Here is a 71740-nt window from a genome sequence, read left to right on the forward strand (position 1 = left end):
TTCATTGGAATAACTGTAAGCTTAATTACTATTATTTATATTTATTGGTATTCGCAATAGTTACTTATACCACTTAATATTTAATGAAGTGATTCCCAAGTTTAAGCTTTGTAACAGTTGTTGGCTCAACAAGATGAGAGACTAAAATGAGTGAAGGAGTATTAGAGTTATACATTTTCAATCTTCTTGAGCTTATTAATATTGCTGATTAAAGGGCACTTTTTTATGTGGATTACTGATTATAAGGGGTCTTTCATCACCAAAATTGTAGCCCCCCCTTAAGAGAGAGAGAGAGAGAACTTGATTATAAGGGATCTTGCATCAATCATTTTGCAACTAAATGAGCGCATGTATATTAGAAAAGAAATGATTGATAAGTTTTTAATGTTAAAAGAGGGTCAAATGCTAATTAGTGTTTTGAGAATATTAATTAAAATATTAAAATATATTTTATTAAAATATTTTACCGGTGTATTTTCACTAAATTTTTTATAATATTTTAGCATGCTTTTTAATTTTTTTATTTGTTGATTCCTTAATTAATGTCTTTCGATAAATGATTAGCAAAACTCTAAAAGAATTGATCAAACCGCAAATAGTGTTGAAAAAAATAATATTGAAAATAGCTCTAGCAGAATTATTTTTTATTTTTACATTGGAAAGTAAAATTTATTTTTAGAGATAACACTGGTAAAACAAAATATAAGAACATCTTTGAGTTTAATATATAGAAAAGAAAATGCTAGTTTTCTTTTGCTGTTTGAAAACAAATAAGAACTACATATAGAAAAGGAAAATAATGTAAAGTACATATTTCTGTCCTTAAAAATGTTGTGGTACAACATAAATAAGCAATGTTTGTTTAATACTTTAATTTACATCCAGAATTAATTTTCCAGATAGTCATATGTTTTAATATAAAATTTATGGTCGAGATTAATTTGAATATATATTTTCTTTATATATAATAATTAAAACCTATTTTTTATTATTAATTTTATCTAATTTTTTTTTTAAATAAGGACACTAAAGTATTATCGTTAAATATATTAGTAATTTATTATTTGGAGGAAGAGTCACCCGACTCCAACAAGATTATTTTAAGTGAAGAATACATCTGATTTAAAAAATATATATATTAATTTATGATTTATTTGATAGATAGAATAAAAATTTTATAAGATATGAAGGTACGATAAAAATAGAATAATTTTTTTTGTATTGAATGTGTATTAAAACATTAAATTGAATATATTATTTTATTCTATTTTATCTATTTTTAACTCATATTTTTTCTACGGGATAAAATTATACATTGAAAAAAAAATATTCGATGGATTTATTCTATCATATTTTTTTATTTTATCTTATCATATTTAGAAATACTTAACTTTAAAAAGTAATCACTTATTTTAAGTTAATAAATAATAAAAATACTAATAAATGTTTTTAGAGCATTGATTAAGAAATAAAATAATTTATTAAAAGCATAAACAAATACTCATTTTTATAATTTTCATACATTTCAATTTAATTTTTAATAAAACATTATTATTAATTTATTGATTAATGCAAGACTCGTAAATAATTTTTAATATAAACTGAAGCAAATTAGTACTTAATTCAACGTCAACATATGTTTTCTTCAACGCAAACTAACCAAACATAAACCAATTTGACAACAAATGCTATTTTGACGTGGGCAACATCAAGGTCATCTAAACTTGGTGGATTTTATACATACTTAATATAATATTAATGATGATATTATTCTACGAATGCCCTTTTAATCTTTAAGACAATGTAAAAATCACCTATATTTTATCCTTAAGCAAAATACTTTTCTGTTTTCATAAACATATATTTTTAAAAGTTTTCTTAAAAATTTATACGTTAAATTAACTAAACATGTATATTTATGCTTCTTGAAGGCATTAATAAAATAAAGTGTCAAAAATTCAATAACATGGTTTCTTCCTGCAGCTACAGAAAATTGAACGAGGTTGATAAAGCTTAACAAAAAAATAAAAATAAAAAGCTACAGAAAAATAAAGGAAAATTTTTTTTTTTTTGAAGTTTTTCTTCAACTATATAAAAAATACATCATTATTTATATTTCTTTTTTTTTCCTAATTTTTTATCCTTTAATCCAAATAAATATATTCAAATTTTTTTTATTACTTATAATAAGATTATTTCTTTATAATATATATATATATATATATATATATATATATATATGATCTAAAAAAAACTAACTGTACTGGATAAGGAATAACTCAGTTCTACTTGTAGGAAAAGGAAACCGAGTACCTATTCGGCCTAAGTGGCCGAATATCTTTTGTCAGGATTAAAAGGTAATTAAACTAATTAAGGTAATAATCAAGATATTATTTATTTTAAGGGCCAAAGATCAATACTGACTTAGTAGGCCCATTAGCCTACTACAGTGCCTATATAAGGAAGGTAAAAGTACAGGTAAAAGGGAAACTTTTCATTATTGAATACCATTTATTACTCAGAACCGAATCCTGATTTCAGCATCGGAGTGCCTTTTGCAGGTACCCTTCCTACGTCAGCGAATACCAGGGAGACGTCATCACAGCAGATCGGAGACTTGAAGATCAATGTTACCTTTGCAGGAACATTTTGGCGCCCACCGTGGGGCACGATTAGCCTCATATTTCAGATTAATCATGGTACTTACTAGAAGCCAGCAGGAAGGACATGCTCAACAAGGGGGAACCTCTCGGCCACATTTGGAGGGTGTCACACCAGATGAACCAATACCTGAAGTTGTGATGCAAGGAGGAACAGATGAAAGTATTTTAGCTGTATTGAGGCAACTTAAAGCAGAAATGACGGAGATGAAGAAGGAGCAAGAGAAGGATGCACTGGAGCTATCGGCTCTGAGAAGGGAAAATGATAACTTGAGAGAAGAGATAAGAACACACATCCCTTCCCAAACTACACCCATCATCCAGGATCAGGGGGAATCTTCGGCTTTGCAAGAGAAATCAAAGTAAGTTTATCAATCTGAAGCCAAAAATGACCGAGATGATCTCGCGAGCCGAAGCTCATTCGTTCACCACATCCTGGAGGCCAAGCTGCCTGATAATTGGAGAGGTCTAACAATAGATAAGTATGATGACACATCTGATCCTAGGGAACATCTGGATGTCTTTACAACTCAAGTCAGTTTGTACACCGAGAATGATTCCTTATGGTGTAGGATTTTTTCCACCTCACTTCGAGGGCCTGCACTCAGTTGGTTCACCTGACTCCCCCCTTATCTATCGACTCTTTTGCAACACTCGCAAGACGGTTCAACTTACAGTTTGCCACAAGCCGACCTCATCCCTTAACATCCCTGGCGCTGGTCAATATTCGCCAAGAAAAGGAAGAGTCACTTAGAGCATTCATGGAACGCTTTGGCAAAGTGACCCTGTCGATTCATAATTTGGAACTAGCAGTGGCTATGCACCACCTCACAACGACCCTAAAGCTAGGACCTTTTGTCAATAGCATCTGCAAAAAACCACCTGTCGACCTAGACGAGTTAAGAAGTCAAGCTGCAAAGTATATGCAGATGGAAGAATTGTCTGAATATCGAAACCAGGTGCGGATGGACCAAGGGTCCAATTCAAAAAATATAGATAGGAGAGAAACTTTCAAGGCTAGGCAGGAAAATAAGGAGAGAAGAAATGAGTTTGAAAGGTCGACTAGGGGACCTAAATATCCTTCTACACTACGCTCAATACCAATCGGTCCAGAGTACTTGACTAGGCACTGGCCACAAAAATATTGAGAATGCCTAGACGTGCCAACACTCCCTCTCAGGCAGATAAAAGCAAGGCTTGCCGCTATCATCAAAACAGGGGTCACACCACCGAAGAGTGCACAACGCTGAAAGATAAGATTGAAGAATTAATCAAGGAAGGACATCTAAAAGATTTTGTGCAGACAAGTCTTGTCGGTCAATCTAACAGAAGAAGGGACCGTAACCTTGAGTCATCAAGGAGATATGACAATAGACATGAACGACAGAGGAGTAGGTCCCGGGAACCTCCAACTAGACGATATGATGAACGTGAAAAGTATCCTAAAAGGGTCATTAATACCATAGCTGGAGGGTTTGCCGGGGGAGGACATACCCATTCAGCCAGAAAGAGACACTTGAGACAAGTCAGATCAATCAATAATATCTCACTTGGAAGTGGGATTCGGATCCCCCCTATTACATTTACTGATGAAGACTTTCAAGGAGTGGATCCTGTACAAGATGACCCCATGGTGATCAATGTGGACATTCTCAACTGCACAGTCCGGAAAACACTCATTGATTAGGGAAGTTCTGCTGACATACTCTACTGGAATACTATCAAACAACTGGGAATACCAGAAGAGAAACTTAAAGAATACCGAGAACCCTTAGTCGATTTTTCAGGGGAGCGGGTAAAGACGCGTGGGTGTATCGACCTTTACACCTCATTTGGATCAGAGCATGAAGGAAAGCGCATCAAGGTCACGTATCTGGTAGTGCATGCAAATACCTCGTATAATATCCTACTTGGCAGACCATCCCTAAACAAGTTGAAGGCCATAGTATCTACTCCGCACTTGGCTATGAAGTTTCCATCTGAAAGAGGCCGAATCATTACAGTCCACGCTGATCAGAAGACAGCTAGAGAATGCTACTTTGCAAGCCTACGTCTTAAACCTTTCCATGGGAGTAACCGAGATGTCAATATTGTATCCCCTCGGTTCGGAGAGGAATTGGATGTTGAACTTGATCCTAGAATGGATGAGGGGTATCGGGTTGAGCCTAGTGAAAACAAGCAGCCTTTCTAACTTAGATCAAAGCCTGAACAAGTTACTTATTTAGGGGTCGGTTTGGCTGTACAAGAAAAGCAACTTTTTCAAGAAATTTTGCAGAATAACGTCGATTTATTTGCTTGGTCGGCCTCAGACATGCCTGGCATCGACCCGACATTTTTATGTCATCATTTATTAGTCTATAAGGGGGCTAAACCGATAGCTCAGAAGAAAAGGAAGATGGGCGGTGATAGAGCAAAAGCAGTAGAAGAAGAAACTAGTAAGCTTCTATAGGCTGGCTTCATACGAGAAGTCAAATATTCGACTTGGTTAGCTAACGTGGTCATGGTTAAAAAAGCTAATGACAAATGGCGTGTGCACAGACTTCACAGACTTTAACAAAGCATGCCCAAAGGACGCATACCCCCTACCAAACATTGATACTTTGGTAGATGGTGCAGCCGGTCACAAAATATTAAGTTTTTTGGATGCTTATTCTGGATATAATCAAATACGAATGTATCCCCCAGATGAGGAAAAAATGGCATTCATCACGAACTCAGCCAATTTTTGCTACCGAGTGATGCCATTCGGTTTGAAGAATGCAGGGGCGACATACCAGAGACTCATGAATAAAATTTTCGAGAAACAAGTGGGTAAATGCATGGAGGTGTATGTGGATGACATGATAATTAAATCCCTCGCATTTGAGCAACATCTTGCCCATTTGGAAGAGGTATTCGGGGAAGCCAAGAAGTACGGTATGAGGTTCAACCCCGAGAAGTGCACATTTGGCGTAGCTGGGGCTAAGTTTTTGGGATTTATGTTATCTGAAAGAGGCATCCAGGACAAATGCCACACCATCATCGAAATGGCCAGCCCTCAGAATGTAAAGGAGGTTCAGCGACTGGCCGGACGGATTGCAGCCCTCGCTAGATTCTTGCCAATAATGGTAGAAAGGTCTCGGCCTTTTATTGAGTTATTAAAGAAATCTCAAAAATTCGTTTGGTCCAACGAATGTGAGGTCGCCTTCATCCAATACAAGCATATGCTCGCAGCGCCGCCTGTGTTGACAAAACCTAAACCCGATCAGGACATGATTGTTTATTTGGCTGTATCAGATAACGCCATCAGTTCAGTTTTACTTCAAGAAATACCTGAACCGGCTCCTGTATATTTCATCAGCCGAACACTCCAAGGTCCTAAATCCCGTTACCAGCTGATGGAGAAAGTAGTACTGGCCTTACTCCATACAGCTCGTCGGTTAAAACATTATTTCCAAAGCCATCGGATGGTTGTGCGCACAAATTGTCCGGTGGCCAAAATTTTGAGAAAATCGGAGTTAGTTGGTCGGTTGGTTGCATGGACAATTGAACTCTCACAATTTGATATCCACTTTAAAAACAGACACCCTCTTAAAGCTCAGGTGTTAGCGGACTTTGTTAATGAATTCACAGCTCACGAACAAGCCACTTCAGTTGTGGAATCTACACATTGACAGATCCACAAACCGACTAGGCAGTGGAGCAAGAGTTATATTGGAAGGAACGAACACTGTCACTATCGAACAATCTATTCGTTTCGGATTCACGGCGTCCAATAATCAAGCCGAGTATGAAGCCTTACTTGCCGGTCTTAGATTAGCAAAGGAGATGGGAATTAAACGTATTACTGGCTAGAGTGACTCAAAAATTGTGACCGAACAGGTTAATGATATATATCAGGTTAAGGACTCGGTTATGCTCCAATATTATCAAGAATTTAAGAAAATAAAAGTTGAATTTGATGAGATATGTATCCGGCATATACCAAGAAACATGAACGAACGAGCCGATAGGCTTGCTAGGCTGGTTAGTCAAAGGAAACTTGGGCAATTACAAAGCATGATTCATCAAGAAATCCTCCAACCCAGTATCACCACACAAGAGTGCATGGACATAGAAAATGTGCCTCACAATTGGATGACCCCCATTATCCAATACCTTACTAATGGTAGTCTGCCAAATAATTCAGACTCAGTCAAGAAAATAAGAATGCATGCAGCTAAATACCTCTTCCTCGGCAAAGACTTGTACAGAAGAAGGATTTCAACACCTATGCTTAAATGCCTTGACGACAACCAGGCAAACTATGTCATGAGGGAGATTCACGAAGGAATCTGTGGTACCCATTCGGGTGGACGAACCATGGCGGCAAAAATACTTAGAGCTAGGTACTATTGGCCAACACTCTCCCAAGATTGTCATATGTTTGTAAAGAAATGTATCCCCTGTCAACAACAAAATCCACAATTACATCAGCATGCCGACACCCTCCGCCCTATTAGCTCTCCTTGGCCCTTCGTCATTTGGCATATGGACCTCCTCGGTCCTTTTTCCCTAACAAAAGGGCAGTGTAAATTCCTAAATGTCGTTGTGGATTACTTTACCAAATGGATTGAAGCCGAACCCCTTGCCACCATCACGGCCAATAATGTACAGAAATTCACCTGGAAAAACATCATCACACGTTTCGGTCTCCCTCATGCATTAATAACAGACAACGAATTGCAATTCATAGATCGGCGATTCAATAAATTTTTGGAAGGGCTTCATATCAAGCACAGGATTACGTCTGTAGAGCACCCTCAGACTAATGGTCAAGCTAAGGCCGCCAACAAATTAATTTTGCAAGAATTAAAAAGAAGATTGGGTTCGGCAAAAGGAGAATAGGCAGAGAAGCTGCCCGAAGTGCTATGGGCTTATCGGTGCATGCCGCAAACCACAACAAAGGAAACTCCTTTTCGACTTACCTATGGTACTGATGCCATGGTGCTAGTCAAAATTGAAGAACCTTCATTTCAGAGGGAGAATTTTGAGGAATCGGCTAATGAGGAGGCTCTGACCGTCAACCTGGACTTAATAGATGAGATGCGTGACCAAGCAGCTAGTATGACCGAGGCTAGCAGAAGAATGATGGCTAGAAAATTTAACTCCAAAATTAATCCACGATAATTTTATGAAAATGACTTAGTATGGCGAGTAACCAGAGATGCACGCAGGGATTGGCGAGAAGGGAAGTTGGCAACTAACTGGGAAGGCCCCTTTAGGGTAGCGGCAAGATTAGACAATGGAGCATACAAGTTGGAAACGTTGGACGGAAAACTAATACCGAGAACTTGGAATGTTACACACTTGAAGCATTATTACAGTTAAAAGTTTGTAATTTGTAATCGGTGTACTCTTTTCCTCCCCTAGGTTTTGTCCTCTTAAAAGAAAGTGAAAAGGAGTTTTTCTATGAAGGTTTTTAATGAGGCACCTCATCAATAAAATACTTCTTCTCAGCTATACGATTTTTTGTGAATTAGCATTTCTTTCAAGCACTTCATCTGAAATAACTAATTCCCTCTCAGGTACCCCTACTCGGTCAAGGATGAATCTGTTAAAATTCTCTCTCAAGTATTTCTACTTGGTTAAGGTTGAGTCAATTCCCTCCCAAGTACCCCTACTCGGCTAAGGATGAATCTATTAAAATTCCCTCCCAAGTATTTCTACTTGCTTAAGGTTGAGTTAATTCCCTCTCGAGTACCCCTACTCGGTCTAGGATGAATCATTAAAATTAATTCTCAAGTACTCGGCTAAGGATGAATCAATTACCTATGACTAAGAATGAATTCCCTCTCGAGTACCCCTACTCGGTCTAGGATGAATCATTAAAATTAATTCTCAAGTACTCGGCTAAGGATGAATCAATTACCTATGACTAAGAACGAATTCCCTCTCGAGTACCCCTACTCGGTCTAGGATGAATCATTAAAATTAATTCTCAAGTACTCGGCTAAGGATGAATCAATTACCTATGACTAAGAATGAATTCATCAATACCGTCACATGTACCCTTATTTGGCCAAGAAATGAAACAGAAACATCTTCGGTAAAGAAAATTTGGAACGAGGAGGAATTAAAACTTCTATTTCATTGTCAAAAAGATTACAAAATTTGGGCACTATCGGCCCATAAATGCAAAAGAAAATTAAAAAAAAAAAACTATTAATTCCCCTCTTCTCCTGCATTTGGACTGGTGACGTTAAGGTAAGGAGTTCTAGCACCAGGGGCTTCGCGACCAGATGTATTTTTAGCATCAAGTCGGGGAGGGGCTTCGGCGTCAGGTTCAACATCCTCATCAACCTCATCATACGATAAAAACCTACTACAAAAAAAGTCCTTGGTGAGGTCAAATTGAAAGTCAGCTGGCACTTGGCAAAACCCATAACATTGGCGAACTGCCTTATTAAAGCCCGACTCATGTTCAAAAGCAACTTGCTCCAAACACTTGTCGGCAAAAGCTTTCAGGTCAGCCTCCGCTTTTTGCTTTTCAATAGCCAAGGCCGCCTCCAGTTCAGCAGATTGGGTTTTTAAGGCCTCAATCTCCAAGGACTTTATTTTTAAAGCCGCCTCCATCTCTGAAGTCTTCACCCTCAGCGCCTCGTCCATCTCCTCTTGCTTAGCTCTCAAAGCATGCTCGGCCGTCTGAAGCCAACTTTCGGTTATGCGATAATGCTCTTTATATTGAACAACCTCGGCTTCCAATGACTGCATGGTCTCGGTCAGACTTAATTGAGCTTCCTTACTATCAGACAAAGATTGTTGGGACGCCGAGTATGCCTTCTAGACATTTTTTAACTCATTTATAGGGTCCATAATTAATCTTCGAAGCATGGTTGCAGACCGCACTTGCATCTCCGCATAACACTTCCACAGCGCATTAAGCTCCAAGTTGTTGACCACATCTTTTCCTAAGTCGGAACGAAGGTCTGGCGCAGTTAACCGGCCGGCATGAACCCTGGGAATAAGGAAGGAATCAGATAGAACAACTGAAGGAATTATATTATTTGAAGAACTGCTCGCTATAGCTGTCATAGTACTGAGCTTGCTTGTGAGTTCCTTCGTCATTATTTGGCCGAACTGAATGACTGTGCTTCCTTTTCTTACCTCTCTTCGGTTCTTTCCCCTTTTCCTTCTCCTTGCCTTTGTCTTTGCGCCTTTTCAGCTGCTTTTCTGCAATGACAAGGTCTCGGGGAGGAGGTTGGGGCTCGATCACATCAGGAATATGATCCAGCTGAGGGTTTCGATGCTCCTCAATGCATGTGTTTTCAGGTGCCTTGGTCTTCAGAGTTTTACGATATGTCGGCACATGAACACCGCGTTGAGCCATTATACCTACAATAGAAGCGAAGAGTCAAATCAATACAACTTAAATATAAAAATGAAACCATAAGGACGGAGCATACCATCCATGTCCAGACGAGGTTGAGGGGATTTTAATACTAATAGTATGTGTCGGGCAAGAAGCTCTCGGGGAAGAGACTTCAAGTAATCCAAAGCCGACAACTCCCTATCCGACAACATATCCTCAGGAATCCAGTCATACCGGCGAGGCACCCGGGTCCAGTGGAATGGAAAAAGGGGGTTATTTGCATTATCAAAGAAAAAATTTCTACCTACAGGGTGGACGGTTACTTTGAAGTAACCGGTTTTAAAACCCTTGAAAGACGAAGCATAAGCCTTAAACAATGGCAATTCTGGTTGCCTTATTAAAGATATCCATCTTGCCAAATCAAATGGACGAGTACAAAAAAAATAAAGAAATAATCCTACACTTGGTTCTATATAATGAAATTTACATAGTACTCTGAAAGCTTGAATAGCCGCCCACCCGTCTGGATGGAGTTGCGTCGGCGCTACGTTTAAAACTCTTAATACCCCCATTTGGAAGTCGTCAAAGGGTAATTTTATACCTAATTCTCTAAACATATAACCATACACAAAGAAGGTGTCGGCCATCCCAGCACCTCCTAGAAAAACAAATTCAGGGTCTTCGGTCTCGTCTCCTCGACAAGGTTCAATGGATATAGGGTAGGGATCGGAAGGTTCCCATAATGCAATATCAACATGGTCAACAAAAGATTGAAGAATCTTGTTTCTTTTAAAATGAGAGAAGTAGGCGGCTACTTCACCGTTTACCCACTCGTATCCAGGAATTGTACAGGGGGGAAATACAGGTCTTTCCCTAAGGGGGCTCATACTCGGTAGTGGTTCAGAAGAGTCGGAATTAGTGGATTCAGACGACTCAGCTTCGTCATTGCATTCCCTAGAGTGAATCTCTACCTCTTCCCCACTCAGTCTTGAAGCAAAATTCACTCCCCCTTCGATTCTCTCAGCATTTCGAATATCGACACTAGTCGGCCTAGAGGAGTCCGACAACGAGTCCTCCCATTCCAAGGATTCGGCCATGATAAAATAAGGAAGGTAGAGAAAAAACTAAACGTACCTCACAGGTAGTCGGTTTGAAAGAAAAGAGAAAATTTGCACACCCTTCGGTTTGGAGCGATATTATATACTTCTCGGTTTAGAGACAAAGTGGAGAACAAAAGACCTGGACCACCATGTATATATAGGGCCTTGGGCCCTCAGACATATGAAGAGACACCTCTCTTCCGAACCAACAGATCTCTTCAAGATTGGATAGTTAAGATCGAACACCCTTTCGTTTCGCGCACACAGATCAAGGAAACCCTAAAAACCCTGAAGATTCTAGAATAATTTTTTTTTATTACTTATTATTTACCCTTTACTTCAATATTCCTATAATGATTTTTTGAAGAACCGAGTACTCCTTTAAAGTACGTCAGCTCGGTATTTTTCCTTCAAGATTGGATGGTTAAGGATTTCATATCTTAAGCCGAATACCCCCTCGGTAATTTTCTGCTTACCTTAAGCTGAATACCCCCTTAGTATTTTTTCGCTTATCTTAAGCCGAATACTCCCTCGGTATTCTTTCGCTTATCTTAAGCCGAATACCCCTTGGTATCCTTTCACTTCCAACAATCTGGATACACCCTTATCTCTGTGTTTTATGATACTTTATATTTACAGCCCTTACCTCGTACCTCTTCGGGCTTGGGGAGCTAGTGTACTGGATAAGGAATAACTCGGTCCTACTTGTAGGAAAAGGAAATTGAGTACCTATTCGGCCTAAGTGGCCGGATACTTTTTGTCAGGATTAAAAGGTAATTAAACCAATTAAAGTAATAATCAAGATATTATTTATTTTAAGGGCCAAAGATCAAGACTGACTTAGCAAGCCCATTAGCCCATTCAGTGCCTATATAAGGAAGGTAAAATTACAGGTAAAAGGAGAACTTTTCATTATTGAATACCATTTATTACTCAGAACCGAATCCTAACTTCAGCATCGAAGTGCCTTTTGCAGGTACCCTCCCCTACGTCAGCAAATACCAGGGAGATGTCATCACAGCAGATCAGAGACCTGAAGATCAGTGTTACCTTTGCAAGAACATCAGGGAAACGTCATCATAGCAGATCAGAGACTTGAAGATCAGTGTTACCTTTGCAGGAACATCAGGGAAACGTCATCACAGCAGATCAGAGACTTGAAGATCAGTGTTACTTTTGCAGGAACACCAACGAAATCATTCATTCATACGATGTGACATATGATTATTTCATCACTTAACAAGTATTTGTTATTATTTTTATTTTCATTTTTATGTAAAATATTTTTATTATTAGTATAATTATAAGAGAAAATAAAAGTATCTTAGACAAAAAAACTTAAATAAGAATAACAATAAATATTTATGATTGGTAATAACACACCCTATCATTTATAAATTGTTGTAAACTACAATACACAATTTTAAAAAATAAAATAAAAATCCAACACATATTTATTCCACATTTCCCCCCTCCCCCATATTTTTACCAGAAAAAAAGAAAACAAAAGAAAACATAACTGCAGCAATATGATGGTTGACATATTCGATCAGAATCAATGCACATGCCACCCATGCACCATACCATTTGCTATAGAACATTTGGTACACTCCCGGTACTCACCATCTGTACCCAACACCACAACCTTTTTTTGGGTGAAATCCAACGCAACATCTAAGGCTCCTCAAGGTTCAGTGTGATTAAGATATAAATATTAGATGAGACTGATGATTGGTTAATTTGATTAGAAGTTCGTCAAGTTATCGATCTAAATAGAGTTTTGAAATAATTATTATAAAAATTTACGATTTTTAATGATATATGATTATAAAAATATTTTTTTTATGTTATTAGTACATTTTAATTATTTTTTATTTTATGAATTATTATTATTTAATTATTGATTATAAATTTTTATTTACGATCCTTTTATATGAATTTAAAACTTTATTTAATTTAATATTCTTATGATTTAATGAGTTTATTTATAAATATGCTATATAATATTCAAAATATATTGTTGATTATTAGCAAAAAAAAAAAAAATATTGTTGATTATTATTCAGCTCAGTTCAACTACAGTTAGTTGAACTAATAAACTGTAAATTATTTTTTATCAATTTAATAATTGGTCTAATTTTAAAAATATTAATTAATATCAATATCTTAAATATAGTAAACACCAAAACTAATAATAAAAATTTAAAAAGAGATAAATCCTAAAGACTAAAGAATACACTGAAATTGACATAAAAAATTAAGATCCCATGCAGAAGGTCTCTTTCCCAAAAATCAACCCAACTTCAGTAGTTTAGTCTGGCTTGAGATTTCTTTTTCTTTTTCAAGAAAAATATAATTGGTCCGGTTAGTTTTAGGAATCTCTTATACTAAATTCATGGACATTGTTTTATTTCTAAGAGCTGTAAATGAAGAAAAATTGTAATTTAATTTTTAACAAATGATGTACGAATATAATTCAAGAATTATGTGTTAGAATTACTCAAAATTATTTTCTTGATCAATTAGAAAAAATAAAAAATAAAGAAAACTCTTTTTATCATTATTTTAAATATTTTACTGTTAAGAAACTTAGACCTAACTCACTCCCAGAAGTTAACTCATAAGAAGAGGATGGTTCTAATCCTTATAAGGAGTATTTTGTCTTTAACCAATATGAGACATCTTAACACATTTTCTTTAGGCCCACAATTGGACATCTGGTACGATGAATTTCTAAGACTTAACATCTGCACGGATGGACCCAATAGAATTGGATATTTATGGATAGTCCAATATTCAAATTGAATAGTCTTTGATATTATGTTAAGAAATTTGAATATAACTCACTCCCAAAAACTAACTCATAAAAGGAGGACTACCTTATCCCTTATAAAGAGTATTTTGACTCTATTCCTAACTAATGAGACATCTTAACACTGACTAATAATGGAATGGATCAAACTTACTCATTATGATTTAATTTAACAATAATCATAAAAAAATTACATTCACTAAATCATAAATAAACTTAATAATAATAATTAATCAAAATATAAACTAAATAATATAATTTAATATTTTGACATCTAATTAATTTATTATTAAATTAAAATTATAATAAAAATTGATTTAGGTTAGTATTCACATAAAATATTCAAAAATAAAATTTAGACTGAATTCAAAATGCTCAAAACTCTGGTTCAAATAAAAAAAAATTATTCAGTTGGTCCAACTCCAACCAAAAACATCGTTTAAAATTATTTTGAAATAAAAAGTTTTTCAAAATGGGTCAAAATTCTCGGAATTTATATGAAAGAAAGTCAGTCACCTTTAGCTACTGCTTCACAGCGGTCGAGTTTTATTAGGTTCAATCTCAACAGTTTCTTAATTTTCATCCACTAACTCATCAAATTCTGATTAAGTTTAATAGATAAATACAATGATTGATGATGCAAACTGGGCAGGAGTACCAACCACATTTGAACTAGGCTATCGAAGATTTAAAATAGAGAAGGTATATGATAGACATTTTAGTTAATTGTAAAAATAAAAATACTTATATTTGTGTTGTAAATTTTCAAGTTAAACAATGATGCATGGGTTGTTGTGAATAAATAAAATTGAAGCATATTATTAATGAAAGTTAAGATGTTTAATTTCATCTTGTTTGTGAGTTGATCCGAACTTAATTTAATCAGATTGTAAAATATATATATCAAGCTACAAAAATATTGGTTTAGCCTAAATAATTTTGTGTAAAATAAAGTTTATATTTTATTAGATTCATTTATTTATTTTGAATATAAAAATATTTAATTTAAATAATTAATTTAATTTATAAGCTAAATTTATTTTAAAAGATTTAGGCTAACAACTTAATTACATAAGCTAGCTTGACAGGTAAATATTAATTTTTTTAAAAATTATATGTATCTTTTAAATTCAAAATTACAGATTAAATTGAAACAATCTCTACTAATTAATTTATATACTTCGTGGTTTCTGGAGTTTTTAGCTTTCGTTTATTAGAAAACAAAAATTATATACTTTGTGGTAGATAAATATTACTTTAACTTTTGCAAACTCTTATTTAACTTTATTTATAGTTTATGTATAACTTCGAGGTAATTCATATTTAGTAATATCTTGGGTAGAAGCTTTCAAAGTTAACGTGCAAGTGTTTTTGTCAATTTTTAAGATGATTTTTCATCCATTTTTTTCTTGAAATGTGTTTATTCATTACTCAACTGAAGCTTCATTTGTATGATAGGTGAAAAAATAAATTAAAAATAAATAACTGAATAAAAAATATTTAATGTTTGGTGCATTAAAATGAAAGAAAAGATAAAAAAAAAAATAATTGCATCCAATTATTTAGATGAATAGAAAAATAGTGGAATGAAATAACTAAATTATATTAAAAATAATTATAAACAAGTTTAAATATTTTATTGTAATAAATTTTTTAATAAATAATTTATTTTTTATATTATTAAAATATTTTAAATAAATAACAAAATACCACGATGTAATTCACATTCCATAGATAAGTCTCTTTTTTTTTTTTTCTCTTTTCATTCGAAAACTAAACTTTTTTCCTTATTTTCTTTTTTTTTTTTCTTTAAACTTGTTTATTCATTACTCAAATAAAACTTCATTTGAATGAGAGTGAAAAAAATAAACGAAAAAGAATTAAGAGAATAAGAAATAAAATAAAACAAAGATAAAAAGTAATTGCCTCTAACTAAATAGAAATATTAAAATGAAATAATTAAATTTATTAAAAATAATTATAAAAAATATAAATTAATTCATTTTTTATAGTAATAGTTTTTTAATAAAAAAATATTTTAATGCTTTTTTATATTTTAAAAATATTTTAAGTAAATAAAAACAAAACTCCTCGAGGTAATCCACTTCTCTTCCTTATCTCTCTTTTTCCTCACTTCCCATTGTTTTAGTGTGGACCTTAACCTAAAAATAATTCATCCTCTCTCTTTCCTCTTTAATTTTATTGTGTAAAAGAAGAAGTTGAAGAGAGCAGTAATATCAATGATTAAAGAAAAAAGAACTTATGTGATCAACAATGGAAGTGAAAAAGAAAAGAAATCAATTCTTACAATTCAATATGACTTTTTTTTTGTTTTTTTTTTGTGTAAGTGTAATTATAAAATCTTTTTGTTGTTATTAGATTTTTAAAATATTCCATTTTTATTAAATGATTAGAGTTGGTGTGAGTTGTGTGGATCAATTAGGTTGTTAGGTTTTTTTATGTTGTAAAAAATATATATTTTAAAAGTATTTTTAAAAAAATATGTTCCAAACTAATAAAAAAAGCTAGTAAAAGAGATGAACAAGTTTTGAAACGTTTTATTATTATTCTAATTGTTAAAATTATTTAATTTTATTCTGATAATTAATTTTAATTATTATTTACATATTTGTTACTTTATACATACTTTTAGATATAAAATTATTGAGACAACTTTTGATATAAGATTTTTTCGAGTCACTTTTCTTCTAAAAAATCTTATGGTCTTTTTATACCTATTGAGTTACAATTTTCTTATTAATTTTGTTTTTAGTGTCGTCTAGAAAGAATTGTTGTATCATGAGAAATTAAGTTTAGGGAATGTACCTTAAGAGAGATTATCACAAAACATAAGCTTACATTATTTTTACAATAATACATAGATGGTTAAGAATAGTGTACGGTATTAAAATTAAGTAATGGATGATGAAGCACGTAAATTAAAAAAATGTTTTTAGTAACTTTTTTATATACATAGTTGATAATCAAATTATTATAAAATTAGAGTTGGTGTGAGTGGAAGCTCTCAATGAGGTTGTCATGTAACGGTATTAATTATTCATTTTATGTAAATATTGTGTAACTTATTTATTATTTATATTTATCACAGAAGATATTTTTTTTAACGTAAAAAATGGTGCATATGACAAACAATTTAAGAGGCTAAAATATAAAGGTAACGATGGATTGTAGTGTAAAAGTAAAAAATGATTTTAATGCTGTGGACATTGTAAGAGTGGCCATGGTTGTTAAAGCTCAAGTGGGTTGATTTCGATATGATACGTGACTCAGTCAGAGATGGGATAGCCTGCCACAGAGTTGATAAATATGCACTTATACTTCACCTATTTTTATATTTTAACTAAAATATTTTCATTTATACTTTTAATTATTTTATTTATTTATTTTTGAGTTAAGAGTGATTGAGAGTTAATGTTAAGACAAAAGAAAAACTAAATGAGAAAATGAAGTGATTATCTAAATTAAAATAAATTTATAATTATTAAATAAGGGTATAAGTAGAAAAAATTTAAATTGATTTTGAAATTTTAAAACTAAAATATTTTTAAAAATTAAGAAAAATGTTCAATATTTTACAAATATTTGTTAAAGGATTTTTTCTATAAAAAATTACTCCCTCTATTATTTTTTATCTATTACTATTTTTTTTAAGTTATCGTTACTTTAGCGATTTAAGAAGGTATTTACTACCTCTTTCTCGTTACGTCAATACTCTTTACAAACTAATAAATAAAAGGTTACTTAATTAAAAAAATTGGCCAAATTAAATATTAGATGATAATTTTTTCACAATCTCATATATTAATTAATTTTTTTAAATTGTATAAAGTAATTTTAAGTTACAAATAACAAAAAAAAACATAAATATATACTCACTTCTATAATTTTTAATTTATTTTAATACATTTAATAAAAAATATTTTTTTATTAATATCCTTAAACAAGACTCTAAATATAAAAGGTTAAAAAAATAAAACATAAAGAGTAGCTTTAAAGAAAAATTATCAAAAATAAATTTTTAAAAAAAGTCTTATTAATGTTCTTATTGATTAAAATAATTAAAATAATTTTTTATTAAAATTTATGTTAAACTACATTTAAAATTATAAGAGAAATTATATTTATTATATATTTTTAAAATTTATTTTTATTTTCTTTACCAGCTAATTAGCATTTGTCTCAAAAGAAAAGATTAAATTAGTTTCTTAAATTTATTTTATTTTATTTTAGTTCTCTACCTTTTAAATATATTTGAAATAAATTCTTTTATGTTAATAAAGTTAAAATTCATTATATTTTTAAATCTTTTAGTTAAATACTATTGTTTTTTTGGTTAAAAAAATAAAATAGAAATACAAACGACATAATATATAAACTATCTAAAATTAGAAACTTAAAAATTATATTTGGAGGATCATCTAGAAGGTAAAAGGATTTTTCATACAAAAGTATGAAATGAGTTAGTTGTTAGCTAATAAATTAATCACACCAACAACATGACATATGAGTACATAAAATAATATATATATGTAGAATAGAACATAAAAAAACAAATCTTAATTTCTCATAATAAGGTTTACTGCTTCTAAACAGTTAGATTATAAATCATCATATGATAACTTTTTAATATATGCAAGTAAAAACTCAAAACGATTGCTTTTAATTTTATAGGACTCAAAAGATAGTAGATCCCATGACATTTTTTTAAAAGAGGTGAGTTTAAAGGGCTAATTTATTTGAAATTAGTAAAGATCAATCCTTTTTAGACTAACTAATAAAATTCAAAACATGATAAATACTTCATTTCTCTTCATCAAAGAACATATTATTCTTCTAACACTAAAGTCACTAAAGAATAGATAAATAGGAATTACAATTTCTGTGTCACACTAAGGTAGCACTCCAAGCAATAATAGGGTCATAAAAATTATAATGGACAAATGACATCCTTGAGTGAAACCAAATTTCTTTAAAGTGAGGTCAATCTATGAGATAATAATGTCTTCAAGCTTAAGAGAATACCTACAATAAGAATTTGAAGAGGTAAATCTATGATAATGGCACAAAGCATTAGTGGGCAAAGATCCATAACCAATAAGTCAAATGAAAAATATAACTTTCTCCATTACTCCTAACTTTGAGATCCAATCAAAATATAAAATATGTAAAGGATTGTATCTCAAATTGTTGAGATAAACATAAGTTGCCTTTACATAATAAGTTTTTTTTGTATCTATCCAATATCATAGATCTTCAATATATATGTTTGTTGGCTCAAGAAGTTGATGTATATAGGCTTTGATGTGGTACGAAATACAAGTGGTGAGTCGGTCCAATTTCTAAGCACCATGAATAAACAACTCACTAACTTGGAGGTTTATATTTAAAATGTGAACAAAATAAACTAAGTTAACAATTTGGACTAAGTTTAATCCAATCAAAATACCATATTGAAAAAGAATCATAACTCAGTTGGAACTTAAAATCATCTCTCAAAATGCTACATACCTTTAAAATGTTTTTCAAAACAATAGTCTTTTGAGTTTGGTTCAATAGTACATAATTGATTGTCTTTTATATATTTAATTTCTTGATTTGAACCTATAATTAAAGTATCTTGCATCGTATCTCACACAAATTTACGTATAAAAAATGTATTAACTATTCGCATATCACAAGTACCTAAGTCACCCTATTTCTTAGGATAAGTAATTTTGTCCTAACCAATCAGATGAATATCATGGTCAAAATTATTAAATGACCAAATAAAATTTCTAACTAACTTATTAATATTATGACAAACATATTATAGTTGCCACTAAATTTGCATGGGATAAATCAGAATAGAAACTAAGACAGATTTTTTCAAGAAAATTTTACCAGCTCTACTTACGTTGTTTCCTTTTCCAAGTTGTCACCATGTTATGAATTTTATCAAGTAAAAAAATAAAAATTGTTCTATGCTGACACTTTTGGCAATGGACCCTTTTTGAATATATTGCCTAGAATTTGTCAAAGTAGATCTAAAAGTTGAAGACATCTTAAAATTTTTACATAACTATGATAACATTTTGGATATGTATGTTTTCAGTTTTACAAAAAAAATAGACACCCTTAGCAAATAAGGGATAGGTAATGTTGGGATCATTTTCAGATAAAAGAATATGTTTTCATAACCTTTCCTCCACTTTTTGATTTGTCAATAAAGATATTTTGCATGCAAATAATAAAAAGAAGTGATCCCCTTGTTTAACACCCTTGATTCATTAAAAGCTCGCAAGTTGAATATTATTTTATGTAATATATAAGAAGTAGGTGACTCACACCACATAATAAGAGACATAATACATCAATATATCAAAGTCAACAAGAATTTATTAGAGAAAATTCTAACTAATTTTATCATAAGTCTTCTCTAAATTAATCTTTATGATCACTATTCATTTTTTAGTTTTTCTTCTATGCATGTAGTTCAAAATTTACTCATCATTGTTCATATCTTTTTTTTTATTGTTTGTTTCTTATAAAAAATACTAGCAACACACTTTTTAATCTATTCTTTCTAATATACTTTTAGTTATTGATTAAAATTTATAAAAAGAACTACAAAAATTATATGAACTCTACTCTTTCTCACTCTTAATTTAATAATTATCTATAATAATTTTGTAATTTTAAATAAATTTAATAATAATTCGAATTATAGTAAAAAGAGTGTTTCTTGTACTCATTTCTTCTTTTTATATTGTTCACACATTCTTCTTGTTGTTATTGTTTCTTTCTTTTCCACTTTTCCTCCTATTGTCATTATTTCAAATCATAGAGCAGATGCAAAAACGTTAAAAATTCATTAAATAAAAAATCAATTAAATAAAAAAGCTATATTTTATATTATGATTTAATTCAATTTTTAAGTCTCTGTTCTTAAAAGCGAACCAAACTATATTTATGGTAAATATACAGTCACTTCTATTTATTTTAGATTTTTATTTTTCTTAATTGAATATATTTTTTTCTCTATAAAAAATTTTATTTTTTTAATCAAATTTTTTTTCTTTTTTTTTTAATTTTTCAAGAAACCTATTTTAACTTTTAAGTTACTATTTACACTAAATTTAAAAATAGTTTAAAATTTATATAATAATAAATAAAAATTAAAAAAATTGATTCAAACTGAACTAATATTTTGTGATTATATTTAGTTTGGTTTCCAAATTATATTCAAACTTAAGCAAATCAAACCACATATTATTTTTATGTATAGTTTAAATAACTTTTCGATTAACCTAAACACCTATAGTCATTACATCCACACCTTAGGCCACCATCACTGTAAGTGATTATCTTTTATTATTGTTTCACAAATACTATTAATAAAAAGTATTCTTATACTATCATTATATTAACATTATAAATTAGACTAAACTCTCAATTTAGTCTTTGAAAGAGTTTGTATTCAGCATTTTAATTTCTGAAAAATTAAAAATATTGCTTTAGTTCTTGACTTTTAACTCTGTCGTTTATTTTAGTCTTACATTAACAAACAGTAATAGAAAATTAACATGTCATGTCAAAAGTTTAATTGAGAGAAACAATATTGTTTTGAAGGGTTAAAGAAGTGAACGTGACAAAAATGTTTTAATAGGCAAAAATAACGTTGTTCTAAGAAAAAACTTTCCATCAAACTCAAGTTGAGAAGGCTTAGTAGGGTGAACAAACTCATCCACCATTCCACCAAATACATACAAATAACGCCCAGAAGGGTTTGCACATGCACGATGAAAGGATCGAAGTTTTGGGTCATACCCACTTGATTTTTACTGTTTTCACATTCTTGTGATCATTCTGTTGGAACTCACTGTTGTTGGCTGTAGACTTATGTAAGGGATAACACTAATATCTAACACCTAAAATTCATCTTTTCCGTGTACAAGAGTCTTCTTCTCCATAAATCAGCAACCTCCCTCCCAAAACCAATGTAGCCGTGTTACCAACTCTAGGAAGGAAAGGGAATCGTACACTATTTGAAATCACCTCAAATACCCTTGACATGTATCCACATGTGTATGTCCAAATCTCTCACTTGGAATGCTTGAATGCACTATCTACTATTTCAACATTCTCCGAAAATCATTGCCAATGTATGTCATCCACATTTAGGGTTCTCATACCCAAAAATAAAAAAAATAATTAGAGTTCTATTACTCATCTAAGTAACAAAAAATAACAAAAATTTAAGATTCTTTTAAGTATAACAAACTTCAATTTCAAAATTTTCGGCATCAAACACAACTACGAAGACCAATTTTGATGAGATTTTGCAAAAAATTAGAATTCTTCTTAAAGACTAAAGAAAAAAAATGTTGTAATATTTGAGCAATTAGAGCATTTTAAAATTTCTTAGAACAATATCGTTTTTTTCTATTAAAATAATTTTGACAGGATCACTTTTTCAACTCTTCAAAATGATTTCGTTTTTGCCAAATGGGCTCATAATATGATTCTTAATGTGACATGTCAACTTTTTATTACTATTTGTTAACAAAATTTGTTTAGAGACTAAAATGAACGATAAAGATAGAAATTATGAACTAACGTAATATTTTTAATTTTTTAAAAATTAAATTGTTAAATGAAAACTATCTCGATGGCTAAAACGAGGGTTTAGTCTTATAAATTATTATAATTAACATCTCAAGTTATTACTGCTATTGAAACTTGCATGTGGAATGTGATATTCATGATGATTAAAGAGTTATTGGGAATCAAATAAAAGGGTAAGGGTAAAATTTGAAAAAAGAAAGAACGACAACCAAAGGAGACTAAAGAATGTGAGAATATATGTAGTGAAGCAAATAAAGTAAAAATGAAAAAAGCGTCCTCAACATGTAGGGAAAGAGCAGAAGACATCCGACTAAACAAAGAACACTTAAGAAGTTGAAGCAGCGAACCAGTCCTTGACACTGTAGAGTAACAAACTATTGTACCAAAACTAGAGAGCTGAGTCTTATCTTGTCTAGTGGAGCTAGCGAGTCACTCATGAACAAAGAGGTAGAAGGAAGGATGTTGTCCGAGATTAGAAAGATATCGCCTCAACCCACTCTACCATGGCTATACCATATGAAAATGGAATGCAAAGTTAAAATAAGAGTCAAGCAATGACAAAAAAAAAATAGTTAAAATATCAAGGAAGAAGAGAGATAAGACTTCACATCTTATTAATGATGATAAAGTCCAGACAAAGCCAAGAGAAGGAGATATATTCAAAGGGAGAAGGGAAAAAATTTGTGCTTCACAAATCTACAAACTCGGTTACTCACTAAATCATTTTAAGAAAGTCTATTTGAGAAACAAGAGTTATATGATGTCATGGTCAATTGAGGTTTTAAAAATTGATTTTGGTGAATGGTCGTAAACTTGTGTGATGAAAAACAGAAGATTAAATTAAATAAAAATCAAAGTAAAACAAAAATAAAATTTAAGAGATGAATCTATTGACTTTAAAAAATAAAAAATGTGGTGTTAAGTTGCCCGTTGGTCGTTGCGATGGTAGTAATGCCACCTAAGGTGCACAAGTGTTGAATGTCCGCATCAAGCCCGATTTTCGATTCACAGGACCCACGTTATTACAAAAGAAACTACAAATCAAAATCACCACCAACCTCACTCTTGCTCGCTCTCACCCACCCCCACACCCAACCCATATATTCCCCCCACCATCCGCTGTTACAACTCACCAGACACACACATATACAACAAAAACAATCATCACATCGCATTGGCCATGGCTCTTCGCAGACTCTCCTCCACCATCCCCAAACCTTTCACCAACGCCGTCTCTATTTATCGCACGGTAAACACAACTCACTCATCATTTCCTCTTTCGTTCTTTTTTTTCCCGTTTCCGATTAACACCGTGTTTGCTTGCAGTCCTCTTCGCTCTCCGCGCAAGACAGAGACAAATCTCGCGTCGATGTACGTAAGCCATTTTAGATTCTCAATAAATAACTATCGTTGCTTTTACATCTTTCCATGCGCATCAATTTTGGTTAACAAAAAAAAAACCTCAAAAAATGACAGTGGATAAAGCAGCTCAACGATCCTCTCGAGGCCGTGGATCCCGAGGTCGCGGACATAATCGAACTCGAAAAAGCTCGTCAATGGAAGGTCGATCCAAGTTTCGTTCTACAGTGTTAACCAAACGAAGCATAACGTTTTTTATTTTCTTCGTATAGTCGTTGTTTATGGACGTTTCTGTGTACGGAATGTGTAGGGACTCGAACTTATACCTTCAGAAAATTTCACGTCGTTGTCGGTGATGCAAGCCGTTGGATCGGTGATGACGAATAAATATAGTGAAGGATACCCCGGTGCTAGATACTATGGAGGAAATGAGTATGTGGATCTGATTGTGGATGTTTCGTTTCGAATTCTGAAATTTTTCGTAGATTTTAGGTTGGTGTGTTGAATTTTGGCTTAAGTTTTATAATTCTGGCATTTAGGTACATTGACATGGCTGAGACTTTCTGTCAGAAGCGTGCATTAGAAACTTTTGGGTTGGATCCATCGAAATGGGGAGGTACTTAAGCTCACTGTCGTTTATGATGCAATTTGAGTTTCTTTATTTTGATCAATAGTGTTATTACTCGTGTCAAGGCATTGTGGCGAAGAAATTCAGAACGTTATAATTTTGAGGAGGGCTAACAACATACTCTTTATTATTGGTTGATATTTATAAGAAACTACTAAATTATAAGTGGAGCTCATTTTATTAGGGGTGAGACCCCCATAATTTTGTTATTCTCAATAAATTTTAGTAGATAGTAGAAAGTGTATCAAGAAGAGCATGTTAAAGAGGTTGTTGCTAACATTCCTCTATAATTTCTGTTTGTTTTTTGTGTCCATCATTCTCTAGAGTAACGTTTAATTTTAGGATGAAGGTTCATCTCCTTCCTTTTTATAACGGTTGAGGAGAATTTTATCTTTTCAAGACCTACTATTGAATGCTTGTTTTGGGTCATTAGGTGGGACCATGCCACAATGGCTATGCTTGTACTAATTCTCTTGGTGTAGTCATCTTTTTTTGTCTTTCTTTTTTTCACTTTGCAATTCTATATCTGATCTTAGAATTTTGTTTATCAAGTGATAATCTTTGTTAGGTGTTTAATATTAAATATATTCTCAATTCATTTCTGATTGGATAGCTCACTTACTTAACATATGGACTATTCTTTTTAGAATGAAAATAATATCTAAAGTATTGTTTCTTTGTGATAGAAGTTAACTTGAACAATTGGAGAATCTATAGAATAATTAATGTTCTCCAGTTCTGCTTTTGTTACTTATAATTTTAGCATGCTTTTTGTCTTGATGGATAAATAGTTTGTTATTCTTGTGGTGAACAGTGAACTTGGCATATTCTTTCTGTGAATCATTTGTGTATCTTTTCTATTATTGTCCTTCACAAGTTGGGGGAGCAAAATTTTGATCATATACTTTCATGGGGGGTCTTACATCTGCATTTGACAGTTAACGTGCAGTCATTATCTGGGTCACCTTCTAACTTCCAAGTTTACACGGCTTTATTGAAACCCCATGAGAGAATTATGGCGCTTGATCTTCCCCATGGTGGGCATCTATCTCATGGCTATCAGGTTAAATTCTGCCCCTGATTATCAGTTGTGGTCTACATACCTGCTGTCATGAGTTGATAATCATAGCAAGTCTGCAATAAGACATGAATGAATGTTGTAGCAAATAGCAATAGCTCATCAAGCTTTTTGCATAAAAGGTGAGGGAGGAAGAAGTTTATGGATAAAAATTTTGAAACCACATTTCAACCAACAGACTTTGTGATTGAAATCTATTCTCACTAAACTGCTCTCAGTTATATTAATACAAAGGCTGGAAGCAATTTTAAAAAAATTCAATTGAGCCAAAACATTTCTAAAAATAACTGCATCTTGTGGAATTTGATAGAACAATTGAACAAGTTTGTTTTCTGGTTCTGATTCAAAGAGCCCTTTTATTTTGCAGATTAGCCCTATATTCACATTTTATTTCACAGTCAAATGATTGATACATAAGAAATTTATTCCATGCTGAACGCTCACCTGTTGGTTTTGAATTGTTTGGAGCGCCTGGAGGAATTGTCAATTGTTATATGCCAAATAACGTCATTCCTGAAACTTAATGGAACGCATGTATTAAATTATTTAAGCAATGTGTGTCTTGTTCTTTGTATTCAAGTGTTTGATTTTTTGTTTGTCATGCAGACTGACACCAAGAAGATATCAGCTGTATCTATATTTTTTGAAACGATGCCTTACAAATTGAATGAGAGCACTGGTTATATCGATTATGACCAGGTAGGTAGGTACTGTTGTATTTCTGTGTTGTGGATATTTCCTTCAAATCAAAGACAATCTTCTAAGCAGTCAGCATTAGCGCAGTATCATTTACAGTTGTTGTCACTGTCATCTTTTTCTCAATGAGTTGAACATTTTCTCATTTGATGTTTAATTATAGAATATATCAGTGGGGAAAACTATGGTGTTAATATCATTTGCCAATAAAATATTGTAGGATTATGAATTTTAGAGAAATATTGATTGGTCCCCTTTCATAACAAAGGTCTACTGTAGGGGAAAAGGAAATAGTACCAGCAGATTGGGGTCTTGTGGGTGGGTCTGTGGGAAAGGTGTGTGATCAGCATGATGGTTTGTTTTGTAACAACCTGCTTTTGTGGCAGGCGGGGACAAAGGGAAGAATCTGGTAGTGAGAATGTATTAAGAAGAGAGGAGAAGATGCTTGTTCAGATCTTTCAAAATTTAATCATTTCATGCTCAGGATCGAAATATTTTGTTCTCTTAGTGTGGTTGCTGCAGCATTCATCATTCTGCCATCTATTCTTGATAGTTACTTTAACATTTCCTTACAAATGGGAGCAAAAAATTTCTGAACATGGTGAGGGGTGAGATTCACACTTATTCACAGAGCTTGTTCTCTTTCATGCATATTGTGGATTAAAACTTGTCTATAATGGCTTGAATTATTTAATGTTTGCAGTTGGAAAAAAGTGCTGCACTTTTTAGGCCAAAATTAATAGTTGCTGGTGCTAGTGCTTATGCTCGTCTTTATGATTATGCACGTGTTCGCAAGGTAAATTATATCTGATTACAGAAACTTTGACATTTAGTGTTTGCAGCAATTTAGTGATGATATTTTATCTTTTACTTATGAATTTTATAGGTCTGTGATAAGCAGAAGGCAGTTTTGTTGGCTGATATGGCACATATCAGTGGATTGGTTGCTGCAGGTGTTATTCCTTCTCCTTTTGATTATGCAGATGTTGTAACAACCACAACACATAAGTCACTTCGTGGACCACGTGGGGCTATGATATTTTTCAGAAAGGGTGTGAAAGAGATAAACAAGCAAGGGAAGGAAGTGAGTTTTAAATTATAAATTTAATGTTATAAGGGAAAAAGGAATTAAACAATAGGGTAAAATACATTTTACCTCCCGAAGTAACACTCTTTTACAACTTACTCCTCTGATGGTTTTTTTTTTGTTATTGCTGTAGTTTGGTTTGAAGTCAAAGTCACTTTCAGTTATAAATCAAATGAACTTCAACCTCCCAACGCTTGAAGACAAACTCCAAGGGGGTTAAGGGATAAATAAACTTATTTCAATGGGGTGTATGTAATAAAAGAAAAACTTCTTGGTTGTAATGGTTAGGTCCATGGTATGCATGTTCCTTGTGTTCCTTCGGTTTCAGTAAAAAAGTGACATATTACTTAAAACGACTATCAAGGGTGTTAAGTGATAAATAAAACATCTTTTTTTTTTCTTTTTTTTCTGGGGGATGATGGGTGGGGGGTGGAATTGAGGAAGGGCTATACTTCAAGGATGTAAGATGCAGTTTATTCGACAAAATACGAGTTCCCTAGATGTAGTAGTTTTAGACAATGTTCACAAGTGTTTATTGATATGTTTTATTCAATAATTTCTTAAAGCAATTTCTCTGTATTTTGGATTTGTTAAGATCCAACATTAGCTGATTATATGGAAAAAGTATTGTTTAAAATAACTAGAATAATTCACCCCCATTAAGTTAGTTTTTTTGAGTTATGCCCGTTTGTTCTCAATTCTAACATGGTATCAAAGCTTATGCAATCTTCATGTTGAGCCATCGAGAGATGTTTAGTCCTACAAACTTTGTGCCCAAAGTGTCTATCTGCTCTTGTCATCTTGGGTGTGAGGGGTGTGTGTTAAGAGCCACATTGGTTAGGTATATCTCTGGGCAAAGTACCCCTTAATTATAATGACTTGAGTTCCAATCCCCACTTTAGCTTGCTTTTGGGTTAGGGTAGGCCTTTCTTTTTTCTTATTTATAACAATTTCAAAGTTGGGTAATCATTAATGTGAAAAAATTCTTTATTGGTTGAATTCTTCGTGCAGGTGTTGTATGACTACGAAGACAAAATAAATCAGGCCGTCTTTCCTGGACTTCAAGGTGGTCCACACAATCACACTATTGCAGGCTTAGCAGTTGCACTGAAGCAGGTTCTTTAGTTGACTAGCAAGAAATTGTACTTATTATAGAATTCTTCTTTTGCATCTTTGGTTGCCAGGCTGATTTAAGTTCAGTTATTTATTCATTTCTGTAAATGTAGGCTATGACACCAGAATTCAAGAATTACCAAAAGCAGGTTCTTAGTAACTGCTCTGCATTTGCACAGGTAAAATCAATGCTTTTGGTATTATGTGCACCAATGCTGTTCAAACCTACTGAAAACTAGTTTTCTAGGTGTATTTCTTACTAATTGTTTAGCCTTACAGATTCTACTGTTATAGCTGATTCTGCTGTGTTGATTGAATTCCAGAGTTTGTTAGAGAAAGGCTACGAACTTGTATCTGGTGGAACTGATAACCATTTAGTGTTAGTGAACTTAAGGAACAAGGTAAATGGTGTGCTCCTTTCCTCTGAAATTTTCTTGGTCATATTTTTTTTCATAATTCTTGATAGTGCCAAATTGTTTTCACATATCAATAAACCTGTTTAAACCAGCCTTTCTATGCTTGGTTTAAAACTTTAAACTTACATTATGAAAAATTGGCCAGTAGTATGAACAAATTGCCTTTAAAAGATATTTATTGGGTGAAGCCTCCTTATGGAAGATTTTAGTGTGGAACATGGAATGGTTTAATATATCGATACGTGGCAGGGATTTTTTTAATGACTATGTGTGGGATTTTATTCAGAGAATACAATTACAATCACTGGAGGATAAGATTTTATCTTTAAACAGAATATAGAAACCTGGTAGACATTGATAGACAATAAGATTTTTTTTTAATGACTATGTCTGGGATTTTAGGAATTTGCATCTAACATCTATTATTGTTATTCTGCCTACCCACCCAAACTACTAGAAACTTCTCAAACCTTAAATGAGCATCTTCTTATTAAGTTATTCCAGAACCTTCAGAGTTCAAACAAATTGACAACTTCTATGTTTGTGAAATGATCAAGTTAATTTATGAGGTGTTTCCAGTATTGTCACCAGGTACTTCGGAGATTAATTTGGTAACCCAGTTTTGTAAAAGATGTAAACTTTTTGCATTGGGTTTGATTTGAGTGTAACATTTTATAGCAGCAAGGGAAAAGCAATTTCTGATTTCGAATGTTGTGCTATATTGACAGGGCATTGATGGTTCAAGGGTTGAGAAGGTGTTAGAATCAGTTCATATAGCTGCCAATAAAAATACTGTTCCGGGAGATGTGTCTGCTATGGTTCCTGGAGGCATCCGAATGGGTATAGTCTCTATCAGTCATCTTTTTACATGCTTATTAGTGGATCTAAAATTACGTTCTAATGAAGATTATCTGGTGATTCAGGAACCCCTGCTCTCACATCCAGGGGTTTTGTTGAGGAGGATTTTAAAAAAGTGGCTGAATACTTTGATGGGGCAGTCAAGTTAGCCTTGCAGATTAAGGGAAATACTAAAGGTCGACCTTGCCTTGCCTTACCTTCCTTCATCCTTGTTTTTTATCGTGATATTTGCATTTTCGAAAGCATAGCAAGGCGTCTTAATGTACGCTAGCTCACTCTTGTTATTGGTTATGCCAACATCAGGTACAAAGTTGAAGGATTTTGTGGAAGCTATGCAATCAGATGAACAGATTCAATCGAAGATTGCTAATCTTCGTCATGAAGTAGAGGGTTATGCTAAGCAGTTTCCCACCATTGGTTTTGAGAAAGAAACAATGAAGTATAGTAAGTGAGGATGAGTGGATGACATGTGAAACTTCTTTTAGAGTATTACATGGAAGATTTTGGAATTAATAAGACGGACTTAAATGTGTTGCTAGATGGATTTGTACCCGATTCTTGGATGAAATTGTGAATTATATTGTCAATGTTTAAAATGAAAGAACAATTCCTTTCAAACTTGAGAAAGATGTTATTGTTTTAAAGTTAAAAATTCCTTTTGATAACCAATGTACTGATGCAGCAAAAATATGAGGTTGAGCATTTGAGTATTTTGCTATATGCTTAATTTGTCTGAATTTTTTTTAGTAAATTTCTTAATTGTTTGAAATTTGGTTTTTGGGAGGAAAGTAAGGGAAGATAAAAACTTACGTGATGTAATTTTTTGTTTGGGAGATTTTGAGTGGGGGAGGGACCTCCAAAGTATTTCTAATTATATTTTTTAAGTTTTCTTAATTTTAAGAGTTTTGTATTAACCTTATTTTTGTTCCATTCCCCTTTACTCTTCAAACATTTTCTTTTTCTCTCTCTTCAAACTCTTAAAATAAAGTCTTAATCTCTTCTGTTTACAAGTCTTTAGTCGACAGACTATAAATTATATTATTAATTGCAATTTTGTTCAAGCATAAGTTTGACGGATAAAAACTAGAGTTAAGTGGCAATGTTAAAGCCTAATCGAATAAGAAACATTTCTTTTAATAGACGTCTAATGTAACCCTTTATTTTTTTCTTTTGATTGATGCATAAGACAGGGAGACAATCAAGATACTCTTGTTGTTATTTGTTCATACCTGAGTAAAGCACTAGCAATATCTTTCTTCTTTAGTCTACAATATTGAATATATTTCTTAGACTTTTTGAGAGTTAGTTTGAGGAGAAAGAAAAGAAAAAAAAAACTTAAGGGATGATAATTGTTATTTGAAAGTTTTTAGATGAGAGAAGAGATTTTATAAACCTTTTAAATTTCATGTTTTTAAGTTCTTTTAATTTAAGAAATTTTTCCTCAACCCTCTCCTTTTGCAAATTTTTTCCTTTCTTCTTATACCAAACTTTCAAACAAAGTTTTACAAAATTGCTTTTCTCACACCTCGCTTTTACATTGCACTTCGGTAATGATCATAATTATTATAAGAATTGGCGGCTGGTTAAGGCATCTTTTATTTTATGGTTAGAAAATTAATTCTTACAGTTTTTAATAAAAAAATGTTTTAATGTAATTTTTTTAGTTTTTAAAATTAAATTTATTTTAATATTAAACTAAACATGCATTAAATGTATGTTTGAAAATTAAATAAAATTAATTTTGATATAATTAATCTGGATTTGTTAAAATATATATATTTGAATTGATTTTAACCACAAATTTTACATTACTACAACCTGTAAGTATTCAAATCAATTCATTAATTAATAAATATTAAAGCTTAAATAAATCAAACCATTTTTAATCCTAGGACGTGGGTTAAAAAAACTTTAAAAGATAAATTTTCTGATATAATATATTATTTTTTGTTTTTGATGTAATACATATTTTATTTTTAATAAAAGTTTCTATAATTTATGTTGTTGATGTGTAATATATATATATATATATATATATATATATATATATATTTATAATAATAGTAATTTTATGTTTATATTATACGACCGAATTCAACTAGCCTAGTTGTTTATTTTAACTTCATTTTCTACGTATGTTACTTCCCACACTGAGCGATTGGTTGAAATCAGTTATCCGTTCGCCTGCTTTCCATAATTTTTATCCAAGCAAGGAGAGACATGTCACACGATATTTTTCAAGCAAAGCAGCCCAATCAAACGATGCAAGCAGTAATAACAATTCCTTCACATTCATAGACTAAATCTACCATGGCTTCTTTCGCTTCCACAGCTGTCACTGCAACTCTCAAGCTCCACCCACAATTCCGAAAATACCCACCAACCTCCTATCCCGCCGAAAAGGTACTCTCTCTTTCTGTTGCTTATTCAGACCCTCTTCCTCGTTTTTCAAAGCAACCAAGTACCAATGTATACTTTTGCTTGGACTTGGGCCCTTATGTTAACTCCAATTTTATACTAGACAAAACTTAGATATGTGTTTTTATTTTTATTTTTTTAAATTAAAATTTCAGTTCAATAATTCATGCAATAAAGGTTAGTACTAGAAATGGGGATACATTCCTAGCATAAAACTCTAGTTTTTTTATATATTAAAAATAACATCAAATTACTTAAGGGCAACCGCAATTAACTAAAAGTTCTGTCTTTTATATTTTCTTATACTGGCCAGCCAATTTTTTTATACTGATTATATAAAGGAACAGTTCTCGAATGAATACAGTATCTATGTTTAAATAATAATAAAATTGTGTTGAAATCTGTACTGAGGTTATTCAGTTGTATGCATGAGCAGTGCGCGCACCCAACAATTACTCACACAAACAACTACCTTAACTGCAGTTTCTGTTTTCAGGGTCAAAGCATTTCTTTACAGAAAAGCTACAGATTCACTCATTTGGATCAAAGCAGGTATCTGGATTTTCGGGAAGAACTTTGGTTGACCAAAGAAGGGACAGAAGAGGAGGTGGAACAATCTTTCTACCTTCCCTTGTTGCAAAAATGCTTAGATAAGTGCTCCTATTCAGACACACAAATAGTTCATGGTCATGTCATGAAAACAGGTACCCATGAAGACGTTTTTGTCATGTCATTTCTGGTCAACGTTTACGCCAAATGTGGGAACATGGAGGGTGCTCGCAGAGTCTTTGACTACATGCCAAGAAGAAATGTGATGACTTGGACCACGTTAATGGTGGGTTATGTGCAAAACATGCAGCCAAAGCATGCAATTCATGTGTTTCAAGAGATGTTGCATGAAGGAAGTTACCCTTCTGTTTACACTCTTGCTATAGCTCTGAATGCTTGTAGTTCCTTGCACTCTTTTAAGTTAGGGGATCAGTTTCATGCTTACCTAGTGAAATACCATGTTGACTTTGACACAAGTGTTGGCAATGCGCTTTGTAGTTTGTACTCTAAATGTGGCAGGTTGGAATTTGCTCTGAAAGCATTTAGGAGAATCGAGGAAAAAAATATTATTTCTTGGACTTCGGCTGTTTCGGCTTGTGGGGACAATGGTGAACCAGTGAAGGGTTTAGGACTTTTTGTTGAAATGGTTTCTGAGGACATAAAGCCTAATGAGTTCACTTTAACTAGTGTCTTGAGCCAGTGTTGTGAAACAGTGTCTTTAGGATTTGGGACTCAGGTTCATTCTATGTGCACTAAATTGGGGTATGAGTCAAACCTACGGGTTAGGAATTCTTTGTTGTATTTGTACCTCAAAGGTGGTTGTGTTGGTGAGGCTCAAATGTTGTTTAATGGAATGGATTATATGAGTTTGGTTACGTGGAATGCGATGATTGCTGGACATGCACAAATGATGGAACTCACAAAGGATAATCTTTCTGCTTGTCAATGTGGGAGTGAAGCACTGAACCTTTTCTCCAAGCTGAATCGGTCAGGTATGAAACCTGATCTGTTTACCTTCTCAAGTGTGTTAAGTGTTTGTAGTAGAATGGTGGCTTTAGAGCAGGGGGAACAAATTCATGCTCAGACTATCAAAACCGGATTCTTGTCGGATGTGGTTGTAGGTACTTCACTGATTAATATGTACAACAAATGTGGAAGTATTGAGAGGGCTAGCAAAGCATTTCTAGAGATGTCTACTAGAACTATGATATCATGGACTTCTATGATCACAGGTTTTGCACACCATGGTATGTCACAACAAGCATTGCATCTTTTTGAGGACATGAGATTAGCAGGAGTTAGACCAAATCAGATCACTTTTGTGGGTGTTTTAGCAGCATGTAGCCATGCTGGCAGGGTCAGGGAAGCACTCAACTACTTTGAGATTATGAAAAAGGAATATAAAATTAAACCTGTGATGGACCATTATGCTTGCATGGTTGATATGTTTGTGAGGTTAGGTAAGCTGGAGGAAGCTTTCAATTTCATTAAGAAAATGGGTTATGAGGCTAGTGAGTTTATATGGTCGAACTTGATTGCTGGTTGTGCAAACCATGGGAATCTGGAATTGGGCTGTTGTGCTGCTGAACAATTACTAAGTCTCAAACCAAAAGATACAGAGACGTATGTGGTGTTGTTGAATATGTACCTCTCAGCCGGGCGATTTGAGGATGTTTCAAGGGTGAGGAAGCTGATGAAAGAGGAAGAAGTTGGAAAACTGAAGGATTGGAGCTGGATTAGCATCAAAGACACAGTGTATTCATTTAGAACAAATGACAAAGCACACCCACAGTGTTCACTCTTATGTAAATCATTGGAGGATTTACATGCCAAAGCCAAGAATCTTGGATACGAGAAGCTAGAAAGTATAGAAATAAGTAATGAAGAGGAGGAAGAAAAGACGTCATCTTCTACCATTTATCACAGCGAGAAGCTGGCCATTACATTTGGGTTGGAGAACTTGCCAAATTCTTCACCAATAAGAGTTGTGAAAAATACCTCAATATGCAGAGATTGCCATAATTTTATTAAGTACATCTCAACACTGACTGGTAGGGAAATCATTGTTAAAGATAGTAAGCGGCTTCACAGATTTGTCAATGGGCAATGCTCATGTGGAAATTTTGGTGGCTTTCTCTAAAATCCTATTAGCAGCAGCTAAAAGTTCGGGAGTTAGCAATCAAAAGCTGACCATCAAAATCTGATACATTTTTTTACACATCTCTACACTTATTAATATAACACGTTACTTATAATGATGGGTTTCAAATTGTGATTATAGCTTCCCAAAAAGCTTAGAGCAAGTATTACTGGATCACACACAAAACCGTTAACGTGTAATAAGTAATGTACATCTTGCCCGCAGAACATGTAGAACATTGAATTTCGCAAGTTTGACTGAAGTTTCTGTATTATTATTAAATGTTCAGAAATAGATTAATCCAAAAAATCAACTATAAACCGTCTATGTTGTATTAGTACTACCACTTACGGATTTACACCATAAGAAAAGAAAGGGATTGGTTTCCTTTTCGGCCATGGCGTATGGAACTAGGTAACTATTTTTCTCCTGTTGACAGATGTAAATTCAATTGAAAACTTCGCTACGATTTGCTAAAAAAAATATTCCCATGATTTCTGAAAGTTTCATTTTTTTCAATAGTCCGTATTGAATCTAAATCATTCGAAATCGTTTAATTCATGACAAAAGCTCCAAGGGAGTTGAGCAAAAAAGTTAAAAATAAAAGCTCCAAGGGAATCTGATTCTGCAGGAGGGGTAGTGGCAGTATCGTAATTTCAGATCCGTACAGTACAATGATGGATAGATTGCATTCCTCATTAATGCTTCGAAAAAAACAAATAACATGAATTAACATAACAGATGCACTGCAATATTCTAAGTGGTAGCTGAGAACCTGAATAAGATTCGTACAATTCAATCAACACTTGCACCCTTCTGACTGTAGGAACACTGGAACAGGATACAATGTAATGGTAGGATCGAAAAACGGAGATAAAACGAGATTTACAAACGCCAACCTTACAAAATTGCATATATATTTGTATTAATACATGACTTTTCTTTTCTATTTCGAATTTGAATTCCGTCTTCTATTTCTATAGGGGTGAAAAAGGCTTGGGTTGGTTAAAGATGCTGAAGAGGTGGCTCAGCTGAGCTGGCATTTTAACCATTATATGTTCAGGTTTTTCATGTGAACACTTTTCATAAATATACAATCTTCCATAACTCTTTTTTTCTCTTTTCAATCAGAGCAGAAGTTACCATGGGATGAAACTACTGCCTTTTGCTTCTAGTGTTGGAGATCCATGATTTGCTTGTTTCATGAGGCGGTTTCCAGATGATATCCTCAAGGTTGCTAGAAAAATTCTTGTAAAACTGCAACAGAGGAGCTAACTTTTTGTCATAAATTTAAAACAAGATTGAAGAGGGGAAAGGTGAGGTCACACCAACCATAAAAGCATCTCTCAAAAACTGACCTCCTTATATTCACCTGCATCTCCAGCTGCTTTATGAATGTCCACCATGAAAAATGTGGGAGCAATTTCAAAAACCTTTTTAAACAAAGAGGGAAATCTTGATCAGGAAATGAATTAAACTGTCAGGCAAAATGTTAAGGGGCTATGAAAGTCTGGCAGAGAAATAGAAACTTACTTCCAGTATAACTGAGAAATGAGAAGTCTTACTTGCTGAAATACCCTCTATTCTCATCTGAAAATGTAGACCACGTTAGTTCAGATCAATAAAAATAATAAGGTATGGCAAGTTAGATCTTCAGAAGAATTAACTTCAGATGCTAAGTAAGTTTGGTTGATTTTCTAGAATAGATAAGCGAGCAAATGATACAAATTTAGAACATAGGCAGAAGGATGTAAGAGAAGAAAACAGGTAAAGCAATTTACTGAGCATATATTACAGGCTACAAACCTTGTAGTTGCGAATATGCGTCTTAAATCCCATTGATTGTGCCACAACTTCCATACTAGATAAAACCACCTTTGATGGCTTTTGAGTAATGAAACGTGTTTGGTTCAACATAGAGTCCTGTAAGGTAGGAGAATGGAGAAACAAACATTGTACGGTTGTACCTCAAGATAATGACAGAATATGCGGGGCACAATGATGCATTTTTGTCAAAGCAAGTCAAATAACTTGATCAGGATTACAAGTACAAGCTGTGATTATGCAAAGTTTCATTAAGAAATTAAATGGGCAATTATTTGACTATTTGCAGATATGATTGTTGAAAAAATTTAACAACAATATCATGATTAGATACCTGTCCACGATCAAAGAGTGTTGCAAGGTTTAGGCCTTGAGATAAAACTATCATATCGAATGCATTAAGAGTTAGAGGGCCCATGTCATCATTCTCACATTGCTGCTTAGTCCTCTGATCCTTAGTGACAAAATAATCAACATATCAACATAACAGAGAAAATATTTTCCATTTAAATGCATCAGGAAAAAACAAGCCGGATTGAATTGATGAGGCATAAAAAATTAATAAAAGACAGTGTAGTTTTTGCATTAGAAATAGTTCCTCTCTATTAATATCTCCTTCGTTGTCATCGATCTGTGTTTTGAGTATAATAGAATAGAGGTTTGAACACCATTTAATTGTTTTCGGATATTATAACTCTCATTTACTAATATTGTTACAACGAAGTACGAACCTTCAATGAACTACTGTAGATAAATTTAGGTAGATATGAGAACCAGGAATTCACAATATATTAATATAAATTTATAGTAGGGATATGAAGTAAGTTCATTGAGAACATTTGGGAAAAGTTAGAGGGAATTAGGTTTAATAGAAAGGTTTCTGTAAAAGTAAACTTTGCTTAATGCAGCATTAAAAAGTAAACAGACCTCAGCATTGTCAAATGCAGCATTTACATCATCCAGATTTACATCTTCATACTCGAGGAGACTGACAGGCACGTAGTCCTTTTGAAACCACTCATCATTTCTAATCTGCTGAATGGTTATACGCTGATATCAACATGAACACACACGAATGGGAAGAGAGTTGTGAGAAACAAGTATTATAATAATAAATGGAAGTATGCATTAAATCCACTAGAACATTAATATTAACATATTAAAATATTCATGTAAACTAAAACAAGTCACAACAGAAAATGGAAGAAATTCTTGAACTGAATGATTGAATAGAATATGTTCATTGACATTAATGGAACCAGAACTCTAAAAAAGGATCGAGAAGTATTTGGTGAAACATAATTTTGAGTCTAATTTGGTTTGATGAGGCAGAGAACATACAGCTTTCTTACCAACAAGATTAGTGTGCTCACAAGTATAACATTTAATTTTAAATCCCTCAAGTATTAATCACGAAAAACTAGAAGCATAAGTTCCGTGTGCTTATCCCCTTTCCACATGTAAAAGAAGCACTATAATATTCGATTTAAGCATTATCTATTAATATAATTTTAGAACAAGGGTAAAGACAAATGAAAAAGTCAGATGAATGCAAGAAAGGAAGATTGTTGCACTGAGAGCATCTTAATCCTTTTAATATTCATACATACGTGTTTGGGTCCCATTTTCTATGGTTGTATAAGACATTCTATTTTCAATGCAACCCTTTTTCTCTTCCACAATAACTTCAACCGTACTATTCACTATGCAACAGTTATTTATTTTTGTAAGCAACTCCCACTAAAGTCTTTCTAAAAGCAAAATATTAGGTAAAAACATAAGCATATCAATTTCTTAATTTGTCTTTAATATCATTTTTTGCCTGCCAATATTATTAAGGAAAAAATGTCAACTTTTTGCAATACAAAGTTTTGCATGAGGTCATCCATTTTACATATTAAAATTAGTCTAAATAAAGAAGGTAGCATTGTACATCAACAATTTGATGGACAACGTTACACTGAACATCATTATTAGTTTTGATATCCAAATGATCCATGAAAAACAGAATAGATACCAAGGTTGTTAGTGCAATCAATCAATTTATATTGGGGAAAGTTCATAGTCCCAATTTCAACTTCGAATAGGCACCTTTATTATAGGCAACTAAACTTTATTCCTTCTGCAAATAGACAACTTTAACTTTCATTTCATCCTAATTTGTCTTTAAACTACAGCTATTGTCTCAATAGATCCCTTTCATTAACTCGGCTAACTTATTAATGTTAAATAAATCCTCTTTCTTATCTTTCATTTATTTTAAAGGAAAAATAGTCATGTAGTCCATAATCATGCTTGACAACTACATATTGTCACACTCTTGGGCTTTCTAGATGCCTTCTAAATTCTAATGCAATATGAACCACATCAGAAACATAAATCGTTTTATGCTTCCTTGCTCAGACAACGTTTAATATAAGTTGACATTGAAAGGCTGTGTCCCAAAACTCTTTTGACATAAACGAAAAAATCTTTCTCTGAAAAATCAATCCTTACATGATCAGGATTTGGGTCCAAAGTTCTGTGTATTAAAGATTTTGCTTCCACAGGAAACCAAGGAGGGCATGAAAACTCTGCTTTCTCAATCTGCATCAGAGTAGAAAACTTGATGGCGTTAATAGTAGTCTGAAATTTCATTCTGAACAAAACATCTTTGATAAGAAGAAACTATAAGACAAAGCAATGTTTTCTGAACCATTTGACTCCAAAATAAAGTCTTGATCACAAAAAATTGTAGGAACAGGAGTCACTATATGCAAGATAAATATTTAAGACAAATATTTACAATGGGGACCCCATCTATTATATAGTAAAATACATATCCAATATGTCTAAATTCATGCCTTACTGTATAACGTAGTTAGATCAAGTTCGTCAAAGGGAAGATATCCAGCAAGTAAAACATAGAGGATAACTCCACAGGACCAAACATCTGCTGGAGCGCCATTATAACCCTTGTGACTGAGTACCTGAGATCACAAAAATAAATGTAAAATGCAGAAGCCAGTTTACAAAAATGTATCTGAAATTGACATAAAATCATTCTAAACCAAGCAGTAAGCCAGCCACATATTACCTCAGGAGCTACATAATTAGGAGTCCCACAAGTTGTCCGGAGCATGCTAACCCCCTATGAGAATTTTAACAGAATTAAATACATTCAACGAGTATAAAAACATAAGAATATCATTTCATTATTTATACACATTAATTAAAGTCAAATTTAAGAATTATTCAGTTAGCAATCTCTCACCTGTTCTGGCAATGCACTCAAACCAAAATCTGAAATCTTTAAATTTCCTTGTGAATCAAGTAAAAGATTTTCAGGCTGCCAAAGGAAAAATTAAAATAGTTGGCAGCGTTCGTGATAAGGATGAGAATAGCATCCAAGATCCTAATTAATGCAAACCTTTAAGTCTCTATGATAAACTCCCTTACTGTGGCAACAATCTACACCATCAATAAGCTGTTGGAAGTATCTTCTAGATTCAGATTCACTAAGACGCCCATGGCTTACCTACACCGTTATTTTTATCTTCATTATCAACATCTTCAATATTGATAGAAATCACAATAAAAGCTTAGCAAAAGCATACATCCATCTTGGGCTACTCACAATTTTATCAAACAATTCACCACCTGTAATGAACTCCAATATGATATAAATCTTAGTACGGCTTGCTAGAACCTGAAGAAAGTCATACGTCAAAACAGAGTGAAGCACTTGTCAATAATAAATGGTGATCGCCAACAAGAGAGAAGGCACTAAAAGGCTTATCAGAATAAATATTGACACAATGTGGCTCTTCTTCTTAACCATTCCAAGGAAAAAAAATGTATATGCAAAAAGGAAAATTTCAAACTAGGACAAATTCTGAAATGATTTTCCGAATATTGTTCCTCTCTACAATGTTAAAGATTGGAAAATTCTATAATTCTTGGTTTTACTTAACTAGCCTTCTAAAACTTAGTTGATACCATATTTTACACTTCATTACTAATCATCATTAATTGGAAAACAGGTAATTAAAGCCAGACGGGCCCTCAATGACTTTTAAGTGCATGTTTAGAATGTCTATTTTGAAAATAATGTTCGTTCCTTTAACTTAAAGGTCTTTCTTCCCAAAAACAAGTTATTCCAAACACACAATATAAGAAGGGAGAATGAAAATATCACATGCCTCATGCAGACGAACAACATATGGATGTCTGACTAGCTTCATAATAGAAATCTCCCTCTTGATCTGCATTATATTAAAATAAATCAAATAAAAATTGAAAATAGAAACCTTAACGCTATAAATGTAACCACCAAAACTCTAGTATCTTGTAAGGGGCTAGGGTAGTTTACATTAAGTCATAAGTTCAAACCTCATTACCACAAAAGAAAAATCTCTCATATCTTAAAATGGAAGAAACCTAAACGTCTTGAAGTCACCCTCACTCACAGGATTCCAATCCAGTCCAAGTAATACCATCATTTAGCATCAAAGAGATTAATTAACATTCATGATTCACCGCATGTCCATCAACTAATTGATTCAGTTCCTAATTATAACAACTATTAGTGAATTTGGTAAATTAGTTATAATGAGGGATAAAATTGAGTCACATATCATAACATCAAAAACTGAAATGATGAATAATTATAAAATTTGAAGCACTAAAATATAATTATCGTAATTTGATTGAGTAAAGTTCAGAAAATAATTGAATGCGTTAATAATATACCTGGTCGATCATTTTGTGCTTGATGATGGTGCTACGATCGAGAACCTTCATGGCGACACTCTCCCCAGTCTCTGTGTTCTGAGCGAACTTTACCTTCGCAAAGGTTCCCTCTCCAATGGTCCTTCCAATCTCATATTTTCCCACTTTCCTCAACACCATCTTCTCTTTGTTTTTCTCTCGTATCCCAATCAAGCAACAACTCCACCACTCACTAACAAGCTTTTAATTTATCTTCTATCAGTTAATTAATCAATTATATTCGTTTGTGTGGTGAGGAATGCGATGAAATTATTAAAGGAAGAAGGTAAGAAAGACTACAGACTAAGCTATTGGAAAATTCTCATAGTTTTCTTATGAGCATTTAAAACAGTCGAAAAGGAGGGGACGGTGTTTGAAATTTGGAATTTCAAAATTTTCGTTGGTGACTTGTTTGGGAAATTGGAATTAGACGGTTATTTTAAATGGACGCACTTTCTAAGACACGGTCAAAATCTTATCATCTTAAATGCTTGAATTATATCAGTATTATTGACATAAATAACTTATTTTTAAAAATTTATATTAGAATTATATCGACAGTATTATTTAAATAAAAATAAATATATTATTACATATTCTAAATTTTTTATGTTAGTGCGGTGAAAATTTTATCACTTATAATCGTTGAATAAATTCTCAAATTATTTTTGAAATTGTATCAATCAAATATTTTAACTCTTAATTTTTTGAAAGTTTTTGTTAGTCTATTTTGTAATATATTGTTTAGCTTTTTCTACAAAATAAAAGTAAAAATAAAATAAAATAAAATAAAAAAAGAGTATAATCTATATTAAGTTGAAGATTAATAAAAAAATTAAGAATTAAAATGTTTTATTTATATAATTTCAAAACTTAATTAATAATAGCCAAAAAAAAACTTAATTAATAATATTATATATTTGTCAAAATTGGATCGGATAAATATTACTAATTGATGCGATGTTCACACACCAAAACAAGGAAATGATTTTTCAACCAATAAAATGGGAAGTCTAAGGTAGGAGTGTACGTGGAGGGCTTGGAATGGGTAAATTTATTTTTGTCTTTAATCGATTCTAAATGTTAATAAATTTTTATTTTATATTTGAATTTGATCCGTTTAAGATTCGATTATTTTAATATTTACTATTAGATAAAATATATTAATTTAAATATTATAATAATTTAATTATATAAATTATAAAAATAAAATATATTTTATTATATTTAGAATAAACATATTAATATAAATATGATATTATAATAAATATAATTTATTGAATTTTAAAGTTTTGTTATCGTTACATAATTGTTTTAAAAGGTATAAATTTTAAAAGAATTAAAGTGTATTTAGCAAAATTAGCATATAAACTAGCTGTTTATATTTAAATTATTTAAAAATTAGTTTTTAGGTAAATATTAAATAATAAATAAAGATATTATAATTAAGTAGACTAAAAATTAATAAATTTTTAAAAAAATATAATTTTAATATTTTAACTTATTTAAAATTTTCATTATTTTTAAATTAAGATAATAAATTTTTAATTCCTTTCTTATTATAAATAATGTCATTAATTAAATTAAAGTAGTTTCAAAATATTACCTAAATTCATATTTAAAATATATCAAATTTAATTTAAAAATTCAAATTCGTTAAAATTAATATCAAATCAAGAAAAAATTATAGGATGGTAAATATATTTATAAGTAAATAAAGTAATACATAATATCATGATATTAATTTTGAGTAATTGAAATAATATAATTGTCCAAAATATTAGATTAATAATTGGGAGGGTATGACAAATGGAGGTTGTTTTTTATGTATAAGATTTGAAATATTATATACTAAAATCTGAAATATTAGAGAAAATTATCAAAATATAAGAATTTAAGAATTTTTATTTTTCTTAAATTATTTTATTTTATTTAAAAATTACTCATAATAACTTTTGAATTGTTATATTTTCTGAATTTTTTTAAAATTTCATATTTGATGTGTTATATATACATATATGACAAATGGAAGCGATAAATGAAATAGTTTCCGTATGTCAGACGCAGTCACGCAGCTGATACTCGCTCACGCCACTCCCGCCTTTTCAAAGTTGAGAGGCCAAAGCGCCGTCTTATTTTTCCCCTTTCAGATTCAGACATTGAAATCAAAACTAACACTTGAATTTTATGTGATGGCTGAAACGTTTTGTTATGAATAATATATTAAAATTATTTTGTGTTTTTTTTTATCAATTTATTAAAGTTCTGAATAATATAATTTGCAAAGGAAAAATTGAATAAAGTTTTCTTCAAATTCATCTCATGTAAAGTGGGAGATTTATTTATCCAAAAATAAAAATTATTAATTTGAAACTAAATATTGCAATTGTGACAATTGTGTATGTAGCTCTATAATATATCATTTAAACTTATTTTTATTGACCAATATAATTTTCATTTTTTAAATTCGAACCACAAAAATAGAATCTTTAGATACATGTGTTAAATGCCAACTTTTTATTTTATTAGAGTATTTTTAATAATTTTACTTGGATACGAAAATCTCACATATTTTGAAATAGTTTGGAAGTTTTGATTCTAAAAGCAACTTCAGGGAAGTTAGAAATAAACTAACAGTCACACTCACGATTTCAGAAAGAAAGTTTTGTACAAAGAGAGAGTTACTCAAATAAGCAATGGTTCCACGTGGAAAATAAATTTAATATTTTCTAAATTAAAATTTTAAAAATAATATTAACTTTTAATATTGATTTTCATTCTAGTAGTTGTAAAGTAAATTTTAATTAAAGAACAGTTTGCTGCCCTTGTATTTGTCCTTTTTATATATTCAAGTTTGAAGTAAGAGATATTGTTACGTAAACAAAAAGTGAATGTTTGTAATCGTTGACCAAAAAAAGTCTCAAGTTTCGGCCTCATCCAATTAATTGAAATGAAATTATAAATAATGAATTTGGAAGAAAAACTAATTTATCTTTTCTGGTTAACATTTTGTGATGGATTTCTTCTTGTGATTGAAATATTATAAAAACTAATTTTTATAAAAGATTTTATGCATGAAATTGATAGTAAACTATGATTTATAGTTAAAATTAAAATTTCTATAAATGTAATGGTGATATTTAAAAGTATTTTTAAAATTATAAATACAATATCAAAACATAGTTTTATGAAATTATAATATTATCAATTAAAATATTTTTTTAATTTTAATTTTTTATGACATAAATTATGATTTTGAGTAAATCCTTACTTCGATTCTTAAAATATATAACTTATTAAAATTAGTGTTTAAAATTTTAATTTTTAATTTTTAAAATAATCAGCTGCAATAATTAATATTGTTAAAATACTTTAAAGTTAAATAACAAAGTAACACTTTGTCACGTTAAATATATGTGAAAGTTTATTCTAAACATAAGATGTTTTAAGATGTTTTAACAATAGTTTTCATTCTTAATTTATAAAAATTAAGACAATAAAAAAGAGTAAGAGGTGTGGAGTGAGTTATAAGAGATTGAATTTGAAAACAATTATTGTGAGTATAGTAGTAGAGAAAGATGTATTTAAAAAAAAAAATGAGATATCGACTTGAATAAAGAAAAGAATTGTGAAAATGAGGTTACTGCAAATTGCAAATGGAGGTGCAACATTATGTGCCGAAATTGTTTGTGAAAAGTTTGATTGAACTTAAAAGAAGAATAAACAGAAGAATTAATGACTTTATTATTTGAAAATTTCACAATAAACTATTTTTTAAACAAATTTAAATGATATTTGTGTCTAAAATAAATTTTGACATGTTATTTAATATAAAAATTATTATTTTATTAGTTTAATAATAAAAATTAACGTGATTGATGATTAGTAATTTTAAAAATTAAAATTAAAAATTAATTTAAATAATACTATATATTTCAAATACTAAATTTTTATTTTCAACCGCATTATAATCATGGAACTATATATTTTTATCTTTCATACATTATATTGTTCTTTTTTAAGACATATAATTTTTTATTATTCAATAATAATAATAATAATGTATTTTTTCTAGAATTTTTCCTTTAAATTTATATTTTTAGATTTTATATAAATATAAAATACACATACAATGCACAAGACCTTGCTGATAACATCAAATTCATAACATATTAAAACTTTTTAAATTAAAATACATAAAAATGGAACTCTATCAAATAAAAACGAAAAATCTTTAAATAGAAGTGAGTTTAGTGGGAAGAAATTTCATGACATTAACCTAGTTAAATAAATAATTATATTAAATATATTTTTAATCTTTAAAAGTATGACTATTTTGTTATGTATTTTTATAAAAAAAATATTTTTATTATATATATATTAAAAATTTATTTTTTTGTTCAACCAAAAATTTAAAAGACATAATTTTTATATATTTTTTAAATAATTAAATTTAAATCAAGACAATTTTAACAAATATACAATTTCAAAATATCAAAAATATATTTAAAGTGAAAAATATTTTTTTGTCATCATAAATTTATAATTTATCAACCTACTTTGAAGCTTCTAGGCTTGTTTCCATCATCGTATTCATAAGAATTAAGAATGAAGCTCAAAAAAAATTTCCATCATTTTTTTTTTCATAATTTAAAAAATATAGTAGTCACATTTAAAATTTATTTTTTAAAAAGAATATAAAAAATAAATTTTTATTTTATTTTAAGATTTTGTTAACTTCAGCTCTTAAGACTGAGAATAAACAGTTAATAATAGTAAAATTTTATTAAAAAATATTTATTGTATTTTTATAATTTCAATATAATAATTATATAATTTTTTAATAAAAAAATATATTTATGAATATTTAAACTTAATTAAGAGTTAAGATTAATAAAAAATTTTATTTTATTTATCTTTGGTTATGGTAATCACCGATTTTGAATTTCTAACTTATGATTTTAGATCCAATCCTTGTTGTTAAGCTAGAGAATGAATAATTAGAAATCTCAATAAAGAAAATCCCTAGTTTCATGTTAAAATATCAAAAACTGCATTAGACATGAGCTTTTTTCTATAAATAAATTAAAAAAATATTAGTTATTCTCTAAATATTCTGAAAATAAAAAAAAAGTATGCAAATATCCTGAATGTACATATACTAGAAGTTGATTCTAATCGACTTTCGTTAAAATTTTAAAAATTTGTAACATAAAAATTGATTTAAATTAACTTTCATTTTAGTTTTAAAAATTTTCACATAAAAGTCAATTTAAATTGATTTTTATTATAGATTTAAATTTTTTTATACAAAAATTAATTTAAATCAATTTTCATTCTACTTTTGAAATTTTTTTACAAATAAGTTGATTTAAATTAACTTTTATTCTGTTTTTGAATTTTTTTATATATAAAATTTGATTTAAATTGACTCTAATTCTAGTTTCAAAATTTGTTTATACAAAAATTAATTTATATCAAATTTTACTCACACAGAGATATTTTTTAGAAAGAAATTGACAGTGATTTAGATATATATGTATGATAGATTTTTAATTTTATAGACTATAATATTTTAATTATTAAAGCACAGTGTTATAAGACATTTAATTTTAACTAATTTAAATTTTATGTTCTTTGAAATATATCACTTGTGTATTTTAGCTTAGCTTGGTTAAATGTATCAAAAGATGATAGATAATACGGCATAAATAACAAATTTTCCTTAAGAAAATAATTAAATAAACTTAACAATATTACTCTTAGTATATGAGAAAATAAGGCAATAAACTTAGGATATATTATAACAAATTAAACTTAATAGTATTATTTTTACTATATAACACAGTGAATCAATTATGTTGGCCAGAGGAAGAAGCATATAGGTATGTCCATTTAGTGTGACCTTCCTCTACACAGGGTTGTTCTTGACCTTTTTAGGACCCTAGGCGAAATAGGAAATTAAGACTCTTTAAAAAATTATAAAATTAATAAATAAAATAAAAGCATATATTAATAATTTTATTAAAATAATACATTTTTTTAAGTGGCTATAATTTTTCTAATAAAATTATAAAAAAAATGTTCTTTTATTCAAACAACTTCTATGTTATAATTAATTACAAAAACACAAAAAATATAAAAAAATGGGTTTTATGAGCATTATGAGATGCAAAATCATTAATGATAACATTAATATTAATGTTTTCTAAAAATTCTTTATCGATTGATAAAATTGTGAGACCATTCAACAGTTCTTGTGACATTGACGACCTTAGATATGTTTTGATTAACTTTAACTCTAAAAAACTTCTTTCAATTAATGATATAGTCATCAAGAACTATAAAAAAAATTCTATAAGTGATTAAAATATTTAGATAACAATATGCAGATTTGATAAACTCAATAACTGTTTAATTTTTTGGAGAAAACTAAAATTCTCCATGAGCCTTAATGTTAAAAATAATAAAATTTTAAAATTAAATGAACTTTTGAGTCTATAGAAGTCAATGAGTCGACTACATTTATAAGTAAGGTGCGAGAAATTAAAAAGTTTTTTTTGTTTTTTTATTTTTTCCAACTGCAAACTGTAAAAACTGAATTTTTTTTTAAGTAAAAATAAAATATAATTTTTACTTTGGGCCCTCTTTTAAGCTTGAGCCCTAAGCGATCGCACCTTTAAATTACCCTAAGAATCGGGTCTGCCTTTACACAATCAACATTGTTTTTCTGACATCAGTCTTGTCTATTTTATTGTGAAACCTAGTGAAATTTGATTATTTTTATCATACTATTATTTCCCTTGTGCACCTCCAATATTGGACTCTACAAGTTGTAAAATAACTGGTGGACAAAGCTTATCACATAATCTGACTATATAAATAAATTTTGAAACAAGTTAATTTAAATTGATTTCTATATTAAAAAATTTAAAAACAAAATAGAGAAATCGATTTTTGTATAAAAAATTTTTAAAAGCAGAATGAATAGATTTCTATGTAAAAATTTTTAAAACTAAAATGAAATCGACTTCTGTGTTACAAGTTTCTAAAATTTTAATGAAAGTTGAATTAACTTTTCTATTATATGTATTTTTAGGATATTCGCATAATTTTGTTTAATATTTTTTAATTTATTTATGAAAAATATAATAAATTATATATATAATATTATATTATGTGCATAAATTTTATAATTTATAAAAAAGTTAATATATAATGTAAGGTGAGTGGCTATGATCCATGATCATTGATCATTCAATAATTACTCATCATGTACTCAAAATTGAAGAAAAATTGAGTATTCAGTGTTTATAATTGTCCGCCAATTATTATGTGGTCATATATTTTTAAAAATATAAGAAATGTTTTTCAATAATCACATTATAATTCACTGAAATCATGCACCATCTAATTATTTTATATTAAATAAAATCAAGATTTTTATTATTAATTATATGAGATAGTATTATAGTAATTACATAAAACTATTATATATTATTCTAAAACAATTAAATTATTATATTATTGTAAAATAATATCTGCCATATAATACAAGAATCAACTGTAATTTTTACATAAATTAATATTTTGAATGTTTTAATATAATTATAGATATAAAATAATTTTTACAATTAATTAATATTTTTTACATATAATATTAGTGCTATTTTTCTTTTAATAATAATTAATTCATTATCGTTATTTTATCGCTATACATTATTGTGTTTTAAACTAAAATATCAATTATTACTTCAATTTTTTTCTTGACTTTATTGTGATAATCCTTTGACATTAAATTTATAACGATAAACAATTTTAGTCTAATTTATATAATATATAATAAATTTTAAATAATTAAAATTATAAAAGAAAAAAACACATATCAACGTGCTTCGCAAGGGTTTAAAGTCTAATTTTGTTAAAATAGTAAAATTTAATATTGATAAATTATTAATAAATAAAAATATATAAGTAAAAGGGTTATAATTTTAAATTGCTTAAAGTATGTTAACAAACAAATCTTACAAACTTAAAGTCTATTCTCTTGCTTAATTAATTGAGTCTAGGTAGATTAACGACAAATAAATGGTATAAGCAAGAAAGTATAGACAAAAATTAGAACAGAAAATCATTACTCGACATTTTTGCTAATATATTTTTTTTTGCTAATAATTACTCGACATTTTAAATAAATAACTCAAACAAGTTTTATTTTTTGAAAAACATGTTCAAAAGCTTAAAGCAGTTTCTCCCGAAACTGGGCAGAATCGACGAAGTTTCTATACATCCAAGTATCTAACAAAATCTAATATTGAATACTCGAATACGAAGAAGAGGATCCGCGTAGCGTATGCAGTTTCATTCAAGTTTCAACTCAGACTTGTACTTGTTCTTCTAATCCGGTGGCTGCTACAGAATCACGAAGAAACAAGACCCAAAAATTCATAAAACTAAACATTTTATCTCTTCAGAGCTATGAAGGTGTTGTTGAGGCAGCAATAACAATGGAGATACAGCAAGAGTTGGAGTGGGCCCAAGCCCAAAACTTAGTCTTAAGCAAAGACCTCATAGCCACCGCAAAACAACAGCTTCTGTTTCTGGCCGAGGTTGATAGAAACCTTTGCCTTTATGATGGCCCAGTTTTACACAGAGCTAACTACAGGTATATAAATACTTTTTGCAAGCAACAATAATATATAAATATTATTTTAATTTTTTAAATTACCAATAGACAGTTTTGGTCTTTGATTATTAGAATATTGTTATTTTAATCTTTAAAATTATAAAAAACAATATTAAAATCACTTATATTTAATAATTGTATTTCAGAAACTAAATTAATTAGTGCTTGTGATTTTGAGAACTAGTTTAGTACATGACCCATATTCTCATCAAGTTTTCTGGACGCTTGTAACTGAAATCATAGGATATTTTCCACTGTATGCAGTTGACATGTTTCCTCTGTTGATCTTTAAGTTCATCTTTATTTCAAAAGGTTGTGTGTTTGTTCATTTCTTTGTTTGATCAATGTAGGTACAAATATTGTTGGCTTCCTTTACTAGCCAAACATGCTGAGTCACCTGTGACAGAATACCCTTTGGTTGTGCCTCTTGATTGCGAATGGATTTGGCACTGTCATAGGCTTAATCCGGTGAGATTGAGCATTCAAACCAAAATCACAAATTTTCTTTCTTTCTTATGTTTTGGAAAATGTTAACATAAGTAGAACTGAGTTTAAGCATATAATAATAAGGAAAGAAAACATTTGTTTTATACATCTTTAATGTAATCAATGTTTTCATTTCTAATAAAAACTTATTAAATTAGAGCTAAAGTTAACAAAATCATTTTTTTTGTTTGTGAACTTGTTTTCTATAAACTTTGTTGTAATTATGGAAATACCCTTAAAAATATGTGCACTTATTTGTCAGGTGCGCTACAAGACTGACTGCATGGAACTATATGGGAGAATACTTGATGGTTGGAATGTGGTTTCTTCAACTCAGGGAACCAGCAAAGAGGAAACTGAAAAAATTTGGGAGACAATGTATCCAAAGGAGCCATATGAACTTGATCTGAACAACGACTCAATGCAGGAATTTGCTGAAAATTTAATGGAAGCGAAAGAAACTACCACCAACTATGATCTGATTTCAGCTGTTAAAAGACAAACTACTTTCCTCTATCAGGTAATTTAGAAACGAGCTTTGCTATATCTTCCTAGTAATTCTCACTACTTTATAAAATAAGTATTAAGTATTAAATGAAAAAGTGCATGCATTTTTGTCTTGAAAACATAAAAAAGTTTGATAGTTTTTTAATTTTGTAATTAGAAGGATTTGTAGGCACACAAAGTGGGAGGATTTGGATTTATTATTTAGAAACAATTACAATGCCATGTATTTTTGCTAGACCAACTTAAAACTATAACACTAACAAGTAATTACCAATGTCAGATGCTGTCAACTAGTTGATCATAGATTTTATTGGTAACAAAATTACTAACTACATGTGGTAATTAAATTTGTTTTGGAGTAACACTTCTATCAAAGTAAGGATGATTTGTTTTCATGCCTACTCTAGCAATAAAACTGCTCAAAACTGTACCAGCTTATGCTTCTCCATTAGTCTCAAATTTGAATGACTTAAACATTAATGACAGGTTTCGAAACCTTACTGGAATGATGATACTTTTCTTGAAGGAGCTGTGGCTCGATACAAGGGGTTTCTGTATTTGATCAAGAGGAATAGAGAGAGGTCTATACACCGCTTCTGTGTTCCAACCTATGACATTGACCTCATCTGGCACTCTCACCAATTGCATCCTGCTTCTTACTATAATGATCTAATGGCAATTATGGGAAAGGTGTTAGAACATGATGACACAGATTCTGATCGGACCAAAGGGCAAAAGCTGGATGTTGGATTTTCTGAAACCACCACACAGTGGGAAGATGCATTTGGCTCAAGATACTGGAAAGCAGGAGCAATGTACAGGGGTAGTCCCCCATCTCCTCTTACTGTTGATAAGTATAAAATAGATTCTATACATAACAGTTCAGCACCATCCAATAAGACAAACCAGAATCTGATTCAGCTTCCACAGAAAATGCTTGTGGAGGCAGTCTCCTTTGTGCCTTCTTCTACAATTTTCTTTGTTACATGAGAAGACACTAGCAACCTTAACTTGTGATATTTTTTGGGGCTTCAACCGTTGTAAATTTTTGGGTTCATGATTCTTATTCAGGTGATGCTTGAGATTGTTGATGTGAGAAACTTACCATCCGGGCACAAAGGCAAGCTAGTTGTATCCTTCAACAAGAAACAAGAAGATATACTTTTCAATACCAAGAAACAATTAAGCATTTCCTCTGGGTTACAAGGGAAACAAGTTGCTGTTTTCCAATGTGAAAGTAGTGGAGACTTAGTCCTTGAACTCATTTCCCAACCAAGTTTCAACTTCAGAACGGTGAGGGCAGCCAAAGTATTGGGAAAAACTTCAATCAATCTGGAGGATTTGCAAAATTTAGCATCTAAACTGCCAATAGAGAAGTGGTTAGATTTAACATCTGCACTCAATTGTAGAAAGCCTATCAGTATTCGCATTGGTTTCTCTTTAACTCCTCCAGTTCCAGCACCATATGAGGTGCAGATGATTTCGTTGCATCCATTCACAGGAAGTTATTTTTCCTTCCTGATGCCCAGAAAGTTTAAGCAAATTAAAAATTGGACAAAGGTTGCGGATGACGCTGGCAATGAGATCATCAGAATTCAGAAAGGGTAAGCCAAACTGACATGCAGAATTTAGAATGTCAGAGTTAACTCAAACAAGTGGTTCTATTATCATTGTTTTGTGACAAGTGAAAATGAGTTTTTCTTGCATCCTACTAACGAGTTGTTATTAAGGTACAATCATTAACTTACTGCCAGTTTGGAGCAGTTGCGAGTTTCAGTTTTTGGTTTTCAAATAAAAACGTGTTTGGCTAAAATGGAGTACTAATATTCTAAATGCTTTATGTTATATACTTAGATTTCTGTAGTTTTTGAGTAAGATACTGTGAATGGTTTTAAATTTGCCTGCACTTGCGTAATTTTTGGGTCACAGGTCACCTGCTTGAGCCCTAAGTTTGACACTTCCTTGCCATTTTCTCATTTTATTTTTGCATAATAGGATCAGGACAACTGAGAAGACAAAGATTAATACCAACAAAGAAGTGATTGGGAAGATTGCGTCTGGTGAAACTCATCTTCTTGCAGAGTTAGAGGGAACAATGTGGTCTATGGTGAACTCTGACTGGATGTTACAGATAAAGAAGACTAGTGATGAACATAAACATATATTTGAGCTCACAGGCACTCATAAGGTCTTAATTTAGATTCTTAAATTCATTACTGAGCAAAGAGCCAGAGTTTATCTTGTTCACAATTCAGATAGGACTTGTGCTAGATATGCATTCATATAATGTTCAATATTATGTTCATCCTAACCTTTATGTTTTTTCCCAGGTGATTATTTTTCCAGGTAGAAAGTTGGAGTTTGGAACTAGATACTATGGAAATGAAGAAGGAAATTGCTTAATGACAGCAATAGAATTCTCTAAAAAATATCCTTATGAGAAAGCAGTGGCTTTGATTTATTTGACATATGGATTTCTAGAGGTATTTTATAATTTATTTGATCAACAAAAAGCATTGCATTAGATCTTATCTTCTTCTACTAACACCACTCAGTTCTGACTCTTAAAATTTGATGAACAGATCAAGGAAGAGTGGCTGGTATTGCCTGCTATATTATCTGCATTTATTCTCTCTAATTTTCCTGATTTCAGTAATCAAAGTACGGAAGTGAACAAGACTAATGCATAAAAAGAAAATAAAATCAGAAAAGCAGTGGACAAAACACAGACACGGAATCTTGGCAAATGTTATGTCCCTTTCTCTAGAAAAGTTCCCAGGATGGGCCACTGGTCCATAAAAGCCACTGCTATTTCATGTAACTCACTCGTCTGCCATGCACAGTTATACAATAAAAAGTTCTTGGAAGTTTTGACTATGTACGATAGGATGACTTTTTAAGAGCTGCCACCTTGGTGTTTGTTGTATATACAAGTTATACATTTATTCCCTCTTATTTTTTTACATCACTCACCATATATATATATATTTTATTTCCTTTCTTTTCTAAGTCTCTCTTCTCTTCAAACTAAAACAATTGTTACTCTTCAGTTTAGCTCGACACAAATAATTTATAATGTACTTTTTCAGTCTTTATAATAAATAGCTTATTTGAGATTGGGTTTGAATTTTTTATACCCATTTTTCTGTACTCTCTTGACATTCTCATTCTGTCTCTCTTGACTTTTGATATCATGTCAAAGAGTGTCTAAAGATAATCACCCTTACAACTAACTAATCTAACATATAATCTACCAAGCTTGCTCACCTAATTATTTGCCAAAATCTCGATTCTCTAGTCAATAGAAACCACCATAATTGCTTAACACGTGCATGCAAAAAGGGGTTATTTAGATCCCACATTTTGCTTTCGCGTTTCTTTTTACTTCTTGGTAGCTCAACAAAATGAAAATTCTGTTAGTTAATTCCACTAACATATATATTTTTTTCTTTCGGTATAGCCCAGCTACACAAACATATATATATATATATATATATATATATATATATATATATATATATATATATTTTCATTCTAAACAACCATCTTATCAAACAGTAGGAATTCACATCATTTATTTTATTTTTCTGTATTTTTCCTATCTTTTCAATTAGAGAAATAATACCTGGGAAAACAAATTAACAAAAGACAGGAAAGGGACAGAGTACAGATTGGTGATTTCATCTTGCATTGTTTATTTAACATTTCTTGAGATTGCCAAAACAGTTGCCTAACAAGGGCAGACAAGCCTTATGTCAGAAACTTTGGGCAAGATAGACACAAAAAACTGTTATATTTTTCTTTAAAGCTACATTGGTTTAAAAAAATTAAAAATTTTTCTTAAAAATATTATTAACTTCCTGTCAGTATTTTTAATATGCTTTCAACATAACTTTTAATAAAAAAATTTTCCTCGATCAGATTCTCAGGGCCTTTGTGAGGGAGACAAAAAAATGGAGCCCAGTAAACAATTTTTTAATGACAAACAAGAATGGATCGTACAAAGCAAATACTGCAAGAAAAAGGGAGACAATTAGTCAATCACTGATACGAAAAGCAATATACTGATTAAAAAGTAGTTACACTCTCAAAGAACAATTCCACAACCCCTTCAACCACGATCCAACTATGCACAAGAAACAATGTTCAAACCAATATGCTAAACGATGAAAAAGAAACACCAAAAAGAAACAAACAATATGACTTGTATATCCACCCTTTCCTCCGCTCAAATCCACCCGTCACCACCGTGCGCCGCCGCCAGACCTCTCATTATTCAAGTACGAAACCTGCGAATACCCACGCTCCGAGCCTACACCAACATCCGAACCACCGTAACTAACTTTATGCGCCGAATGCGGAACCGAACCTGGCGTTTGAACCAAATACACCGGTTGACCCACCGGTCCAGTCATTGGCCTCACGGCTTGGAATATTCCAGAAGGCGTTTGAATGAAATAAACCGGAACCGGTTCATTCCCGGTTGCAGAAACCCCCAACGAAAAATTCCTCTCCTGCACAAACGACACCGTTCCATGAACAGGAACGGGTTGCACCTGCCCTTGCGCATGCGCCACTAACGGCGTCACTTTCTCAGAATTTTTCGGAGCGAAAGAGTCCACACCGTAACGTCTTCCGCTATCATCATCGATTTTTCGTTGCGAAATTTGCTCATTGTTCACCAGCTGCAACTTGTGCAGCTCCAGAATCTCCGATTCAGACTCTCTAACCGCTCGACGATCCTCAGAAAAATTCTCCGATTCCACGGCCGATTCCTTCCCCGGAACATCCGTAACCGTCGCAAAATCCGTCGGTTTCGGCGGCTTATCCAATCCGAACAGAAAATCCGGATTCGCCGGTGGCGCCATTGGCGGTGGAGAAGAACCTTCTAGAATCGGAACCTGCACGGAATTGAGAGCGTCGACGAACCACTGACGCTCCGGCTTAGACTCGGGGAGTCCGAAATTAACGGTTTGCGAAGAATGAGCACTGCTGCTGTTGTTGTTGGTGAGGGGGAAGAGGAAGAGCCTTAACCGTGCGGGTCTAGGTGAAGTGCGGTACAGGCGATCGTACTCAAGCATCATGTGGTGGAGGTCTTCGTCATTGGTGACGGAGATCAAGGCGTCGAGGTCTTCGCCGGGGAGTTGGTACTTGAAGAAGAAGTTGTTGGTGGCGTTTGTGAGGGAAGAGAGTTTGGTGATGAGGGAGGAGAAGTTGATGGAACGTTCAACGGAGAGGATTTTGGTGTCGCCGGCGACGTAGGTGAGGTTGTTGTGGTGTGGCCGGGGTTGGATTTTGCCGCCATAGCTGCACATTAACTTGACTTTGTAGGAGGAAGGAGGTTGTTCGTCGAGGGAAGGGTTATCGTTGTCGATGTCGCGAGAGCGTGGAGAGGAATCGCGGGAATCCATGGGTGGGAATTGGGGGTGGAGGGTTTGTGTTGAGAGAGTGGAGCGGGTAGTGGTTACTGGTTGGTGTGTTGAGAGAGAAAGAAAGAGAGAGCGAGAGAGAGAGAGAAAAACGGCGTGAAGACGAGAACAGTGTGGGCTTGTGGGGAAAGATGGAGGCGGTGATGGGCCCAAAAAGTGTCAGCTTAGTGTGGAATCCATCACTAGGACGCCAGCATATCACAGGTACCCCCCTCTCTCTTCCTTTCATCTTAATTTTCACAATTTTTTTTAATATATATCTAAATACACATAATACAAAAATTATAAAATAATAATTTTTTTACTGTAAATTATAGAATTTAAAATTATCTATGTTTTAAATTTTCTAATTTTTATCATAACTATAATCCTTACAAAAGAGATTGAGAGGAAACAAATAAAAACAAAAAGTAGTGTATTAGGAGAGAATACACTTTTCCTTCACATTTTCATTTTTTCACGCGGATGATTGACGATATTATTCTAAAAGGTTGTTTAGCGTTTGTTTACTAACATACAATAATTTATTACTAAAATTATAGAATTTATAAATTAATAATATAAAATATATTATAAATTTTAATACATTTATTATTTATTATTATAATATTCTGTTTATTTAAATTAGTTATATATATATTTTTTATTATAAGATCATTGTATTTTCAAATATATATTTAAATTTTATTAATGATATATGATTAAATTAATGTATTTATTATTTAGGCTTGAACATAGATACATGATTTTTTATTAATATAATATTTTCTTATTAATCATTGATATATTGCAAAATAATTAATATTTTATTGTATGATTCTTTTATTTATATAATATTTTGTCGTTAATCATTGATATATTGCAGAATAATTAATATTTTATTGTATTTATTTTTATTTTTTTTCATATATTTTGAATTTGAATACATATAAATATAATTATACTAATGATTAGAGGTTTGTAGTTTATAATAGTCGTACTCTCTTCAAATATAATTATTTTCACTCAAACGTTAAATACTTTAGAGATAAAACTTCGTCTCTGATGCGTGGTTAGTTTTACACAACTTGAATAAAATTATTTTTATGAATTTTTTTTCTAAAAAATATTATTATTTTTATATTCAATTCGTTAATTTGAGTATCTGAATATCTGTGGATAAATTTTTTTAATAAAAATTTTACACAAAATTTACTTTGTTTCTTTAAAAATGTTGTTTAAAATTTTTTTGGTTTTTGATAAAATTAATGTTAAAAATTAGTATTAAAATTCTTATTTATATTAAAAAAATAATTCTATTAAAAATAAACATGATATTGGTGAAATTCTATTTCTTGAGAATCAATTTTTCTTAATACAAATTTTTACAATCCTTTGAATAAGTTATTTTGAAAATAAAATTACTTTTAATTATATTAAAAAAAAACAATTTATGTGTTAAATGGCATTCCTTCCACAGCGATTTAATAAGTTGATAAAAGTTAAAACAAAGGATACACTTAAAAAGAAATCAAATATTTTGATGATATATTAACATTGTAGTTTTAAATAACTATCTGCACATTAATAATCCTCGATTCACTTTACTCACATTCCTTTATTTTTATTTATCTCATAGATGATACGATAATTAAACAATTAACTATCATTGCAAAATAAATGGAAAAAAACATAAAATGGTTATATAATATCTAATAAATTATGATAATCAAACTGCATATCACAAAATGAATTTCCCTGTATCAAATATTATTGGATCAGGAGTTATGTCGTTGCCTCGAAATTTATAGTGTGGATAAGAGGTCACATAATTAAGAAACTATAGAATTTAAAAGAAAAAAGTTATTGAACCTTATAAGTATGACGATTTTTAATTTTTAGTTGTTAGTTTCTATAGTTTTATTTAATTTTAAATTTTGTATTTAAGAATATATTTTTACTATTTAATAAATAGGTGAATGCATTGTTTGATTGTCATGTTTATTAATAAAAAAAAAATTGTTTTTTAACCAATGACTTAGAACATTGGTTTGCATTTTTGCTATTAAATATGATAAATAAAATTAACTATATAAAAGTATTTAATGTCATATTTATTAAAAATAATACATCATTAAGTAAATGTAAAAATAGAGTAAATATTAATATTATATAATTTAAATAGAATATATTAATAAATAAATAAATTGTATATTTATTTTAAATTTATATTAATTAACTATAATACATTTATCATATGAATGATTTTCATATTAAAAAAATTATGAAAAAATAAATTATTTAGTGCATATTAATATTTAATATTACATTTATTAAATGTCAAAAATAATAAAAATATTATAAATGTAATGATATTTAAATATTATATTTATTATTTAAAAATATATTTATTACATACATGAATTTTATAATGATAAAAATTACTTTAAAATTATTATTAAATATAAATTTAATTGTTGCACATTTAAGTATGTGCTAAAATATCTTCTAAAAAAAATTGAGTCTTAAGCAGGGGCATTATATCTAAATATAAATGTGTAAAATTTAACCAAATTAAATAATACATTTATTTGACGAATAAATAGTTAGTATATTCTTTTAGTAAATAATAAAATTTACACATATTATACTTATGAATAGTTTCTAAATCTTTTGTATACATTAGCGCATAATACAAATAGCAATACGCTTTTTATATATATTTTTTAAAACATGTTTTTATCATTGACGAAATGTTTTATAATTTCACTAATAAATAGTAAATCAAAATTGTTCAGTGCAATTCATATAATTTTTTAATGATAAAATATTAAGTGATGATTTCTTTTGTTTTTTTATTTTAATATCTATTTCCATTTTTTTTAAAAATATCTTTTTATTTGACACTTTTCTTTTATACTCTTACTTTGCAAATTTCTTAATTATTTTATGCATTTATTATACGTGTATAACTCATAATTGGAAAGTCCAAAAATTAATGAGACAAAATTATAAATCTCTTTATAACTTACCTGTTTATTAATTAATAAAATAGATATTATTTTTAATGTTAAAAATTAATGAGTAAGATTAACGAATAAAAAATTAAATAATTAGAGAAAAATAAATTGAAAATAAAATAATAAAATAATATATTAATTAATTTTAAACAGTGGAAAATAACTTTAAATAATAGGTAAAAAGTATAGTGTTACATTTGTAGTTGGTGATATTTGATCCATCCATTGGACTTGATTTTGCTGTTTTCTGCAAGAAAACTTGATCATTAATGAGTGGGCCTTTGTGGTTTACATTTGTGATACACTAATAATTGTTTTATTACCAAATGTTCCCTCAAAACAAAAAGCAGGGAGGCCCCCAAAAGGGTTCAATGGATATTCTCTTTAGAGAACCAATACTAACAACTCTCAGCCACTTTAGATGCTTCCATGGCACATACCATCAATAACTCTCAACTCACAAAGTTCAAAACAGAACCGTTGGCCAATTAAGGTTCTTTTTAGCATAAAATAAAAGGAGTGGGTCATTAGTGTTTCAACAAGGAATTTTGAGTAGAAGGGGCGGGAGTTTTTCTTCAAACTTCATAAATATCTTGAAAGGGACATAGCTCACTTTAACATATTCAAGTTTAAAAATTAAAACTATTCCAAATTCAAGATTTTTTTTTGTAGGGTTATGTGTTCTGTTCCAAAAGAGTACTCGTTAGGTGATTATGTTATGCTAAGAAAAAAACTGTATTCCTGTGTTATAGATTCCTAAGCTCCTCTTAAAAATTCTTAAAGTGAACTATGACAAAATGTTATTTTACGGTATAAAAAAGTAGGTGTTAGTTGACAAGCCGAGTTATGACTAAACTATGAAATAAAAGTAACAAAGGTAAAAATAAAGATAAGGTAAACGCTGAAATGTGTTTCATTAAGCAATGTCTTCCCTTTGCAATAACGAATTACTCAGTATTTACAACATAAACTATCAATCAACTATTTTCTATGCCTAACTTAAAAAAAATGCTTACAATTATTTGAGAAAGTGATAGACAATCATGAACTAAATAACTAGCTAATTCACTAAAAATATGACAAAAATATTCCTAATAACTAATTACAGAGTGTTACATTAATTGACTAACCCATAATTTTATATAATTGTTCTTACATGACTTGATCAACTCATCTACATGTTGATATTAGGAGTTCCAATAATTTCTAAGCTATCTAGCTCAGTTGCCAAGCTGAGTGTAAATAACTACTTGTTAGTCCATTCACTACTAATTAACCTTCTGTTGTCTTGCAATCAGCTATCAACTAATAACTGCTCTCACCAGATCAACTATCTCTAGATTTATTGTGCATAAGTTGAGTTTCAATTCGAGAAACAAAAAGTTCTTATACTTGATTCGTATCGACTTGTAACTATTTAATGAATTTGAACCTTAACTTTCACTGATATGCAACTACTAGTGGTGTACACAACCCAATCTGATTGAGTACTTTAGGTTGGATCTAAGGTTGTCCTTCAAGTAAATAAAAGTACAATAATGTCCCATTTATGAACCCTAATTTAGATAACAAGATTAGACCACCCTTTTACCCTATTTTAGATACAGCCACATAATTTCTTCAACTTATTGCATTACACATATAGGGTGAGACCTTTTCTATATGTTTATATCAAGGGAATTATTGCTCTGTCGATAAAATTAAATTTTTACATGTAAAGATGCAAAATACCAAAGCTAATGTTGGAAAGAATTGATAATTAATTTACAAATAGGAAAAACTAAAAAAAATGTGCTTCTGTATGTCCTATTTAATTACTGGTGACTTGTGTATATATCGGTTTTTTTTTTCTTAAAAATTGGAATGCTGACAAGAAATGTGTGACTAAATGTACATAAATTTGAATTGAATAATAATTATTTAATCAGATGAGTTAATATAGTTTCCACATCATTCTATGATTACGTTTAGCCCACGTTTTTTTATGCAAATTACCAGTCCTCGACCTTAATTAGACCTATAGTTATTGAGCTTTTTCAGCTTTAGGTTCGAATTTATGTTTAAAGAATTGGCCTAATAATTATAATTATAATTAAGGATGTGAAGGATCAACATATCTCATCCTAAGCCATTTTTATAAACAAGTACCTATTTGCATTAACGCTCAAGCTAATATTAATAGACGGGGTGAAAGATATAATCAAAATGTTTTCTTAGCGTGAATGATTAAAACTTGCATATAGAGGTGATTACGAAAAATGGGTATGTATAAGACAATACTCGATGTTGTATCTATACTTTATTTAAATATATATACTCAGACCCGTACTCACTTACCAATTTATCATTCAAAATATTATCAAAACAAGATTGAGTTTGGCGAGGCTATTTATATTCTTTAATAATCTTTAAACTTCTTCTTGCCTTTTATTTGTATTTTCAAATTTTTTAATTTAACAATAAATACCGATTATTAGCAAGTAATAACTCATTTCAAGAAATTAGGAAGTACAAAGAGCGAATTACAATTTTTCAAAATTATGATGTGCCATTTAAAAAATTAATAAACTACATTTATTAATTGATTTGACCTTAAAATTATAGCATACTTGTGTAGACTTCGAAATTATACATAAAAAATTTGGATGATCTAATTGAAATTACAATTTAAAATTTTTTATTCTTACAAAATTGAATTTGACCTTTTTTAGACATTTTATGTTTGGGTTAAGAATTACGTGTAGAATTAAAATTCTAAATTATATTGTGTAGATATAAAATCTAAAGTTTGAAAATAAAATTAATTTTAAATTTGTTACTAAAAATCCATTAAATATATTAATTGCTAAATATTTTAACTATAAACATATAATTGTTTTAAAAAAATTAATTGGGTTAGCTTGTTTAATCAATTTGACACTTCAAATTAAAAGGGGTTTTAGGTACCATGAGCTGAAATTGGCCAAGTTTGAGAAAAATTTGATCCATGAATTACAGCAAAATGACAGACAGTAGTGGATATGACAGTGGGAATATCAATAGTAGTGGTGACAATTATTTGTAGGGAGCTAGATATCATAAGAATTAGGAAAAAAAGAAGGTCAAACTACGTACATTCTCCTTCAACAACATGTACTCGGGGAGAGGAGATTTTTCATTCTTATTTTTTATATAAAAAATTAATAGTTTATATAAAAATAATAAATTATTTTATGTTAAATAAAAAAATTAATAGAGAAAGGTTTAAATTTTTTTTGTTCAATTTTATTTTTAATTTATATATATATATATATATATATATATATATTATTTAACTTTACTCTTTTTTATTTATCTAAGCAAGTAAGGAGAAATTTCTTTACCTTTTCTTTTCTTATTTCTATCCATATAAATAACATTTTTCTACTGTATTTTCTTTTGTTTTTATCCTTCATTTTCTTTTAGGCAAAGATAAATTTGACTTACTCTTATATATGTAGTCTGTACTATATTAAATTAATCTGGCAAAAATAGGAAGCACTTAAGTTTATAATATAATTGGATGAAAGGGAAAGAACAATGCCAACTGTTCAAACATAAATTATAAAGTAAATAAACTTGGCATAATCAATGTTGGCATCCATTTTTTCATCATATAAATTTGGCACCTACATGTTATCAATTCACTTGAATTTTAAAACTGCTCCTAAGGATATAGTATATTCGGGTGGACAAAACAATTGCACCCATGCCCGTACATGCAATTAAGAAATAATTATATTATACTGGAGAAAATTTCCTTAGACGACCAATGATCACTGAGAAGAGCTATGATTTGGTAAGCCCATTCCCTAAAAGTTTTTACTCAGCAGCATCGCTGGGAAGATCAGGGCCATGGGGAATCTTGCCGGGATAGTTTGTGATTGATTCGCTCGATCCAATCATACTGCAGATATAAAACTCGAGTGAATTTTCTGCATAAACTTGAATATATTGCGTTCTGCAAGTAAAATACTCACCCTCTATCAACGATAACCACTGAACGCAGCTCACAATTAGCAAAGCTGAAAAACAAAATTTTGTCAATTAGTCTTATGAAAGCCTAACTCAGGGCTTGTAAACAATGAGTTTTAGGTTAACACATTTCCGCTATATTATTATTATATATACATGTCTCCTAAGAATTTTCCTGAACTTCCAAAGCTATGGCTTTTTTTATTCCCATTTTTTCTATGTAACAGAATGATATTCTAAAAGGGTGAAAATAATTTTCACATAAGTCATTAACTCCATGATGAAGTCAGAAATTCAAGTTAGATAAGAAAATAGAAATGCAGAAGAAAAAGATACGAATGTCTGACAAGACCTCAGAAGCTACCAGAAACGAGTACATACTTAACGTGAATTATTGTAAAACAAGGAAAGGTGAAGTCATGGAGGTTCTTTAAAAATATATTTCCTTATCTTTTCTTAAAGAATTAAGATTGATCCCTCTGTGTTTCCGTAGACATTTTGTAAAAAGAACCATATTATTTATTATTTCCAGCATTTATCAAAACCAGATTATGCTGTTCATAAATTAGATAAGGCAATCCTTAAGGAGTAACGCTTACTGTCTGCAAATTTCGCTCTTTATATTTGGGTGACAATCATTACCAAAAGCACTCAGGGTATTGAACAGAAAACTGCTGTGGGTAACAACTGCTATCTCCTTCTCTTTACGTTTCCCTAACCTGGACCAAAAATGAAATTTGGGGAAAAGACGTCAGATCGTTGGTTATAGCCATTCTGCCACTAGTTGAACATATTCAAGAATGTGAGAACCATCTAAAAGGTAGATTTTGGCATTATTGTCAAAGTCCCTTTAAAATCTGAAGCAACAGAAACTGTAAGCAAGTTATTAAGGTGAAACGCAAAAATATGATGAAAATAATGTGGGAAGACTTAAATGACATGTGATTCACTCCATTCAAATTTTTTCTTATAGAACTTATTTTGCAAATATGAACCTTAATTTCAGTATGCTCAGGCCTCTTTGGTAAGAAACATAGATAAGATTGTTTTTCTTGTTAAATATGCATAGTCATTGGCAAAAAAACATAGATAAAATTATTTAATCACTACTCACCATTCCAAAAACTTCAGTCCCCTGGCAGTGACATCTTCTGTCTTCTCTCTAATGTCAGATTTCCATAAAACGTCCTCGTCACTTTTAATCTAAACAGATTTTATATTGTATGAATTTCATTCAACCAAATTCTAATTATCTTCTGGCAACCAGTGCATCAGAAGTCAGAACAAACTTGATTGTTTAGCTGCTAGACAAAAGTACAAGATAACAATGACAAGATCACCTACCTGTGAAAAATCAATTGCTGGAAACATATTCTTGTACTCGCTGATGGTTCTTCTCTTATCACAAGGATGAACTCCCTGCATTACGAACATAAAGCGATATACATACACATATTGATTTATATAGAAAATGAAATTAAAAACAATAGGAGGGAGGCATTTCAAACAATTTTCTTCTTAATCTTAATTAATCTTGTCACTAGCTACAATTCCTCTGGCCACCTACTTATATACAGAACAAGTAACATCCACTGGTTGTTTAATGAAGGGAAAGGGCTAGTTGAAAAAGCTTGCACGGTGAAAACTGCAAATTATAAAACATTTTATAATTCAAAGAAGCCATACCCACCCCATGCTATAATGGACCAACCAATTTTGGACGGTTTAAAAAGACTGGGGAAACCCAGTTGAAGATGTAATAATGTGATCGTAAGTAGTAACATACTAACAAACAATAATGGGTGATATTTGGACTAGCAAGTTTGATCTTATAGTTGTTCCAAACCCTTAAAAGGCTGATATAATGATGTGAAGTTATTTCAGTTAAGCAAAAGAAATAAATGTGCTGAAGATGAGGCTGGTAGACATGACTTTTATCTGTTTCCTCAAGCAGCTTTAAAGCTCAAGATGACAGCATCATGGTCTAGTAGCAATACTGTAAATTTAGGAGGTTGATATGTTTCCTAATTACTGATGCTGTTCCATCTTGACTTTAAGAAACCAAAGGATTGATTGATGTAAATTAGTTGGTTCAATCATTCAAAGTTTAAATCAACACAACACTCATGAAGCATCGCTGCATATTTATATGTACCAATTGCTCTCGGCAAAGCTCTACTGCTATAAATGGAGGGCAGTTCAGACTAGAAACTGCAAGATGATCACAATGTCCAACATTTTCCATCATCAGAGGAGGTTCACTAATCCCATCAGCGTATGCTTCACCACCAAAGACTCCAACTGCTGTTTGCATGGTTCTGCAAAGTAATAATTAGTAATTTCAACTAACAATAGCCCCAAACACAGGACTCTATATTCTCACTAAATGAAAAAAAAATTCAAAATGATTTCTTCACACTTTTCTTTAGTAGTATCATAATCCACTAGATCAAGTGCATCATCAACTAAAGGGTCAAATTCTATCTCAATATCAATATTTACACTAAGCTCATGTTTGATAACAAATTAATTTAGAGAAATAATCACTTATTTTTTCAAAAGCTGTCTTAGAGAGCTAGCAAAAATAAATGATAATTCTACAAAATGAGCTGAACCAAATGTGCACTAAATAACCACTTCCTAAAAGCCGTAGTGCAATCATGATTTTAACTAAATCAGTTCATGAAAGACATCATTCTAGAAGGTGTATACAAATAAGAAATACGTGCATCAGTGTAATAGACCAGCAGACACAAAATGTTGAAATTCAAAAAGTAATGTCAGATCTCTGCACTAATTATCTCAGTATTTGTGTTCTTTGATGCTGCAGGAGAAAAGATAAGAATCGGTTCATCCATGAAATCAGTAAGACATTTAACTTTTCACAAACGACATCCTAATTCTATTATAGCCAATTTCTGGTGTTTTATTAACAGTAGTTAGATGCCCATCTGGTCCCCAGTTTTTGAAGAACATATTACACATTTAATGTGTTTATTTGTATTTGTTTAAATAATGATTAACAAATTCTTTTTATTTAGTCACCAATAAAAATCATTGTCAGGTTTGGTTCAATAAATATTGCAGACCTTGTTCAGAAATACAATTTTAATAAGACAGTAAGTAAAAGAATAAACCTTGATACACGTCTTAGCAAAATTCTAAATTACAATGAAGTTATACCTTAACAACGGGGAAACAACAACGAGTTCAATTTTTCTGAAAAGTCCACATGCATTCACATGCTTTTGCAGATTGTCAACCTGTCATAGAGTCACAACGCACATTCTGCCATGACATTTAAAGAACAAAAAACTGACAGGGAAAAACTACGGAAAGAACTAGGTATAGATAGATCTATGCTAGAAGAAGATTATTATTGATTCATTCTTTGATGAGAAATCCAATAATGGAAATACCAGGACAAAATACATATTTATAATTGTGATAATTTTGAGGAGGAATTTGGCATAACATAAAATCCATCCAGAAATACTTGACAACATGAACTTCAAATTTATTTGACCGGCAATTACCTGCTTCCATCCAAGAGGGGTTAGGTGCGCATCAAAATAATCATAAGATGAGTATGCATCATGGTTCTTCTCTCCTGCTACATTATGAACCCCTTGGGCATGCCTAACCTGTGTACAAGTTTTTACAAGGCCTTAATGCTATCAAAAGTAATGAAAGTGATGAATGATCTCAGGAACCACAATACAACATGCACAACACATTAGCTGTGAGTACATATAGTGACTGAAATACCAAGTTCAGGGAATTTAGTTCATATCAACTGAATTTTCTGCACTTCCTAATCTTTTTGAAGATCACATAGTAAATTTCATCTTATAAAAAACTGGATTGGATAAGTTGGTTTGACTGGAAAACTAGTGAACTGGGTAGGACAGTGATTGAAACAATGCAGAAAGAGGAGGAGCAAAAATTCAGTGAAGATCCAGTTCAAAACTGATAGCACCACTGAAGAATCAATCAAATTGGTCCACAACTGCTGACAGAAAACTAGTTTGAACCCCTTTGTTTTAATATTTTTATATATTTTGAGACAAACAAAGGTCCATGAATGAATTGATGTTATTTTAACCTTTTTATTATTATTATTATTATTTATCTTGTGGGATATTTAACATGATCCATTTATGTTAATGTGAAAGTTAACATTGATTTTTAAAACGATGAGAAAAAAACAATTATGCTTCAAGGATAACAAACCAGGTGAATAGTTTTGCAACGGTGCAATGGATAGAGACTTTGACCTGCAGCAGCATCCATACCTGTAGTCAGATACAAAGAAAACAACAACAATAAAAAGTTATCAATGAAGGTTTCACTAAACCAGAGTTATAAAAAAGCAAAACAGGACGCCCTTGAGCAATATAAGACTAGATGTGCTAAATAGACAAACCAAACGCACAAATCACGCAATCAGTGTTGGTACCCAAAGCTAAGGGGCACAAAAACAAACAGTTGCAACTTGCAAGAATAAAAAGCAGCATAAATTTCCAAAAGTTGCAAACAAACACAATAAAAGATCGAGGAAAAGGGCCAAAAAGCTTAAGTTATTAGTTAAATACAAATGAATGGTTTTACATTACATCTCTAACATGTCACCACAAGCTGAGAAGTTCAAACGAAATTATAAAAAAACTTATAATCCTCATAAGATTTCTTTAATCTATCATAATGTTATCAAAATAAGTTAATTTTACCTTATTCTAACAAGTTTCATGATCAAAATTAAGTCATAATTCCCCACATGATAAAAGTTAACTAAAAAAATGACTTAAGAAAATTATTTACCTTAACACCCCTTTAAAAGCGTGAACAATAACCACCTATGCAGAAATTTAACTATCTGTTGTTATTAACAAAATGAAAGCGATTTAGATCCAACCGATAACTAGTTGATCGTAAAGGCTTGATATCATGATGGAGCATTTATTCCTAATCCTTGAAAAATTAATTAACGATGTAGATTTAACGAAAATCTACAAGCTTAGTCAAGGATCATTACAGAATAAACGTACAAACATAAAAAATGATTCTACAACGTTTGTGTGTGTGAGTGTGTAAAAGACGCGAAAGCGAAAGAACGCTGTGAATCTCCAAAATAAAAAAGGAATTGCACAATTTTGGAATTTGGAATCCGAATAAAACAGTGGGATTGAAAACTACTGTAGATGCGTGAGATTAACAACAATTTTAACTGTGGCTTTGAACTCACCTAAACAAATTAGAAAACGGAGCGTTTTATACAACGTTTAGAAGTCAGAACAAATTTAGGTGCGAGTGAGAAGCGAAATTGGACCGTATCAATAAAAGTTGAATCCAAAACAGAGTTGCTGATAGGTAAGCAAAGCGATAAAAAAGACGTCGTTGGAATTTGACTTACCAGAAGAAGAGATGGGCGAGGAGAGGGGTGGTTCGGTATAACGTAGAAACGGTAGGAGAAGAAGCAAAGAGCAGAGGAAGTTTATGAGTTATGTCGCCGGTGAGGGCAAAAGTGGAGTTTAACTTATCATTCGTGTCGTTCTGCCATCGCACGGAAAGATTAGTTTAATTGGCCGTAACGGTTGGCAGTTGATCTTACGTAAACTTTTGTTTTTTGTTTTTTTAATTATTTTTTTAATATATTTTTTTAAATTTTTGTGAAAATAAAAGAAAAAACAGACCAACTCGCTCTAAAAGCAGCAAAGTTTGTATAATTGGAAGAGGTGTACTCCAATGGACCTAATTAGTGCCCTAAACTATACCCAATCTATCATTTATGTTATTACACTCATGATTCACGTGAATAATGTCTACAGTCCAATTCATCATGATCAAATCTCTAACGTCCCTAAGCAAGTCACCATGAATAGCCAAAGAATTGGAGGTTGTATTCAATGCCTCATTGACTACCTCCAAGAAATATGATTCAAGAATTATATCTCGTACTCCAAGACACTAAGCAAATTGGAGACTTTGACACATGGCTAAAAGCTTCCCTCGTGTAGCATTACCATTCTCGACAGTTGCTAAGAATCCACCAAGCCCCTGACTCTGATCATCCTTCAGAACACCACCTATCCCCATATGACCAATATTAGGGTCAAAACTCCCATCTACATTAAGTTTCACCTTATTAGTTGGTGGGAGGATTCACTTGATTCTATAAGAGTATAACCTAGAGGCGCCTTCAGGGCCTAAAATATGAATGTACTCATCGTGGCTTATATAAATTTGACGCAACACATAACAAATACTCCATTTATCGTTATCAAAGCACATATTGTTTCTCCACCAGAAAGAGGGAAGTTTTATCTGAACTCACCATCATAAACACCCAATCATATACATCTTCACTATCAAACCCATGTACATGAACTATGTCAAGTATGTGCCAAACCTCTAGTGAATGCGAACAATGCTTAAAGACATGCATGATGTTTTCAACACTTCCCGAGCAACGACTACAACTAGCATTATCAGTCAAGTTGCAGCGCTGCCTGTAGGCATTAGTTGGTAGGGAATGAAGCATCATTAACTACGTTAGAAAGCAAACCTTCTTAGGGACTGATAACCACGTCGCAATGGTATCAAACAAGCTAAATTTTCTCAAAAAATTGTGCAATACAAGAAGCAAACCTAGGTCATCTCTCAAGGACATAAAATGCATTTTATTTTTAGTTCCATCATGCAATTTCAAATTAGATTGGGGGAGGATTTGTTTTGAATTTAAACGACAAAATAACAAAAACGAAAATTAAGGATTATGAAATTCAACTAATTCAAGATCTCAATCCCTACAATGCAATTCTCGTCGTTCACACAAATATAATCCCAACGAATTTTCAATCACACTAATTCAATGCGCATCAACAACCCTAAAATCTAAATCTAGATTATGAATTCCATCAAAACAAGAACCGCAATCGCAAACCCAATGCTTTAACAAAATTTAGAACAATTGATTGATTAAATTAGGTGAATCCAATTAATTCAAATATGAAATTAACCTATTCTTTCTATTTAGGATGCAACGAAAATTCCATATCATGAAAAACGTAATTAACCTAATTAGAAAAGAGGAAGGAAAGGAGGAATTCGATAAAACCTATTTTGAAACTCGAATGCAATGTAGTTTTTGAAACCTTGAACCGGTTGATGAATTAGCCTTGCTTCATAATCATGTTGCTCGACCAATTAGAGAAGGGGATGAAGTTTCCGAAAATAAAAGAGAGGGAGACGAGAGGAATCCTTACGAAAGCTTTTATTTAAAATTCTGAAAATTAAGGCAAAAAAGAGGGAAGAAGATCCCCACGCGAAATCATAAACCCTATTTAAAGACAAAATAATTGGGCTTAATTAAGGCCCAGCTTCCTAACGAGATTCCTAAAACCCTAATTAAGTAATGTCAACAATAAAACCAAATTCTGAAAAATTCATTGCAGGACCGCAACATTGTGACGCAGTTTTGGGCCTGAATATGTTCGAACTGGGCTTTTCTTGCAATAGAGAAGTTGTAGATCTCTCTCTTATCTTTCCAGGGACACCAATTTTGTCCAATTCTGAGTAGTGTAGCTCCAGATATGGTCTTTTCAAGAAACTGTGTCAAAACAAGAATTTATGGCGGGAATTAAGAAAGATTTAAATTTAAATCCTAAATGACTTACCAACACAAATCTAAACTAACACATTAAAATAATATACTAAAAAGACTCAATTAAATCGAAAACATAGAGAGAAAGATGTATTAAAATATGACTATCAGGGACGTGAAGATGCCAAACCCAACCCCAACCCCAACATGGCTCAGTTATCACGTGTGATGATGCATCCAACAACCACTCATACCCTTTAGCCACCAAATAGCTTCCTGAAGCAGCAGCTTTCCAATACTAACCCTTCTTCACACCCAAAGAAATACGTGGGATTGTATTTATGAAGCAAGTCTGAACTTGGTCATTTATGGGAGAAGCAAGGCCAAGTAAATTCCAGGTCTATTGCTACACGATGTCTTTCAGTTGTAGGTTAGTATCTTCAATATGAACATATGAGACCATATGACATAATTTTCCCACCTTTGCTCTAAATGGAGGCATCTCCCCATCCCACTAAGTAACCAAATCCCTTCTTCAACGCATTCTTAGCAAAAACAAGATTCTTCCAAACACACGACGCCATAGCTGAAGCTT

At 31.1% G+C, this 71740-nt stretch overlaps 7 protein-coding genes across 9 annotated transcripts; 4 read left to right on the top strand and 3 right to left on the bottom strand.

The window, feature by feature from the left end:
* The first annotated feature begins 3810 nt into the window (after positions 1–3810).
* LOC113874390 lies at positions 3811–4851 on the top strand. The gene is made up of 2 exons (XM_027512612.1): positions 3811–4293; positions 4348–4851. Exons 1-2 carry the CDS (start codon positions 3811–3813, stop codon positions 4849–4851), a joined length of 987 nt encoding a protein of 328 aa, XP_027368413.1.
* Positions 4852–23582: 18731 nt separating this feature from the next.
* Positions 23583–30477, top strand: LOC113848060 (serine hydroxymethyltransferase, mitochondrial-like). The gene is made up of 15 exons (XM_027477427.1): positions 23583–23776; positions 23854–23898; positions 24004–24090; positions 24197–24318; positions 24426–24502; positions 25453–25577; positions 26199–26291; positions 26992–27084; positions 27175–27372; positions 28387–28491; positions 28602–28667; positions 28812–28889; positions 29633–29744; positions 29828–29938; positions 30066–30477. The coding sequence occupies exons 1-15, from the start codon at positions 23708–23710 to the stop codon at positions 30212–30214; spliced, it is 1530 nt and encodes a 509-aa protein (XP_027333228.1). The 5' UTR covers positions 23583–23707; the 3' UTR covers positions 30215–30477.
* A 1427-nt stretch (positions 30478–31904) lies between these two features.
* LOC113848057 (pentatricopeptide repeat-containing protein At3g24000, mitochondrial-like) lies at positions 31905–35136 on the top strand. The gene is made up of 2 exons (XM_027477424.1): positions 31905–32165; positions 32677–35136. The coding sequence occupies exons 1-2, from the start codon at positions 32073–32075 to the stop codon at positions 34867–34869; spliced, it is 2286 nt and encodes a 761-aa protein (XP_027333225.1). The 5' UTR covers positions 31905–32072; the 3' UTR covers positions 34870–35136.
* A 477-nt stretch (positions 35137–35613) lies between these two features.
* On the bottom strand, positions 35614–41726 carry LOC113846173 (CBL-interacting serine/threonine-protein kinase 8-like). 2 transcript variants are annotated; one of them, XM_027474146.1, is made up of 14 exons: positions 41425–41726; positions 40875–40937; positions 40310–40381; positions 40103–40210; positions 39947–40021; positions 39770–39823; positions 39537–39662; positions 39190–39279; positions 37621–37743; positions 37028–37147; positions 36676–36792; positions 36403–36459; positions 36228–36302; positions 35614–36126 (listed from the first exon to the last, which is right to left on the bottom strand). In XM_027474146.1, the coding sequence occupies exons 1-14, from the start codon at positions 41581–41583 to the stop codon at positions 36025–36027; spliced, it is 1341 nt and encodes a 446-aa protein (XP_027329947.1). In that variant the 5' UTR covers positions 41584–41726; the 3' UTR covers positions 35614–36024. The 2 variants fall into 2 exon arrangements, with proteins under 2 accessions (XP_027329947.1, XP_027329948.1); XM_027474147.1 differs by lacking the exon at positions 36403–36459 and having other exon boundaries at positions 35858–36126.
* An 8223-nt stretch (positions 41727–49949) lies between these two features.
* LOC113847654 (glycine-rich domain-containing protein 1-like) lies at positions 49950–54026 on the top strand. 2 transcript variants are annotated; one of them, XM_027476886.1, is made up of 8 exons: positions 49950–50107; positions 50479–50596; positions 50877–51134; positions 51608–52066; positions 52193–52725; positions 53117–53309; positions 53452–53604; positions 53704–54026. In XM_027476886.1, exons 1-8 carry the CDS (start codon positions 49950–49952, stop codon positions 53809–53811), a joined length of 1980 nt encoding a protein of 659 aa, XP_027332687.1. In that variant the 3' UTR covers positions 53812–54026. The 2 variants fall into 2 exon arrangements, with proteins under 2 accessions (XP_027332687.1, XP_027332688.1); XM_027476887.1 differs by lacking the exon at positions 50479–50596 and having other exon boundaries at positions 50022–50107.
* A 1139-nt stretch (positions 54027–55165) lies between these two features.
* LOC113848127 lies at positions 55166–56564 on the bottom strand. The gene has a single exon (XM_027477515.1). It carries the CDS (start codon positions 56530–56532, stop codon positions 55363–55365), a length of 1170 nt encoding a protein of 389 aa, XP_027333316.1. The 5' UTR covers positions 56533–56564; the 3' UTR covers positions 55166–55362.
* Positions 56565–63160: 6596 nt separating this feature from the next.
* LOC113846528 (phosphoglycerate mutase-like protein 1) lies at positions 63161–69001 on the bottom strand. Its single transcript, XM_027474915.1, has 11 exons — positions 68956–69001; positions 67776–67837; positions 67079–67186; positions 66726–66805; positions 65698–65860; positions 64887–64961; positions 64657–64745; positions 64142–64261; positions 63548–63592; positions 63368–63474; positions 63161–63269 (listed from the first exon to the last, which is right to left on the bottom strand). The coding sequence occupies exons 2-10, from the start codon at positions 67833–67835 to the stop codon at positions 63390–63392; spliced, it is 825 nt and encodes a 274-aa protein (XP_027330716.1). The 5' UTR covers positions 67836–67837; positions 68956–69001; the 3' UTR covers positions 63161–63269; positions 63368–63389.
* Positions 69002–71740: the final 2739 nt, after the last annotated feature.

Source organism: Abrus precatorius, unplaced genomic scaffold, assembly GCF_003935025.1.
Source record: "Abrus precatorius isolate BTA unplaced genomic scaffold, Abrus_2018 Scaffold8, whole genome shotgun sequence".
NCBI classification, from domain to species: domain Eukaryota; kingdom Viridiplantae; phylum Streptophyta; class Magnoliopsida; order Fabales; family Fabaceae; genus Abrus; species Abrus precatorius.

Bases quoted from the DNA above. Each gene is read 5' to 3' on its own strand.
- LOC113874390 (XM_027512612.1), top strand. From the start codon at position 3,811: ATGCCTAGACGTGCCAACACTCCCTCTCAGGCAGATAAAAGCAAGGCT. The intron at 4,294-4,347 runs GTGATCAATGTG...CTCATTGATTAG, and splicing joins CTGTACAAGATGACCCCATG to GGAAGTTCTGCTGACATACT.
- LOC113848060 (XM_027477427.1), top strand. From the start codon at position 23,708: ATGGCTCTTCGCAGACTCTCCTCCACCATCCCCAAACCTTTCACCAAC. The intron at 24,503-25,452 runs GTACTTAAGCTC...TGCATTTGACAG, and splicing joins GGATCCATCGAAATGGGGAG to TTAACGTGCAGTCATTATCT. The intron at 26,292-26,991 runs GTAGGTAGGTAC...TAATGTTTGCAG, and splicing joins GTTATATCGATTATGACCAG to TTGGAAAAAAGTGCTGCACT.
- LOC113848057 (XM_027477424.1), top strand. From the start codon at position 32,073: ATGGCTTCTTTCGCTTCCACAGCTGTCACTGCAACTCTCAAGCTCCAC. The intron at 32,166-32,676 runs GTACTCTCTCTT...TTCTGTTTTCAG, and splicing joins CCTCCTATCCCGCCGAAAAG to GGTCAAAGCATTTCTTTACA.
- LOC113846173 (XM_027474146.1), bottom strand. From the start codon at position 41,583: ATGGTGTTGAGGAAAGTGGGAAAATATGAGATTGGAAGGACCATTGGA. The intron at 40,022-40,102 runs GTTTGCATTAAT...TTCCTTTGGCAG, and splicing joins TTTATCATAGAGACTTAAAG to CCTGAAAATCTTTTACTTGA. The intron at 39,824-39,946 runs GTGAGAGATTGC...AAATTCTCATAG, and splicing joins TGAGTGCATTGCCAGAACAG to GGGGTTAGCATGCTCCGGAC.
- LOC113847654 (XM_027476886.1), top strand. From the start codon at position 49,950: ATGGAGATACAGCAAGAGTTGGAGTGGGCCCAAGCCCAAAACTTAGTC. The intron at 52,726-53,116 runs GTAAGCCAAACT...TTTGCATAATAG, and splicing joins ATCATCAGAATTCAGAAAGG to GATCAGGACAACTGAGAAGA. The intron at 53,310-53,451 runs GTCTTAATTTAG...GTTTTTTCCCAG, and splicing joins AGCTCACAGGCACTCATAAG to GTGATTATTTTTCCAGGTAG.
- LOC113848127 (XM_027477515.1), bottom strand. From the start codon at position 56,532: ATGGATTCCCGCGATTCCTCTCCACGCTCTCGCGACATCGACAACGAT.
- LOC113846528 (XM_027474915.1), bottom strand. From the start codon at position 67,835: ATGGATGCTGCTGCAGGTCAAAGTCTCTATCCATTGCACCGTTGCAAA. The intron at 65,861-66,725 runs GTATAACTTCAT...ATTACTTTGCAG, and splicing joins GTTGTTTCCCCGTTGTTAAG to AACCATGCAAACAGCAGTTG. The intron at 64,262-64,656 runs GTGAGTAGTGAT...TTTTTGGTCCAG, and splicing joins GGACTGAAGTTTTTGGAATG to GTTAGGGAAACGTAAAGAGA.